General features: G+C 33.6%; 1 pseudogene; it reads left to right on the forward strand.

The window, feature by feature from the left end:
- Positions 1 to 18,076: 18,076 nt before the first annotated feature.
- On the forward strand, positions 18,077 to 59,795 carry LOC149544659 (desiccation-related protein PCC13-62 pseudogene; annotated as a pseudogene).
- The last annotated feature ends 12,294 nt before the right edge of the window (positions 59,796 to 72,089 follow it).

Consider the following 72,089-nt stretch of genomic DNA (forward strand, 5'->3'; position numbering starts at 1 on the left):
AAAAACTATAAAGCTTACTCATATAAACACATTCAAATTTGGATCTATGTGGTTTCATCATCCACACTTTATACCTTTGCTTCGTTAGTGGTGGGTAAGCTCCCCAGATTATGAAGGCACAAAAATGTTTCATTTCCATAAGAAAATACAATTCATTAAAGATATTATTAAGCATTAGAAAAAATATGTTTTTAAAAATGTATTCCACTGAAAATAAATTGTGAGAAATTAGTTCTAGGAGACTAATGAGTCAATCATTACTCTTGGCTTAAATTCTCCAACTTATGGGCATAAAAAAGGTTCTTCAACTATATTGACAAGAGTTGTGTAAGTGAGAAGAGGAATATTGGAGGTAGCGATCTAGACAGATTTGCCTCAAACATGGGGGATAAGAATAAAAAGTTCTCTCATATTTCAATTAAAAAAAGGAGAGTTGCTAATACACTCTTTGAGATTCTAGAAGTTTCTTCAAGTAATATTTTGAAATATTGTCAAAGTATAAAGTAGGAAGAAGAAAAGTTTTATAAAACTGGCTAGCTCCTTTGCATACTAATTTAGTGTTGGATCACAAAAATGAACTCCTACAAGCAATACCAAGGTTAGTGTCTATGGAAGACAAAGAACTTACTTTCTCCCTTCACTATATTAGAAGTAAAACGGTCATATTTTATTTTCATCTTGATAAATCTCCTAGACCATATGTATTTGATGTATTTTTTTCCCCAAGTGTTGGAATGTAATAAGCTTTCATCTTTTTGCAGCCCTAGAGGAATCTAGAAGAAGTGGATCTATACTCATAAATATCAACACAACTAATATTGATTTGATTGGTAAGGTCAAATCTCTAAGGACATTTATAGATTTAGACCCATTTCTTTATGCAACATGATATACAAAATATTTACTAAAGCTATATATTTAAGATTACTAAATATCCTTTCCAAAGTTATCTCTTTAGAGTAGGGGGGTTCATTCTGAGAAAAGAAACAATGGAGGGCACTATAGTTTCTCATTGTTGGAATTATTTTGAATAACTGAGAGTGGGGGGTGGGGGGCAGGGTGGTGAATTAGTTATCCAAGGTCTAGATGTACAAATAAATCTTTTCATAGCTTAGTGAACCCATAAATTTGTTTATCATCATGCAGGTATCTATAAGATTATGGAATCATTTAAAACTTATAGGTTATTGTCAAATCAATTTACAGAAATGTAAAATTGAAACATAATAGATTCAATAACATATTTGACACAATGATTTATGTGGAAACCTAATTTGGGAAAAACCATTAGTAACATGCTACTCTTTCTCACTCTTCTGAAGTGATGCCCTGTGAAAGCCCAACCCTGTTAAAGGTTACAATACACACTATTAAATGTGACCCTATTAAAGGATTTCAATCACCCTATTAGGAGTGAGCCTTGTTAGAGGAATTTAGAACATTCACTTGGAATGTCACCTGGTTAAAGGATTTACAAATGACTGCTAGGTCAACCTTAACCCAAAGGATTTTCCCTAGACTGATACAATTATTAGAGTAACAGTAAGGCTTAATCTGATAACAACTTACAACTCCATTTGGAGATTATAGATCTCTATTTTGGTCCTCATTCTACTTGTCTTTAACACACTTCAACTTTGATAGCTTGTTCACCCTTTAAGTATCCACACCATTAAGCCTTCTTTCTTAACTTGCCAATGCAAACTCTTCACTCAAGTCACTAAATGAAGCAATACCCTAGAATCCTTTTCTTCCTTAGGTTATCACACATGAAAACCCTTGCTTCTGAACAACCATCCCTATAAATAGAGAATTAAGATATTTTATCATTCATTCTTCATCATCAAATCTAGGATTAGGACAAATTAGGTAGGATTCAACGAATCTACCCCTCATTCCATTCTATTTCTAGAAACTTCTCCTTCAATCCTCTTTGAATTTGCCTCAAAATAATTTACCATGAATTTTGTGCCACCATCTCATTAATCTTATCTTCCACCTGGTTCACACAATCCAAGAAAAAAAACTTGTCAGCTTAGATCCATCAAATTCACAATCTTTCTAATGATTTTTACACTCGATATTAACTTGATTCTCATGCTCAACACAAACTATGTTTCTTGGCATCCTTTGTAAAATCATGTGACATGAACTAAAGTTTACTAGTGCTTGGCATCAACTAAAATTTACTTGGCATCAACTATTGTAGACTTTTACTCATCTCCAACTAATTTTCTGCTTGACTTGCACTAACTTTGCTCGGCACCCACTGTCCATTTCCTCAAGCTTGGCAAAAAAACTTTGTTTAACTTGTTCTTCTGAACTTGCTTAGTGTAACCAACCTTTGCAACCTTAAGTATATTATCAATGCACTATGTTGTCACTTTTTAAGCTGATTCTTGTATTCCTTTTCATATCATAACTCAACCTTTCCTCTAGGTGCTATTGTTACATCATTTGATCAAATCCTCTTCATCAATCAAATAAGTGATAGTACTTAAATCATATAAGTAGTTATCCTACCAGAAAATAGTAGGTTTGACATTAGTGACAAAATAACGATTGAAACACATTTATCATACTTGTATTAATCTATTTTCAACAATCTCCCTCTTTGGCATTGATGGCAAACCAAATGGATCAACCAAACTGACTCAGTTTAAATAGTAAGATCAACACAATACCAAAAAGAAAATAATTCCTTGTATTGAAATCTCTCCCTCTATCAGCAACTTTCATCTTCTGAATAAGTTATAAAATTATGTTATGTTCAGATTAATAGACAATCAAGTCATCCTTATGACTCCCTCTGAATTACTTCTTATATCTTCCTCTACATTATCTTCCTCTTACTAGGTAGATGTAATCAACAGATACACTTTCTTTCTTAGCAGTCAAAAATTTCTTCCTCACATTGTGTGTTAGGATTTCTCCCTTGTCCTATATATATCTCCCTTCAATTATATCTCCCTCTTTGACAATAATGCCAAAGACTTGTCATCTTAATATGCAGATATGAACTTCTTTAGTTTCTTCCTTTGTCACCTTGCTTGTGACTGATTTGTAGTTTCAAATCTTTCATTACTTTTGGAAGCCTCTAAAGTAAGATAAACTATATCAATGTGTAACATATGTCAATCAACTTATTTGATGCAAGGCACTTCTCTTATTTCTTAGATAGCCTTTGATAAGGGTTATCACCCCTAGTTTACCTCTTAGATACTCATGAGCATCCTTAGGTAATGCTTTTATGAAGATATCAGCAATTTGCTCTTTTGTGTTAACATATTACATCTTCACCTCTTTATCTTGAACTAATTCTCTCAAGTAATTATACTTGATTGTAATGTGCTTAGTCTTTGTATGCATCATATGATTATTTGATATATTTATAGCATTTGTATTATCACAAAAAAGTATCACTAGTTCAGTGATATCTTCCTTCATACCTTTGAGTAGCTATTTGATCCATAAAATGTTTGTACAATTTATAGCAACAACAACATATTTAGCTTCAACAATAGATTGTGAAGTTCAATTTTGTTTCTTGCTAGTCCATGTAACTAGCCTCTTGCTTAAGAAAAATGATCCTCCACTGGTACTCTTTCTGTCATCAATGTTTCTAGCCCAATCAGTATTAGTATAGGCTCTTAATTCAAATTTCTCATTTTTCTTGTAGTATAGACCATATTCCTCAGTTCCTTTTAGATATCTCATTATTCTCTTTTCCCTAGAATTAACAAAGAATCTTGCAACTATCTCTATAGATAATGCAATATCACGTATGCTATGTACTACATATTGCAATTTACCAATCATAGACCTATATAATGTTTGATTCACCTCAGCTGAATCATCATTCTTTGACAATTTATGTCCTGTCACCATAGGTGTACTTACTGGCTTGGAATCCTCCAATCTAAAAAATTTCAATATCTCCTTGACATACTTTGACTAAGTGATGTATATACCATATTTCATTTGATGTAGTTGCAAACCCACAAAGAACTTGATCTCTCCAAACATAGACATCTCAAATTCTTGCTTTATTTGATTTGCAAAAGCCTTACATAAAGCATCTTGACCTCCAAATATGATATCATCAACAAAAATTTTAGATAAAAAAATACCTTTTCCTTTCTCTATCTTCAAGTATAGATTGTTTTTATCATCAGTCCTCTCAAATCCAATCTTCACAAGATAATTATGAAGTCTCTCATACCATGCTCTTGGTGCTTGCTTCAAACAATATATAGCTTTGTGTAATCTACATACCATATTTTTATTGTTAACATCAACAAATCCTTCTGGCTATTCTACATAAACTTCTTCCTCTTATACACCCTTTAGAAATTTAGATTTAATATCCATTTGATAAACTTTGAAACCTTTGTATGTAGAATAAGCAAGAGGAGTTCTTACTCCTTTCAATCTAGCAATAGGGGCAAATGTTTCTCCATAATCAATTCCCTCTTCTTGTGCATATCCTTTGTAGACTAATCTTTCCTTGTTCCTTGTGACTTCACCATTTTCATCTAGCTTGTTTCCATATACCCACTTGGTGTCAATCACATTTTTGTCTTTTGGCCTAGGAACTAGAGTCCATGTTTTTTTCTTCTCAATTTGTTCAATCTCTTCTTCCATGGCTTTACTCCAATCCACATATTCTAAGGCATTTTTCACTATTTTGGGTTCTTTCATGCTCAACAAACATGGATCATTTCTCAATTTGTTCCTTGTCATTGATCTAACATCTTTATCTCCAATGATTTGTATAGCAGGATGATGTCTCTTGATATATATAGACAATCTTGGTTCAGCTCTGGTTTCTTCATTTGGTCTTTCAACTTCTAAGCCATTATGTACATCTCTATTAGGTAGTTTAGCATTTCTTTCATGAACACTAATTTTAGAATTAGATGTGCATCAACTTCATTCTACAACTTCACACTTGAATGTAGCTCTATTCCTAAATATAACTTGACATTCACAGTATGTGACTTGACAGTCACTCAAACTTGTTGTTGGTTAATAACTTGATTTGCAACATTTTTTTAAGGATACATTCCTTCATAAAAGTATACAAATGATTTGTATTCCTTTGGTTCCTTTATAGGTCCAGCCTCATATACTTCTATATATTCATTAATTTCACATTTGCACTTTTCACAACTTTGTTAGTGTTAGTATTTAAACACTTATAAGATTTACTTATTGTGGAATAACCTAAGAATATACCTTCTTCAATTTTTGCATTTAGTTTACCATTCCTAAAATCTTTGAGAATAAAGCATTTGCTTCCAAATACCTTAAAATATTTTACATTTGGTGAGTATCCATACCATAGTTCAAAAGGTGTTGAATGAGTACCTTTCTTGACTTATACATAGTTCAAGGTATAGACAACTATACTTACAGCTTCTCTCCAGCATTCCAAAGTAACATTTTTCTCCATCACAAGTGTCCTAGCACAATCCATTACATACATGTTCCTCCTTTTAGCAATCCCATTTTGTGTAGGGCTTCTAGGAATAGATATCTATCTTTTGATTCCTTTGTCATTACAAAAAATCTCAAACTCATTTGATATAAATTCTCCTCCTTTGTCAGATCTTAAACATTTCAGACTTTTACCTGTTTCCTTCTCAACTTTTTCTAAGTACCACTTAAACATTTGGAAACATCATATTTCTATTTCGGAAACATAACTGCCATCATTTTAGAATAATCATCAGTAAGCAACATAATGTACTTATCTCCTTTGTAGTTTTGCACTTCAACTAGTCCACACAAGTTAGTATTCATGAATAATCTCTAGTATACCTTTAGAGGTATGGTTTTACTCTTAAAACTTGACTTTGTCATTTTGCCTAACTGGCATTCTTTGCACATTATATTGTCAAGCTTCTTCAAATTAGGCAAACCTCTATCTTTTCTCATGTTACTGATACTAACCAAGTTATCAAAATTAACATGACAATACGTCTTGTGCCATAGCCACACATCATCAAATTTTACAACTAGACAAGCAACATCCTCTATATCAAGGTAGAATAGATTACTCCTAGTTTGATCACCCTTTCCAATCAATTTTCCATTAGTATCATATCTCTTAACAATCTTTTTTTGAAACTCAACCTTACATCCTGAATTATTCAGTTGTGAAAAACTCAACAGATTATAGTTAAGTCCTTTCACATAGTAAGAATTGTTACATAAAATATTTTTTGTGATTTTGATAGAACCTTTTCCTTTTATCAAACATGGTGCATCATTTCCAAATCTTACACTATTTCCATCATAACAATTCAAGGCAATGAACTTACTTTTCTCTCTAGTCATGTGATGTGGACACTCATTGTCAATGATCCATCTGTAATTCTTGTTGACACAAGACACAAGTGCAGTTGCCTCATCTTCATCAGATTCATCCTTTATTGCAACATACACATCTTTATAATCATGTTCATCAGATTCGTCTCTTGTTTCCTCTTTAGCAATGTAGCAAGACTTCTTGCCTTTATCTTTGTAATCTTTGCTGTCTTCATCTCTTCTACTTTTGTACTTGTCACCACCTATGTAGTTCTTCTTCTCTAGACATCTAGCAACAATATGACCAACCTCATTGCAATTGAAACAAATGATAGGTAGTTCACATTTAAACTTGCCTTTACCTTTGTGAAATCTCTTTACCAGTAGTGCTTCAAGTCATTCTACATCCTCCTCATCTATATCACTGTCACTGGATGCATATTTTGTCTTTTTCTTCTTCATATTAGGTTCTTTTAGTGAAATCTTAGCTTTGAATGTAGATTCAATATTTTTAGGTTTGCAATTATCAAAGTTAGATAGCTCAAAAGTAGTGAGCCTACCCACCAGACCTTCAAGAGTTAGAACATTCCATGGTATACATCTCAATTATTGTATTGTAGAAACTCTAATAACATATATAGGTAGCAATGTTCTTAAAAATTTTCTTAGTACAATATCATCATCTATTGTGCTAGTATATCCTCTTATTGTATTAACAACATCTTTTATCCTTAAGCAATATTGAGCAATATTTTCACCTTCTTGCATTCTCAAATAATCAAACTTACCTCTGAGACTCTTAGATTTGGCTCTTAAAACATTCTTTTCTCCTCCATAGATGGTGTGTAAAGCATCCCACATTTTCTTTGCACTATCAAGACTTTTGATATCATCAAACTTAGTATAGCTTAGGGTAGAGGCATTCTCCAACATTGCCTAGTTGTGTTCTTTCTTCTTTTTTAGATCCTCAGTAGTTAGGGCTCCAGTAGGATCAACATGCGCAGTAGTAATGGTATATTGTGCATGATCTCCAAGTTCTCCAAGGCGTAGCTTCATTAGACTTTGCCATGTAGGAAAGTTATCTCTATTAAGCTTGGGTACTTCTCTTTTTGACATCTTGATCTTTGTGCTTTTAGTACCTTCAAACTAGTCCTCTTAAGCAGATGGCTCTGATACCAATTGTTGGAATTCTTTAGAATAACTCTGGGGGAGGGGGGGAGGGGCAGTGGGGTGAATTAGTTATCTAAGGCCTAGATGTTAAAATAAAACTTTTCATAGCTTAGTGAACCCATAAAACATTTATCATCATGCATGCATCTATAAGATTATGAAATCACTTAAAACTTGTAGGTTACTATCAAATCAATTTGCAAAAATGTAAACTTGAAACAAAATAGATTCAATAACACATTTGACACAATGATTTACATGGAAACCCAATTTGGATAAAACCACTAGTAACATGCTACTCTTTCTCACTCTTCTAAAGTGATGCCCGATGAAAGCCCAACCCTATTAAAGGTTACAATGCATAGTGTTAAATGTGGCCCTGTTAAAGGATTTCAATTACCCTATTAGGAGTGAGCCTTGTTAGAGGACTTTAGACCATTCACTTGGAATGTAACCTAGTTAAAGGATTTACAAATGACTGTTAGGTCAACCTTAATCCAAAGGATTTACCCTAGATTGATATAATTATTAGAGAGTAACAGTAAGGCTTGATTTGATAGCAAATTACAACTCCATTTGTAGATTAAAGATCTCTATTTTAGTCATCATTCTACTTGGATTTCACACACTTCAGCTCTGATAGCTTGTTCACCCTTTTAACATTCAAACAATTAAGCCTTCTTGCTTAACTTGCCAATGTAGACTCTTCAATTAGTTCATTGAATGAAGCAATACCCTAGACTCCATGTCTTCCTTAGGTTCTCGCACATTACAAACCTTGCTTTTGAACAACCATCCCTATAAGTAGAGAACTAAGATATTTTTCCATTCATTCTCCATTGTCTAATTTAGGGTTAGGACGAATTAGGTAGGATTCAATGAATCCACCCCTCATTCTATTTCATTTCTAGAAACTTCTCCTTCAATCCTCTTTGAATTCACCTCAAAATAGTTTATCATGAATTCTGTGCCACCAACTTATCAATCTTATCTTCCATCTAGTTCACACAATCCAAGAAAACAAACTTGTATGCTCAGATCCATCGAATTCATGATTTTTCTAATAATGCTGACACTCAACATTAACTTTCTTTTGATGCTAGGCATATACTGCATTTCTTGACATCCTCTATAAAATCACTTGGCATGAACTAAAGTTTACCGGTGCTTGACATCAACTAAAATTTACTCGACATCAACTATTTTACTTGGCATACACTAAAATAGACTTTTACTCGGATCCAACTAATTTTTTGCTCGGCTTGCACTAACTTTGCTCAACACTTACTATCCATTTGATCAAGCTTGGCAAACATACTTTGTTTAACTTGTTCTTCTAAACTTGCAGTGTAACCAACCTTTACAACCTTAAGTAGATTATCAATGCACTATGTTATCACTATCTTGGTTGATTCTTGTACTCCTTTTCATATCATAACTCAACCTTTCCTCTAGGTGCTATTGTTACATCATTTGATCAAATCCTCTTCATCAATCAAATAAGCGATAATACTTAAATCATATAAGTAGTTTTCTTACCAACAAATAGCAGGTTTGACATCAGTGAAAAAACAATGATTGAAACACATTTATCATACTTGTATCAATCTATTTTCAACAGTCATGGACTCTTGCATTTGATACATTCATCTAAATCTCCAACTATGATGAGTAAACATTATATGAAGAAAGCCTATGATAAGGTACAATGGTATATTCTCTTTAAATTTCTTCAAAAAATTGGATTTGATAAGAAATAGTGCAAGGGGGTCAGAGTTTGCATTTAGATTTATTTTTGGTTATAGTAAATGGTGATCTAGTTTTTTTTTAATATTCAAAAGGGGTTAGACAAGGCAATCCATTATCCCCTACTTTGTTTATTATCATGGTAGAATCCTTTTGTAGTACCATTAAATGAAGGCATAATCAACATAAATGGGTGGGGATTCAAATTGATGGTAATAATTTTACATTAACTCATTCGTTCTTAGTAGATGATACATTGTTGTTTGGCCATACATCTATTCAAGAAGATAAATAAATAAAAAGAGTTTTGGATCTTTAAATGCAAGTGTGAGAAAAATGGATTAATTAGCAAAAATTGAAAATTTATTTATTTTTTACTAATGAAGTAATTTCTAGAAGACTGATTAATGTTTTGGGATTTCCTCAAGAAATATTTCCATCTGTGTATCTTGGTATTCCAATGTAATGAAATAACTTACACAATAGAAGAAATAATATAAAATTTAATATAAATACTTGATAATAATTGAGAGTAATAGGCCACTTCGAGGGGGAAAACCTTCAAATATCTCCAATGAGAACACACTTCACAATATAATCTTGAAATAAGACTCACAACCTCCCATATAAACCTAATTATGCTTAGGTTGAATAGACACAACCCTACATGACACCTAGGCTAACCTACCTACCCAAATAATAATATAATAATGATAACATGACTTAATTATTAAGATAACCACAAGTTGACTATTCATAACCCTATATACCCCAATATTAAGGGTGTAGCATGCCCCCTCTCTTGAAAGAAGCATTGTCCTCAATGCTAACCAAGTGTGGATTCTTTTGAATGAACTCCTCATCCTCCCATGTGGCCTTAGTAAGTTCTTCCATTGGATGAGATACTGAGTAAGGGTTCTATTCCTCATATTCTTCGTGGTGTTTGAAGAATGCATTCTAATTAAAAAATTATTCTTCCTTCTTCATCAAGCTCTAGTAGTATTGTTTGAGTAGGAATATTTTGCATAATTACCTTCTTCATATAAGAAACATGAAAAAATGGATGTCTCTTTGTTGTTGGTGGCAACTCAAGCTTGTAGACAACACTACCCATCTTTTTCATGATTTGGTATGGTCCATAATATCTTGGAGACAACTTATTATTCTTTTTTTGTTGCTCCATTTAGATTTTTTTATAAGATTGCAATCTCAAGAAGACCCAGTCTCCAACTTCAAAATTTCTTTGACTACAATGTTGGTCTACTTGTTCTTTCATTTGATTATGTGCCATAGCTAAATTCTCCTGGAGTCTTGAAAGTACCTATTGTTGATGAAGCAAGTGGTCACCTACTGCCTAAACTCTTGGTAACACCTTTAATGATACTGTGATAGAAGGAGGATGATATCCATAAAGTCTCCATTTTTTATGAGCTATGAAAAGAATTATTGTACCACCATTCTGCAAGAGGTAGCCAATCTACCCATTGAGATTATTTTTCTGAAGTGAAACAATGTAGATATCCTTCCAAAAATTTATTAACAACCTTAGTTTGCCCATCTGATTGAGAATGGTATGAAGAACTATAAGCCAATTGAGTACCCAAACATGAGAATAAATATTTCGAAAAGTGACTAGTAAAGATAGGATCATGATCACTAAAAATAACCTTAGGTATACCATGTAGATTTTGGATATTCTCTAAGAAAACTTTTTCCACTATACTTGCTATAAAAGGATGTGATAATGCAATGAAATGTGCATATTTAGTGAGGTGAGCAACTAATACTATGATGACATTATGACCTTTAGATTTGGGAAGCCCTATGATGAAGTCCATGGATACCTCTTCCCAATGTTGGCTAGGAATAGATAAAGGTTGCAAGAAAGTTGGTGTTTTAATTGTTTCCCCCTTATTTGTTTGACAAACCAAAAATTTAGCCAAAAAATTTTGAACATCACCTTTTATCCCTTCCCAAAAATAATCTTGCTTGACCCAATGATATGTCTTCAAAAATCCTGAATGACCACCAATTGGGGACTCATTTAGTTCTTTGAGAATCTTGTGTTTAAGAGTGTAATTCTTGTAGAGATACAAATGCTCTTTATACCAAAGAATATCCCCCTTTAAACAAAACTTATCTAAACTACTAGGGTCACTTTTTATTTGCTAGATGAGATTACTTGTTGCAACATCATTTTTCCACTCTTCTTTGGTTTCTACCACCCAATTTTATTGTAATATTGAAAGGGTACATGCTAGGGCTCCATCTTTTTCATCCTTCCTCGAAAGTGCATTGGACACAATATTTTCCTTCCCTTTCTTGTAGACAATTTCAGGTCATATCCCAACATCTTAGTGACCCATTTTCATTGATCTTCTGAAGATAGTCTTTGTTCTAAAAAATATTTTAAGCTATCATGATGTATCTTAACCTTGAAGTGTCAACCCATAAATAAGGCCTTCATTTTTTAACTGCATGAAGGATTTCTAGCATTTCCTTCTCATAAATAGGTTTGATTTGATTTTTAACTTTTAATTGATGACTCTCAAAAGAAATTCGTCGACCTTCATGCATGAGAAATACTCCTATCCCATTTCTAGAAGCATCACATTCCCCAATGAATTCCTTGGTGCAGTTTGGAGTGGCAAGCACTAGAGTTGTACACATAGCCTTCTTCAATTTCTCAAATGATTCATTAGTAGATTCATTCCAACGAAAATAATTTTTCTTCAATAGAATGGTAAGGGGTGCTAATATATGACCATAATTCCTCACAAATCTTCTATTGTACCATGTCAATCCCAAGAAATGTTTCAACTTCTTAATGGTTTTTGGAATAGGCCATTCCATGATAGCCTTAATTTTGTTTGGGTCCACCTTTATTGCTTCATGTGAAACTGCGTGCTCCAAATTATCCACCTCCTTAAGACCAAAAACACACTTAGATAGCTTATTATAGAGTTGATGATCTTCGAGTAATTGTAATGCTTGATCTACATGTTGTAAATTTTCTTCCTAAATCTTGCTATAAATTAATATATCATCAAAAAACACTAACACAAACTTTCTCAAGAACTTCTTAAAAATGGAATTCATCAAACTTTGGAATGTAGATGGTGCATTGGTAAGACCAAATGGCTTCACCAAAAATTCATAATGACCCTCATGAGTTCAAAATATTGTCTTGTGAATATCTTCCTCCTTAATCTGAATCTGGTGATACCCTGATCAAAGATCTAACTTGGTAAAATACATAGCTTTGTTTAATTCATCTAGAAGATCATCAATGACTAGAATAGGAAACTTATCTTTAATGCTATACTTTTTTAGCACTCTATAGTATAGACACATGCACCAAGTTTCATCCTTCTTATGCAACATCACAATAGGTGAGGAGTAAGCACTTTGGCTATGCCTGATAATTCCTGCCTCTAGCATTTCCTCAACAATTTTTTCCTCACTTTTTTGTATGTGAGGTTACCTATAAGGCCTAATGTTTGGTGGCTAGATCCTTGGAAATAGTTTTATGGCATGGTCATTATCCCACTCAGGAGGAAGTCCTTTAGGCATATCTCCAAGAATCATTGAGTGACGATCAATTATTGCTTGTAAATCTAGACGAGTAAGAGCATTAGATTGAGAGACTTCTAATGAACATAGCTAGGCCACAAATCCATTTGCTCTTTCTTAAGAAGCTTTTTCATTTGATGAGATCTTACCATCTATAGGGATTTTTCCTTCAATCTCCTTAGCTCCACTACCTTTCCTTTTGATTGAAATCTCATGAATTTCCTTTCGATTAAAATCTCATGAATAGTTCTTGGAAGTTCATCTCAATTATTCCCAATGTAGTAAGCCATTATACTCCCAAAACAATATCCATCGCACCCATGGATATTGCATACATTGAGGTATCAAGTTGATAATCTCCGATGGATAATTTGATGCTATGACACTTCCCCAAACAATTAACTATGCCCCCATCTACAATAAAAAACTAAAACTCAGGGGTTGGATATATAAAACAATTTACAAGAGTTGCCAACTTTTTTTTGATGAAATTATGAGTACTACCTGAATCAATCAACACTGTTACTTTCTACTTCTTTAAGAAACCCACTACCTTGAGAGTTTGTGGTGCACTAGAACTTGAAAGTGCATGACAAGAAATGATTGGTTGAGAATCATCTGATTCCTCACATGATTCTGTATCCTCCTCTAATATGGGTTCATCTTCTTCTTCCTCACTTGGACCTTCAATATAGAAAAATTCCATTTCATTACATTTATGTCCTCAACTATATTTGCTATCACAATTGAAACACAATCCTTTTGCTCTTTTTTCCTCAGTTTGTTGTGGAGGCAACCTAGTAGGTTGAGGAAGAGAAGGTATTGAATATCCCTTTGCTCTTGTCACATTAGCCCCTTTCTTTCTAGGAATCAAGAACTTCTCCTCTACCCTACATGACAATATAAAAGACTCATTTACTGAGCAAGGACAAAACATACGTACTCCATGTTGAATGAGATCCTTGAGGTCCCACCCAAGAATATATCATTCAAGTTCTCCTCTATAATTATATCCACTCTTAAGGATAAATTTTTGAATTTTTGAATATAATACATAACTGATCCTATTTGTTGAATCTTAGAAAGTTTCCTAAAGAATTTTTTTGTCACACTATTACTATATTGTGCTTGGATTTCTTCTATAAAAATTGACCATGATATGGTGAGACCCTTTTTCCTCCTATGAGTACAAAGCCAATGATACCAAATGGTTTGATCTAGTTCTAGATATAAGGAAGCCATTGTGACCTTTTATCCATATGGGGTTTCATGTACTTGAAAAAAATTCTCCAATTGATTTATCTATTTAGAGGATCTTTTCCATCAAATTTGTGCATATCCGCCTTTGGAAAAAAATTCCTAGATCTAGTAGGAGTATTAAAATTTGTCTAATTATTAGTTGACTTGAATGTTTCACCTTCATTGCTTGAGATCTCCTACCTTGTTTCATTGATATAGGTGTTTAACCTACTTTGTATATTTGATATATCTCTTCATAGGTCACACATATCCCTCTTAACCTCTTCCTTGAACTTACTTAATTCTTCATTGGACTACTATCCTCTGTTGTTTCCCAATCTTGATAAGAGGATTTCCCTAATGTAGTAGCATTCTTTTTGCCTCTTATTGAAGGCCCCATCATGATGGAAACCAATCTTTTTAAAATAAATCAGACAGATAAAATGTAAATTCTCTAATTTATTTATTTATTTTTTACTATAACTTACTAGGGCCAACATACCCTTACTCGAAAAAAATCCAATTTTTTTAATAGAAAATTTGCTCTGTTGAGAGCAAATTTTCCTAATTTTGAAATATCTTGACTATTTTTTCTCCAATTTCTCCAAGCTTTGAAATTTAAGCTCCTCTACTATGTATTCAAAAACCCAATACAAGTTATATTCAAAGTCATCAGGATGTGAGAGATATGAAGATCTCAATAAATTGTGCAAAAATAGCAATTCTGCAATAATTTCCTCAAATTTTCTCCAATTCCTCTGAATTTTGGACTATATCTTCTTTAATATTTTCTTCAAAAACCATTTAAAATTATTTTAAAAAATCACTAAAATTTGAAAGTTATTCTCTTCCCAAAATTGCCCCAATGTTGAGAAAAAATCTTGCCTTTATAGTGCCAAGATCATGCTCTGATAACACTTGTAATGAAATAACTTGCACAATAGAATAAATGATATAAAAAATTATATAAATACTTGATAATAACTGAGAGTAATAGGCCACTTCAAGGGGGCAACCTCCAAATATCTCCAATGAGAAGACACTTCACAATATGATCTTGAAATAAGACTCACAACTTCTTATATATACCTAATTATGCTTAGGTTGAATAGACACAACCCTACATAACACCTAGGTTGACCTATCTACGTAAATAATAATATAATATAGATAACATGACTTAATTAAGGATTAAGATAGCCACAATTGACTATTCATAACCCTATATACACCAATATTAAGGGCATAGCATCCAATGTTTATTGGAGAAATTAAAGATTCTTATTGGAAGCCAATAGTGCATAATATCTATGTTAGGATTTCATCTTGGAAATATATATGGTTATCTTTATCAAGAAAGATCGTGTTGGTAAAATTAGTCCTATATTTGATTCAAAATTATATTATGTGTCATTAAAGCTACTCCTAGTGCCATCAAACAAATTGAAAAAATTATAAAATATTTTATTTGGAAGGGTAACATGTTCATGGAAAAGAAAACACCATTGATATCATTAAGAGAAATGGTGGTTGATAAATGTAGTGGAGGGATAGGATTGCGAGACATTTGGAGCTCAGTTAATTTGGTAAACACTCAGGAAATGTGATAGTAAATGGTGCAATATAGTCCAAGGAAAAATATTTAGACAATCAAGATCATATGTAGGTTGTAAAAATATCTAACCCTCTAAAAGGATCAACTATGTGGAATTTTTCAATCTCATCCTAGAAGCTCATTACAAATTATGTTACTTGAGAAGTCAACAATGGTGAATTGGTAAAATTATAGGAAGATTCATGGTATGGTATGCCTCCTCTTCTACATAACAATGTATTGAGTAATTCTATTCAGGTTATTAATGAGAATTGGGGTGTTTTTCTAATTGATTATGTACTTGCAATAAAAAGATTCTCAAGTTAATCCATTTCATAAGATCCGTTCTCTTTACCAATTTCAAAAGATCAAAAGTTATATTTTTATAAAATTATATCAACTCATAAGTTTTTTCTAAAAAATAAAATGTATGATCTGATCTGGGCACCTTCAGCTAATGAAGAATATACAACTAAATTTGGACACAAGGTATTTATATCTATGGAGAAGATTCATGAAAGACAAAGAGCATTATCATTTTGATGGAATAATGTAGTCTTACCAAAGTTGGGTTGTTTTTCTTGGTTGGTTTTGAGAAAGAGAATTTTAACTAGTGATAGGGTCCATAAGATAAATATTTCGTAACCCTTTCAATGCATATTATGTTAGGATGCCACAAAATTTTTCAATCATCTTTTTGTTCAATGTCCCTTTGTCCAACATTGTTGGGAATTTATTATGTCAACTTGATGCCACTTTCCAATTCTTTATGGAACTTATTTAAGTCATGGCCTCTTTTACTTAAAAATTCTTATTTTTCATTCATTTTATATTCTTCTCCTTCTTTGGTGATTTGAGCAATATGGTGGGAGTGCAACAAGTACAAATTTAGTAGTAATAGATCACTGATTATTGTGGTTCTTAATTAAGAATCTTGAAGATTTGATTTCTTAATTAGTTAATGCATATGCGAAAGAGAAAATCAATAATCATGATTTCACATGGTGGGATATATTTCTTATCAAAGAATGGTGATACATTTTGGTTCCTCCATTCCTTCCACCATCAACATCTATCAAACAAGTAGATAGATCTAAATTAAATGGTAGCACCACACACCTCCCCCGCTTTAAACTTTGGCGATTCTTCTAAGGGTAATCCTAGGATATCGGGGTGTTGTAATTTTTTTATGAAATTTGAAGGGATAAGTTGTGGTATTCAAAATTCATCCATTTCCCTACTAAGTTTGAATAATATGGCTAAGGATTATGTAGTACTTAAGGGGATTGTATTAGTCAAGCAATTGAATATTCAAAAGTTACATGTCGAGGTTGATTCTTCAATCATCACTAATGCATGTATTAGTAAAAGAATAGTTAATTAGAGACTCAAGTATGTGTTAACCTCTATTGGGAATATTTTAGACATTTTTTAATCCTATCATATTTCCCATCTTTTTAGGGAAGGTAATTCTCTTGCACACCTTCTTACAAACTAGGGATCCAATGGTTTAACTTTAGACTCCACTTATTCAGATGTAGTTGTGGAGGACTTTCTATAGTTAGAGTGTGTGGTTAATCTAGATATAAGATGATTTTTTGAACAATAAATAACAACTCTCCATTTTTTGACGGGGGATAGTTTTTTTCCTATCTATCTCATGATAGTGTGGTGATTCTTGGGCTTGTAGTCATTGCATAATCTTATAGTACAATTTGTTCTAAATATGTGATATATTTTTATATGGATAAATAATGGCGGCCCTCTTCACCTATAGTTTCCTCTATAAACATATTGAGTGGTAGGAGGTATTTTTAATACAATAGTTGGGTTATCATTAAGGTGTAGTAGAAGATAGAAACTTTGAATTTATAGGGCCTCTAATTTTTGGGAATTACTCTTTTTAGGAATGATGGGTCAAAGAAGGATATGTACATTCTTATGGTGGATCTCGATGCTACTATTAAGATCACCATATTGTATAAGTTGCAATTTAGTGAAACTATTACTATTGGTTTTAATGGAGGGATAGGTCATAGTATGGGATGCTAGAGATCAAGACAAGGTCTGATCAATTTCAAGCCAATATGTACACAACACATATGACCTTATTTTTTTTATTCATAGTAATGTCAAAGACCAGAATGAAATGGAGATGAAAAAGGGGACAATGAAGATGATTAAAGTTAAAATAAAGGAGATGTTGAGGTAGGTCAATTTTTTTTTTATTGGATTGGAAGATGGAGCACAACATGGTGGAGGAAGATTAAGGTGAAGAGACTAAAGAAGATGATGAATTTAGTGAAGGAGATAAGGATTGCCACTAGGTTTATGACTTTCTTTCTTGCTTAAAAGATCGACACAAACAATAATTCAAAACATGAAAAAAAATATTCTTGTGCATGAAGTTACAATTTTTTATGTCTCATTTGACTATAGTTTATGGTGTTTTTTTGTGTAAGTGAAAAGCAAAAGAATAATAAAGGTTATCATCATGGGAGAGTGCAGTCTAGTGAAGTATATTTTCTTTAGTTTCCTCTGAATTTGGAGCTCTTTGAGGCTAGGTTTTTCCTATTTGGAGCATTTAGACATGGGAATGATCATGTTTCTCTTGATCTTGTTAGTGGGGGGACTCCTATAACTAGTGCTTTCAAGGCTCATCTTGACCCCCTTGTGCAAGATATCATTGAACAATTTTCTTACCAATAAGTTGGTCATATCAGGGCATTAAAAGAAACAATAAAGGGTTTTACAAGGCCGAATATGGATTTAAGAACCAAATAATTCTCTTAAGTGTTTGACACTACATTCGATACAAAATTAAATCCTCCATTTGATCCATATGCCAAAAGTATCAATTATCTGCTCATAAAATACCTTCTTCCCTATATCGGCCTCATATGCTTTGTAGGAGCCAAAGCCTATCTCCTCTTTAGAACTACAAAGAGACTCATTGCAAGTTTTCTTGGAGTGAATTTGGGACAAGATGTTATAACTTGAACTCTTCTATATAAGTACAAGAATGCAATTGTAGTTCCATATATATAATGGTGGGTGCAACAAGGAATGTGATGAAGAGGATTTAATGAAATGCTTTGGTGTGAATGGTGAGATTATAGAGATACATATGTCATGAATAATAAAGGTTTTTTATTCATCTAATATGTGAGTATCAAGAAAGCATGAAGTTCCCTAACTAAAATAAAGAAACCTAATGTAAGAGAGAAATGACGTAGTGGCTCTTCAAGTCAAGATAATAGAATTGGTTCTTCAAACTAGAGATAAGAAATACACTATGATGTGTTGTTTATAATGTTTTTTGGAAATAAGTAGGGTCAAAGAAGGATATGTGCACTATGGAATCAAAATTTCTATTGCACACATGACCTTTGTTTTTGTCATAGATAGTAATGTCAATAATTGGTTTATTCAAAATAGAGATGAGATTATACAGTTTAGAACCTTCTTAATATGATGAATGCTATAGATATATTTTCTAATTTGTAAAGTAGTAATCACAAGTCAATTTGAATATTTTTTTGACACTATGAGGGTAAGAACATGAGTTAGCTATAGATATTGAGGGTAAATATCCTTTGGCAATGATCATTTTTCATTTTGATGATGATCTTATTGGGATTTCCATTGATTCAATATTGTTTAATTATTGATTAGATCTCCTACATTATTGATATTTATGTTTTTATGATGAAAACATTCAACATAAAAAGTGGTTCTTTGTTGGTAATTTTGGTCATAGGTAAATGGGTATAGAAGTATTTTACTAAAGAGGGGTTGCATTAGACATGAAATTGTGACATATGATACTCAGGATGTGTTTAGTAATAGTGTATAAGGGTTAACATGTGTACCATTTTCCTCCATTTTAAGCATTAAAAAGGTTTTACTTCTTTTATGTATATTGTACTGAAAAGGATTTAGGGATTCCTTTTCAAACTCTTTCCCTAATGAGCCTTTGAAATAAATTTATATAGTGGCTTGTCTACTTTTTCCTTCAAAAAAGCATTAAACTAACATGCAACACATAAAATTTTATGCAATTATAACTCCAAATATATCTCTTGGAAACTTGATTAGGATGAAAACCATAGTGTGAAAATGATGCTCACAAATATTTGTACTCTTATGGAATATACTCTATCAAGAGCTTGCTTGGTTAAGGATCACAAAAGCTCTATTAAATGCTACCCAATTTAGGTATTTCCCTAGAGATTGTTAGGGTCTTTAACATTGTTAAGATAAACCTTGTTAGAAAATTTTAAATACTCTTTTTAGAATATCACCTGGTTAGAGGATTTACAATAGACCTGTTAGGTCCACCTTCCTAAGTGAATTTTCTATAACAATGGTTAGAGAACAACAAATTAGAAATTATTTACAATTTTTACTATTCCTACTTAATCAAATCTAATAAAATTCCTCAAAACACTAACATACCATTCTTGACCCTGTATTATGATCTTCCTCAATTCTGTATTTTCCTCTAAGATCACAACTTTCTCCAATCTCTGTTCCTTCACCACAATACTTGGCCACACTTTCATGATACTTAACTATTATACCAATAATCATCTACGTCTCATCCTTAAGTAAAAACTCTTTAATTAAAAACCCTAAACCTAAATCCAATGCTCCGAAGTTAACCTTAGAAAATAAGTCCATCTATTCGATCTTCTCATAATTCATTTTGACTTTGTAGAAACTTCTAAAAGAATCCATTCTCAAACATATTACCTTGATCCTTATGTTATTAACTCTTTCCTTAAACCATCCATCAACCTTTTGACTATTTAATCCAATTCAAAGTTTCCAATAATAATTCAATCTTTAGAATTGTGTCTTGAATCTTCATCAATTATTATTTATTCACTGATAAGCCTTTTCTCACTTACCTATTTACCTATACTTTTTTTTTTTGATAAGCTAATTTATCCTTTGTATCAATATGTTGAGCCTTCCTTTTTGCTTTCCTATTTGCCGATAAGACCTTAGTTTATTGATAAGATACTTCCTTTACCTATTCATTTATTTAATTTTACCTATTTAACCTTTTTTATTTTCATCACTTCCAATTGATCAAATTACTTTTACATTGTCTGTCTTAATTTTTATTCGATTAGATTTCCATCTTCATAACTTAAACCTTTACATAGATAGGTGCTATCATAGATTTGACATCTATAGTCATCTCTTAACATCTTTATATGGTAGAAACACTTAAGTCATTATTTAGCTCAATCTTTCTTCTTGTAAATATATGAAAAGGATTCAAAATAATATGTCAAATAGTTTGAGATCAATGACAATAGTATAATTGATTATCTTGTCATTAAATCACTTTCCAACGTGTATTGTATCATCATCATCATCTTACCTTATCAATCAACATAATTAATTATTTGTACCATCTTAAATTGGAAGAACTTAAATTTAATGATGGTTTAACACTTGTTTAATGCAAGATCTTCATCTCTTTGCATTTCTCTTCCTTTCTTCCCCTTCATCTCCTTTCTCCTAGGTAGAACTAGGGTAAGGCCTAATCCATATTATTTTTAAATTTCCTATTTTTATGGCATAAGACTCAAGGTAGGATATAACCACCTAGGTCATCCATTTCCTTCATCCAAACACTCATAATCTCTTTTCTACACTAAAATGACTATATCTTGAGTTCTACACCTGATTTTGGAATTCAAGAACTTTTTACCAGACCCCAAGGGAATCCTAAAGGTTCTAGGCTCTGGTTAGTAAGGATGTAGTGTGCCCCTAATCAATTAGGGATGAAATGCATCCCTTCTTGGGCTCTATTTTTTGTCCATTTTATGAGTCCCATATTTGAATCATTTTAGGGTGTTAACTTCTACATAGGTCGATGTGCAAGAGAAAGTTAATCCCGAGCTCTTTATAAACCAATTCAATTGCTCCATTTTGTATATCACATGTTCATAAGATCAAGCACTCACACTCTAATACTCAATTCTTTAAGTATCCTTTAAGAAATTCCTCCATTGAAGATCAAGGATTCAAGTATTTAAGAAATTGAAGGATTTTATCTTCAAGATCTTCCTGAATCTATTCAAGATCCTTTGTTTCATCTTCTACATCCATTCATGCACATTCTTGATCCAAGTCAATTGGTAAAGAGAGCTCATTACATTTTATTTGAGAGATCCTACTATTGTAAGGTGAATTAACACATTTAGTTTACATTTCTACAATTCAATTGTTTCAATTCAAGGTTAATTCTTAAAATTGGGGTTGACTAAGGAAAACCACCCTTCAACAAACAAAACCCCTTTTATTCAAGGTTTTAGATCTTGGATTAGTGAACATATTGTAGATTTGGATACCATTTTTAGCTTTCTTTAAAACTATGAAATTGGAATTAGAGTTAGACATAGTTTAGCAAGGCCATAGAGGTCACACTTTCTAAGCAAGGCTATGAAGGTCATCGTCGCAAGAGGAAGTCACCTTTGCCAGATTGTCAAACGATTTTTGGGTTATTTCAAGATTTTAGGCACATATCTGATGCTGTTTATAAGTTTGGAACAACACAACAAGCGTAAAATTAGATGTGAAAGGTGTGTCTTATATCCTCTTTTTCATTTGAGTATAGCTACTTATTTCATTTACATATCTTTCCCTAGATCTCATTATAACCAAGGGTTTCCAAGGACTTTTACATCCTTTTCATTATTCTACATACCTAGATCTAGTTTTCATTGGTGTTATTTTATCACTTGGTTAGCACTAATATACTAGATCTAGTCTTTTAGAATTTGGATTAAAAGGATCATTTTCCTTGACTCCCTCTTTTAGTTGTGTAAGTGTGGTTATGTGGTGAACTTATGGTTTATTTCCTTGATTCATATTTCTTCCTTAACATCTTTGGTGAACCCAACTTGTCAACACTTTATTTGTTGGTGTTAGATATATCTTTGCATGCTTTATATATTAATTATAGTACATTGTGTACTTTTTGATTTAGTTCACATCATAAGGTTGTATTTATTTTATTTCTTCTTGCCTTGTTTAGTGTATGAGCTTTATTACCTTAAGTCCTACTTATAGCATTCCTATTAGGAGAAGCCATCGACTCATGTCTCACTTTGATCTAGATTCCTCTTTTCCTCTATTTAGGAACCTCAGTGATCCTATGGTTTATCATGATCCTAATAATTTTATGGATCACGACCCTTTTCACTCATCTCATGATGAGGATGGGGCTTTAGGGGTTCCTCCTGAACAAGTTCATAAGCTTTCTACTAAGATTGATAAAATGCATGATAGGCTTCTTCAAGAGAATCAAAATACTAATACTATTGCTTCTTTTGATGCTCTTGAGCAAGTGATCCATGATGGTAAATATGGTGTTAATCTTTAGCATGGTTTTATTGACCTTTTCCATTCTCATGTTAAGCCTTTGGCTCAAGTCACATCTAAAATAGGAATAACTCTTCTTGTCACTACTCTTGAACATGTCTTGCATATTTCTATTCCTATCTCTAACATTCCTACTTATGTTGCTACTATTGTGACTATTTCTATCAACCATCTATTCCTTCTATTAGTAATATTCACATTCTTTCTTTCCTTGTAAGTGTTCTTCTTACTTCATTTCCTACTTCACAACCTTCTTACAATAGTGTTCCTTACACTTAGCCTAATCCTCCTACTGTCGTTCCTAGTGTCCCACCCATAGTTTTTTCTATTCCAACTAATTCGTGCACTCTTCCTAGTGTATTGAATGCGTAGTGCAACCTATTTCCTCTAATAATTCCACTATAATTAGCTTAGCTCAAAGTGTTTCTTCTTTGTAGCATTAACTTGATTCCCTTACTCAATCCAAGTTTAATGTACCCACATGTAATATGGGTAGCCCTTTTTATTTTGACATCATTCGTACCACTACTTTTCAACAAGCTGATATAATTGACCTTGGGACTTATAATAGTAAAGGTGACCTTGTGACTAATCTCAAAAATTTATAGGTTTTCTTGTACCTCATGTGAAAAATATCTGCAATGGTATTTATCTTTGCCATGTTATTCTATTGACTCCTTTCATAAAGTTGCTAATGACTTTATCCAACAATTTTAGAATCAAATTGGTCCTTCAGTGTCTTTGGTTGATTTGATACCTCATAAACAAGGTCCTAAGGAAAAATTTATTAATTTTATTGGTAGATTTAAGCATTTTCATTCTCAGATTTCTTATCCAATGCTTGACATTGATATTCAACATATGTTTCTTACCAGTTTATAAAAAGACATTAGAGTTAAGATTCTACTTACTGAGTTTACTTCCTTTTCAAAAATTTGTGTAAGACTTCATCACTATCAACTACAAGTGATTTAGTTTTTGAAAACCACTCCAATGGCTCATGTACCTATTGGTAAGATTGATGTTGTGCCTAATCATGAAAAATTCCAAAAACCTAACAACTATGTCAAGAAAAAAATCCACGAATATTGTAGATGAACAAGTAGTTGCTGCATCCCAAGGTTTCATTACTTCTTCCTCTATTTTTTAGATAAATTGTAAGTTTCATCCTCTTTCTAAGTCTTTATATTCTATTATGGTGTTGGGACTCAAAATTGAAGCCCCGATTTTGAGTACCATTGAGAAATTTAAGCCCTATAAATGCTTTTTAAGTGCATGTGTACTCGGCTGCTCTTTTGAGACCCATGAGGTATTTAATGTTTCTAAAACCATGCTTTTAGTGTGCCTACTTTTTCCATGAAGTTAAATTGTCATTCCGAGCCATTTTGTGAAGTTCTGTTTTGAGCAATTGTCAAATCTGCATTTTTGTTCAAGTGTCAAACAACGACAAGAGGCTATGTTTATCATTGAATATCTTGTACCTAGAAATGTTTCACGAGTTTCCACTTTGGGAGTGCTTAGTGTCTAGAATAGAGAGCCTGTATTTTAGATTTCGAGTCATTTTGAGTCCTTTAGACTAGGTTTTGAATCCCTCAAAGTTGGTCTTTTAATGTTGTCATGCTAATGCAATTAGTTTTGAATTTTGGGAGGCCCTATTTGAATTGTTATAATTTTGACACAATTGACCAAAATGCTAAAATTATTTTTATGTTACATTCTAGAGGTCAGAGAAATGATATGTTTCTAGTTTGAGCTTATGAGGAATTCGTTTGATCAGTTTTTAAATGTGATTCCAAATGCAATTTCTAACTTTTTACTGGTATCAAAGGATGCAGATTTGTTAGTACCCCTATTCATGATATCATAACTCGAAACCCGTGATAGATGAGATCAAATGGATTGTAACACTATGTTGTACTCTAAAGAATACCTCAAGTGTGCCAATTTTCAAGTCTTGATGAATCCGTTTGTACACTTTTCTATGTCAATTCCATTTGCAAAAAATAACTTTTTTGTTAGTGCTTTCAATTTGCAAATCTGAGTAGCCCACTTTGACCGCTTGCCAAATGCATCCTATTATTCATCATGAACTCAAATCCTAGATTTATACTCTCCTCATGGTAGTGAACTAATGCCATAGTTTTCATCTCCCCAAGTGCTAGTTTTCCTTGTTTGTAGAGGCAAATCCGAATGCAGTTTATGGTTTTCTAACATGTTGTTTTGCAGGTAGTTCTAGGAGGGCAAATTTGACAATCAATATCTTTTGATTGGGAATTTATCATGAGACAAGATTTGATAGGGTAAAAGTGTGCAAAAAAGATATTTAGTGTTGTTGATTTTAGAGTCCAGTTATCTATTTAGGTCAATTTTTTAAGCTAGCCGATATACCATATTAGCAGAAAATATCAGTTTGTGGATAATAAGTGAAATGAGTTTTAAGGATCAGTTAGTGCTAAAATTTAATTCTAGTGAGTATTAGATGGTGAATGGATTAATTTTACAGTTTAGGTGTTTGAATTAGAAATTTTTTTTAGCCAGACCCACTTTGGAGCCCTGCTAAATTCATCTGATGAACAAGTCACTGGGGATCAAAAGTTTTCAACATAGGTATAAGAAACACATTTGTAGAAATATCCATCTAATCATGGTTTAGGCTCTTGTGTTCATTCAACAAATTCATATACATTCCCTCAACATTGGGGTAAGTGTTTACTAGTCCAAAGCAATGGAGGACTAAATTAAATATGAGCTATGATTTATGATACTTGTTATCCCAAAGCTAGATAAGTGATCTCACTGGCATGACTCAAGAATTTCCTTGGAAAATTTTATCAGGAATATTTTTTACAAATTCTTAAAAAAGGATGTGCTATCTCTTTGTAAGGATAGTTGCAGCCATTTGGGCATTAAAGCTCTACCCATTTCTCCCTCTACTTGTATTGATTCTGTTTTCATGTGGTCCCAAAAGACACATATGATGCATGATCCGGATGCTAAGGTTGTTGCAAAAAATTTGTTGTCTCTTTAAGAAATCTTTAACATTAGAAGAGAATGCTTTTGAAGAAGCATCTAAGTAGAGGGAGTTACTTGTTAGCAAGCCTACCAATTTTTTAAATTTAGTTTCTAAGTAACATGAGCAAATCAAAGCTCCTTTGATCACATCAACAGGTTCAGATAATTAAGAACAGTCATACACTATGAAAAGCTAGCAATATCTATTTGAGATGCATGATCTAATATTGTTTTCATTAGATTCTAAGCTTTTCTATTACCGCCATAGTGATCCATCATATGAGAAGTAAAATTGACAATAAAAACTTGTTTACCATTGACTTGTACATGGATTGGATGTTGAAAGAGGTAAATGAAGCTTTGAGAGTAAAATTCAAAATGCACAAAGTGTAGGATTTAAAGCATCCATCACCTACAACAATGAAGATGAAAATTCTTTGGTTGCAAACTATCATGCCAATCATATCTCTCAACACTAGGGAGTATGAGCATGAAAGAAGCTATGAGAGACTCACTGTGGATATTTTAAACTAAAAATGTGTTCAGTTCTAGTAACTTGCCTTCTAGTTTAAATTCAAAATTGGATGGCACTAGATGACCATTTGACAAGCAAGGATTGGGATCATGTAACTCATCAAAAAATGAATGTGGACCAGCCTCAAAATTTGTCAACATCCATCAAGTTTTTACAAATCAACAAAGGAAGCCCACATTGTCAGTGGGAGATGAAAATTGCAGTAAAAAAGAAGAATATATAGTCACAAAAGGGGCAGCTTATAAAAAAGAAAGGGTAGCATGTGAAGGAAGTCACTAGCGGCATGAACAAAACATAGACCATGCAAAGGAAAACATAGAGGGAAGGGCAAGGAGAAGCCTCGAGTTGCACCCATAATTGAGTACCATACAAACCAAAGGGAGATGACATGATTAGAAGATGCAACAACAAGTCAAAAACATAGTCAAAGGTAAGCAAGAGGCCCATGTTCAACCTTTTTGTTATGCCCTCTTTTATAGCTTCCATCTAGCTTTAATCCAGTCTACAATCCCATTGAGGCCATACTTCTCTCAAAATGTGAACTATGCTTGTTCCCAAGCAACTACGAATGTTTGGAAATGCACTCTTGAAATCATAAGCATCCTATTGTTTCCTTTATTGCATATAAGAAGGTTCTAAGACATGAGGTTGCAATGCCAACAAATATGCCAAGAAAAGGAAGTCCACACAAAGGGCAGAGGATGCCCATGCGATGAAGAGGGAAACTCACAATAGATGTTAGCAAATGAGAGGCACTGCTAGCAAGTAAAGCTACAGTCAATGGCAGGAAGAATGCCATCCACACATAGCAGGGTTAGCTTTGGGCATGGAGGTTCAGACATGAAGAAGTATAGGTGCCAAAGAAGACAGCGCTATAGTTAAATTAAAAAGGAAAAATTTAACACATCTATTGATAATTCTTTGAATGAGGTTGTGGGAATTGGGAAGATCAGTGATAGCATGAAGACGTCGAAAGATTGTGACATTAGGAAAATGAGAAACAGTCTCAATCATATATCCCACATGCATTGTGTGGGTGCACTTTTAAATCTATAAATTGTAAACCACACAACAAGAGGAGTGCCATAAAGACACTGCCTTTTAAAGGCAAGGATCATGTGTAGGGGCCCACCTAGATGCCTAGCAAATGCAAAAAAGAAGGAAAATTTAAAACGAAGGTGCTCATATGGTGATGTGGTGGTGAGGCATAGGATTGTGCCATGTGGCACATCTTGTGGTCAACTCATTGTTGCAATAGAAAGTTGCTTAGAGGTTAAGAAGTATGGGGAAGTAGGGAGGTGCCACATGGCAGTGGGCCTCCCTAGTGATGATGAGATAGGATGATGTGAAAGGTGACAAAGTAGTGGGGCAGCTAATCAGAGGCCACCATGTAGTAAAAAAAGTCAATCCACAGTTGACCTGAGGTCCAAGGATGAGAGAAAATGAAATTTATTTTTTCTCACAAAATGGCACGTTCAAAGACTTTTAAATCAGAAGGGGTCATTTTATAAAGTTTAAACTTTAGAATTGTTTAAATTTTTGAAATTCAAAGTGTAGACCAGACACCTATGACAGGGGGTTATTTTTCAAACTAATATTCAGGGGGTTTCCTGAGAGGCAAATATAGTGACATTATATATTGCCAGAATCGGGAGAAGATGAACTTTATGTTATGAGGTTAGTTTTTGCATAGGTGCTCACTAGTTCGAGTTATAGGCAGAAATGTAAAATTTGGGGCCTTCTTAGTGGAATTGGTAAAATTTGAAAATGGAATTAGAAGCTTGGTAAAACATGGTAAAAATATAGTTGGAGTCAAATTTGGTCACTTTCAGATTAGTTAAGCATTAATTCCTTCAGTATTTCATGAGGATTTTTAAATATTTTGGTTGTAGAATGGTTTTCACCATTGAGTAGAGATATTTACAAGTTAGTTATAGTATAATGATGAAAACTAAAATAAAATCAAATGGGTAGAAAGATGAAAGAGGTTTTGAACAGTAGAAGATGGAATTTCAAGTCGACACATGTCATTCTGAGATCAGATCTGGGAATTCATCTTTTTCTATATCTTTCTTTCTCTCATCCATTGTAGGGGTTCCAATCTTGAGTTTTCTTAGATCTGTGATACCATTGTTGGTAGGAAATTTTTAGTCTTTATGTAAGACCACTTTGTTGGATCCATGATTGTGATTCCACCTTCATTTTTCAGCATTTTCTCTTGTATGAACAATAGTAGGAAAGATAATACAACTAGTTTTGGTATGTTAGGTGTTTTTATGTTCTGATTTCATGCATCTAAATGTATAGTTTCAAGGAAATGAATACAAATGAGTGAGAAATTTTTTAGTTTCATTCTAATTCTCATCTCCTATCTTAGTAATCTATAGTCTTTTGGGGTCTAGGAACAAAGAGCTGAGACCCATTTGCATCCCTTTAAAGTTGTATGTTTTGCTATTGGAACAAAGGGCCAAGTAAATGCTTGATGTGTTTGATAGGGTTGTTGGTTATTTTGAGAAGGACATCTCATGAGAATGAGGTCTTAATGAACACCAATGTCTAATTGACAAAGTGATAGGATAGATCTGATGTTTGGGCGTATGAAATATGTCCTAGATATCACATATGCATGCATTAGATTCATGGAATTTCCCAAAAGATAAGGCATTGATCAGTTATAGGATCACTTATTTATACTACTGTATATTTTGGGTTATGTTCATATTCAACGTCATTAATCAATTGTATTTCCCTTTCATGTTGAAGAACCTAAATGTGATGCCCTCACTCAGCTTGTGAATATCATAGAATTGCAATTTTCTACTGTAGATCTGTGTTATTGCATAAGTATTAGGAGATAGAAGGGTTAAATCTGCTTAATAGATTTAGGAATATGTTTTTGCACAAGTACCATATTAATTGAATCTGGGGTCCACCCACGTAGGTTTTGCAGAGCTTGAAGTAGAAGAAGGGTCTAGCCTTATAGTTGGCTTGGTGTCTAAAAAGATGTTTTAAGGATGGGAGTTAGCTGCCCCTAGATGTGTCTTGTTCTCATTGGGGTAATTTGAAACCCGTAACATTTCAAAACACCAACATATAGGTGTATATGAGAAAATGTTAGTATGCTAATAGAAACCAAATTTAAATAAAGCTTCTACAAACTAAACAAAATTCATAAACTTCAAGATAGACTAAGATGAGCTCTTAATTGAGAATATGAGCCATTAATGGGCTCTCTCAATAAGAAGCTCTCTTGTTGAGTAGCTTTGTCTAAAAAGATAGGATGTATGCTCAATATGCTTCCAAAGGCTTCAATGGATGATTGTGGATTTTTGGTGTGGATAGATGGCTTTAGTATGGATTTGGCTCTCAAAATAGCATTATAACTTTACTTCATGGATTGTGTTAAAATGACTTGGGAGAGGATTTCTTAAATAGGCAAAGGGCTTGAGGGATCAAGGGCTAGGATGCAAGGATGTGAAAAAGCTTATGGAGGGCTCAGATTGCATGAGAGGAGAGCACATGGATTGTGCTTCCTTATAGCCAATCAAGGAGTGACACATGTCACATGGTGAGAGGATGGAGGAAAGGGCAAGGATGAGTCAACAAAGGAGGCTCAAGAGATAAAATCCTCATAAAGACCCTCATAATGACTTTGTAAGAGCAATAAAAGGGCTTGTAAGAGTCATTTATGACCTAGTGGACTTCATAAAGTTTTATGGTTGAGATATTTTGAGGGTGATGAGAGCAAATTCGACTTGGACTTGATTAGGAAGGTTCTAAGCTTGCTTAGGCTTGTGCAAATGATTAGAGGATGGATTAGGATGGTTTAGGATTAGCTTAAGGATAGGCAAGTGGATGGCATTTAATGAGGGTGGGTGAAGGAAGAGATATTTGTTAACTTTGGCTTGGGTTAGTAAGTTTTAACCCATGTTTAGGGAATGTGACAAGGTTAGGAGGGGATTAGGATTAGGTTTAAAGACATCTTCTAGAAGAGTCTAGATTTTGGAGGAGGATAAAGACTTTCTAGAATAGTCTAGAATTTCCTAGGATGAGGATGAAGACTTTCTAGAAGAGTCTAGAATTTCTTAGGATGAGGATAAATTAGATTTTTAGGAAATAAATAAAGTTTTATTTATTTCAAGGGTTTGGGTTGAGGAGATATTTATTAAAACTTTTTTAATAAATATGAGGATTAATATTTAATTTTAATTAAATATTTTGAGTTGGGGTTAGGGGTAGGAAATGATGAGATTAGCCTTTAATCGAAATTAAAGAAGGATTAGAAGATTTTGGAAGAGGTTATTGGTCATAAGGAAATTGGCCAACTTTTGGGATAAAAATAAATTTTTTATTTATTTTAGGATTTTTGGTCAATTTATTAATTAAATAATTAATAAATAAGAAAATAATGTTTAAATAAGATTTAAACATTTTTGGGAGGGATTCCTTAATTAAATATTTTTAATTAAGATAAAGGGATTTAATGGCATAAAAATTAATTAATTAATTAAATAATTAATTAATTAATAAATGATGATGTCATCAGGACTTTTTCAGAAAATAAAAATACTTTATTTTCTAAAGGTTTTTAGGTGTCTACAATAGGAAGGTTGGTTAGTGATAATATTATTACACCCCCTCCTATTAAACCTCTTCAAATATATACCAATCCTTTATCTCAACACACTACTAATACAATTGTTTAACCTTCTTATTCTTATCCTACTTTGAATGTTGGTTATGATACCTTATGCGAAGAGAATGATCATAGTATTAAAATTGTTGAACATGTACCTCAACCTCAACCTTCACTTAAGCACAAAGTTACATCTACATCTCATGATTAACCTAAACCTAAACCTAATCATAAGTGTACTAGATCTCTTTTGATGTAAGACTAGATAGTTTTCTTCTCTAGGCCTTACAATTAATCATTCTATTGCCAAATATTTTAGTAGGGTCACAAGGTCATAAAAAACGTGTTACCACTATGATTAACACAAACCTCTATCTTTAGCGGTGATGACACAATCCATAGTTAGCTAGGTGTCAAATTTCTAAGACACCCTGCAGGTAGTCTCATGCTCGACCAAAACCCTCCCAAAATTCAATTACCCTTAGGTACATGTCACCATTCTGATGCATTCTATGGAAAGTCTTGCACTCAACCAAAAAGTCATCCAGAATCAAATCACCACTATAGATTCGACGCATTAGATCAACTAAATTGCCCTTAGCCATGTGTTAACATTCTAAGACATTCTACAAGAAGTCTTGTGCTCAACCAAAAAGTCACCCCAAACCAAATTGTCATTGTAGATACCACCCATCAGATTGATGGCCAACTAAATTCACTTGGAATGGTAATTACCAATCCATTTATTTGACTTTGACCTACTCTAAAAACCAAAAATAGATTGTAGACTAGGGTTGTAATAAACCCTAAGGTGCTCCTACACCATACTTCCCCTAACAAAAAGAAGTTAATACATCCTTGGATTAGGTAAGGTAGAGTCAATACCCAACCTCTTGAAGTAGCCTCAACATCATCCTTGGCAAACCATTTGACAAGATGTTCCAAATAGTCCTTCTTTCAAGTATGTTTGTACACCCTTGAATCTACTATCCTATTTGGTTGAAGAGGTGGAGTAGGGATTTGGTTTAGGTCTGCTACATCTTGTGTGTTCTCTTGAAGAATCTAATCCACATCTTGGATAGGTCCTTTATAGGAAATCAAATTTGTAACAGATGGGGGACAATCCAATGTCTTTAGAAAGTGTCACCTTGTAAGCATTATTGTCATAGTTGGAAAGTATTTTGTAAGGAACCACACTTTACATCTAGAGCTTGTGTGCTATCCCTTTTGGAAATATCTATTTGTTCATGTGCACCATCACAAGAACCCTATCTAAAAATGTAACTCTCTCTTTAAGGAATCCATCTTTTGCTTCAATTTGTCAACATTTTTAGCTAGTGTCTTCCTTACACTTTCATGGAATTCCCTCATGGATTGGGAAAAGTCCTCAATATATCCACTACCTTGTATTCTATCCTTCAAATCTCTCAACTCAAAAAACTCTCTAGGATGCAAACCATAAACTATTTCAAAAGGACTCTTATCCGTTGATCTATTCAATGTGTCATTGTAGACATATTCAACCTACCTAATGAGATGATCCCAAGTCTAACCATACTCCTTTGTGAGAAACCTAAGTAGGTTTCCAAGAATCCTATTGGTCACCTCTATTTGGTCATCTGTCTATGGGTGATAGACAGATCCAAAAGATAAGTTAGTCACAAGCCTTCTCCATAGTGTCTTCAAAAAGTGGCTCATGAATTTGGTGTCCCTGTCTGAAACGATGCTCATAGGTAGTCCATGGATTCTAACCACCTCTCTAAAAAACAAATGATCAATTTGACAAGCATCATATATAGTCTTGCAAGGTACAAAATGGGCTATCTTACTAAACTTATCCACAATCACATAAATGCTACCATACCCTTGCCTTGTCCTTGGTAGACCAACTACAAAATCCATACTTATACACTCCCATGGTTTTCTAGGGATTGGAAGTGGTTGGTAAAGACCAAGATTTGAGGATGTTCCCTTGGCTTTTTGGTATAGTATGCAACCTTCAACATATTTTTTAATATCTCTAGTCATCCTAGGCCAAAAATAGAACCTAGTGAATAACTCTTGAGTCTTATTGACTCCAAAATGACCACTAAGTATCCCATTATGCTTCTCTTGGATCAAAGTTTTCCTTATTGACCCTCTAGGAACACAAAGTTGAATTCATTTAAAAAATAAACCATTCTATAATGTATAATTAGAATACTTACCATGAAAGTTGTTCTTGAACTTCTTGTATACATTGTAGACTTGAGTAAAATCTCTGTCTTCAATATATAGGCCCTTGAAACTTTTAATGCCTATGATTTTTAGTTGAAAATCTTGGACTATGAGGAGTCTACTCCTCAAGGAATTAACTACCTTACTTTGCACCTCTTTCTTATGTTCGATGGTAAATGTGTAGGCTTGTAGGTATTCTACCCACTTCATATACTTGTTGTTGAGTTTGTCTTGAGAATTAAGGAAACTGAAAGCTTGGTTATCTAAGTATACTATTGACATTCCAGTCACGTTTTTTATTAGTGACATACACTTATTTAGATTACAAGTTCATACTAAGCATATTGTATAGTTAACAACATTAACCAAGCATTTCAGTTGCTACCGAGTCCTTTGGATAGATTCCAGTCTATGTCGAGCAATTACAACTATTGTGAAGATCAATAGTGTAAACTAAGCATCTCAGTCTATGTCAAGTTTACTAGTGAATAAGTAACTTAGCCTATTATAATATTTCTAACATATACAATAAATTCTTTTGGAAGAAAATAGTGCCTTGACTTTCTTAGAGCTTGGACTAGAGCATACAACTCTAAGTCATAGGAGGAGTATTTACTCTTTGTATCATTGAGCTTTTCACTATGAAAAGCCATTGGCCTTCCTTCTTGGTTTAGAACAACCCCAATAGATACATTACTGACATCACATTCCACTTGGAAAAGTTTATCGAAGCTAGTGAGCACTAATGTAGGCAGTTCTACTATCTTCTTTTTGAGTGTCTCAAAGCCATGATCAAATTGTGGGGTCTAAAGGAACTTTGTCTTCATTCCTCCCTTGATTATATCCAAAAAAGAGAACATATGCCACTGAAATGTCTGGTAAACTTCCTATAATTCTGGGCCAAACCATGGAATCTTCTTACGTTTGATATAGTCTTGGGAGTAGGCAAACTTATAATGGCATCCACCTTGTCTTGGTCCATTTTGAGGTTACGTTGAGACAATACAAAGCCAAGATAATAGCTCTTGTTTCATGAAGTCACACATCTCCAAGTTTATCACTAGCTTTTCTCAATGCAATTTCTTAAATTTTTTTTGTAAATGTTTGATATGGTCCTCTTTAGTTTTTCTAAAAATTAATATGTCATCTAAATAGACAACAACAAACTTACCAATACAATATGCCAATACCTCATTCATAAGCATCACCAAAGTCAATGAAGCATTAGACAAACCAAATGGCATTAGAAGCCATTCTTACAAAACTTCTGTAGTCTTCAAGTTTTTTTTTTATTCATCCCCTTCATTTATTGTGATTTGATGGTAGCCACTTTTTAAGTCTATCTTGGTGAAATACTTTGCTCCCCCTAAATAGTCCATTAGGTCTTCAATTCTAGGTATTGAGAACCTATACCTAATGGTGATTCTATTGATGGCTCTACAATGAGTACAAAGTATCCAAGTTTCTCCTTTCTTGGGTGCTAAAATAGTAAGGACTGCAAATGGGCTAATGCTTTTCCTAATTAGGCCTTGGTCTAGGAGCTCTTGGATTTGTTTGGCAATTTCCTCATTTTTCTAAGGAGTCATCTTATAGATAGCTTTGTTAGGTAGGGCCACTCTTAGAATAAATTCTATTTTATGGCTAAAAAGTCTCTTAGGGGGTAGGGTGGTAGGTTATCCATCACTAACAATTTCATGGTATTGTTTTAGCAACTCTTATACTTAATTTGGTATATCTATTTTCTTAGCAAAAACTTCATCTTTTGGTTTCAAAACCAATGCAAACCCAACTCCATCTCCTTCCTCTAGGGTCTTTAAGAAATTTTTCTCACCAACCATGAGCACACTTGGACTTGAGGTCTTCATCTCTCCTTCTTCTATCAAGGAGTGGATCTTAAAAGTTACCCCATCCTTCTTGAATGAGTAGGCATTTTTGGTTCCATCATGTATAGCTTGGTTATCAAATTGCAATATCCTTCCAAGTAGAAGGTAACATGGATCCATGGGAAGAATATCACATAGCACCCTATCCTTGTATCTCCCTATGGTGAACTCTACTCATGCTTTCTCTCCAAAAAGAATGTGTTTTCCTTTATTAAGCCATGTGACCTTATATGGGTTGGTATGAGGGATTCTTTTTAGGTTCAGCTTACTAACTACCTCTCCATTGATTATGTTGTCAGTTGAGCTCAAGTCAATGATGACTTTACACACCTTACCCATGATTTTACATTTGATCCTAAATAGTGCTCTTCTCTAACTTGGTTCTTCCTGTATGGGTTCCTTAATCAAGGTCCTCCTGATCATTAGGTTTTCCCCTTCTTTGGATTCTAGGGGTATCTCAGAGTTTTTTTTTTGCTATTAGATTCTTCTTGCACATAATTGACTCTTTTTGTACTTCCTTGAAAAGTTGAGCCTTTTTCAATGCACTTATATGCAGGATGTCCTAACTAATTGCAATGATAGCATTTCATGGTGGCAAAGTAGGATCCTCTCCCTTGGTTGCTGCACCTTGCTCTCCAACTAGTGTTAGAGCTTCTACCTATGTTGAAACTTCCTCTTCCTAAACTTCCTTCTTTTTGTTTAGTAACCTTGTTGTCTTCTTGTGACCTATAATTTGATCCTCTTCCACCATAGCCTCTTTGACCTCTTCCATCTTTGCCCTTACCTCTAGCTCTGAAGTTTGAGGCTGCCTTCTTCTTATACTTCTCTTCCACTTTCAAAGGAAGTTGGAAGCATTTATGGACTATTGTAGGATTCCTTAGGTTGATCTCTTCTTGTATGTTCCATTTCAAACCTCCTAGATACCTAGCCACTTTGATAGGTTCATCTTCTTGTACACTTGACCTTAAACACAACTTCTAAAACTCTTCAATGTCCATTGACACATCCATATCCTTTTATTTAGAACCTTGCCTCTTCTTGTGTAATTTAGCCTCACAGTCCTCTAGTAAATATTGCTCTTTCACCTTTGTTACCATGTCTTTCCAATTTACAATGGGTTTCTTGCCCACTTTCTCCCTCTCTTCTTGGAGGTACTTCCACCACATCAGGACTGATCTCCTTAGCCTAGACTTGGCTACCTTGCTTCACTCACACCTTCACACTCAAAGTGACTCTCCATCCCTTCAATCCATTCCATCACCAATTTAGAGTCCATCTTACCATTGAGAAAAGGAACTCCTTCTAGGACCTTTCCATCCCTTCTAGGACCATTTCTACCCTATCCGCTAACTACTCACTACCTAATTACACAAATGGTTTTGGCTTCTTCCTTCCCCAAATGCCTTTGCAAGCTAACTTGCAAAATTCATTTCTTAGTCTTTCTTGATCATTTTTCCATCTAAACTTGTTATGAGATCTTCTCCTTTAGTATATAGAAAAATCACTCACCTCTTCTCCTTTTGCAACTCTTGGTTTGAAGTATCCTTCATAGTCAAACCCCACAACCTTCCTACCAATATTGTGATTGTCTAACCAAGTATCAATGAATTTCCTAAGGAATCACATTTAAATTGATTAACCAACTCTCTAGGCCCCCCAAAAATATTTACATTATGTACACTAGCTCCAATCACATTTCCCTTAAAGCCATGAAGAACTCACAATAGGAACTCATGGGGGATCCATTCTTGCACAAATGATCAAAATTGGACCAACACAAAGTATTTAAAAATGAATTTCAAAACCTACTTAAATGAGTACCTAAAATCTTACAATCAAAATAGAAAAGTATTGTAATAATATGAAAAGAAAGGATCCAACACTAGAATGGGTATTTCAATCCATTATTCCATACATGCAATCAAGAAAATCTAAAATTGTTAAAAACTAAAGTGCAATTTGTGTATCCACTTGCCCAAAATTACTTATTATAATTTCCAACCATGCATTAGAAATGCCACTAGGTTTATATACAATTTCCTAGCTCATCCATTTCCTCAACATTTCCCTGAGATTAGACAAAACATAATTTTTCTACTACTTTTTAGTTCTGCTACTGTTATTTCTTTGTTACCAACTCCAACGTATTATTAGAAGTTTTTCCTTGATGATGTAAGCATCGCTTATGGCCTTATGATCAATCCTTCTATTGCCAATTATTTTAATAGGGTCAAAAAGTCTCCAAAAACCTATTACCTCTATGGTTAACATAAATCTCTATCATTAGCGATGATGACATGGTCCACAGTTAGCCAGGTGTCAATTTTTTAGGACACCTTGTAGGTAGTCTCATGCTCAACCAAAAACCTCCTGAAGTTCAATCGCCCTTAGCCACATGTCATCATTCTGGGGCATTCTATGGAAAGTCTCACAACTGATGAAAAAGTCATCCAAAATCAAATTGTCACCATAGATTCAACCCATCGGATCAACAAAATTGCCCTTAGCCACGTCAAAATTTTGGGACATCCTGTGAAAAGTGTTGTGGTCAACCAAAAAGTCAACTAGAATCATATCACCACCATAGATTCCACCCATTAGATCAATGACCAAAAAAATTCACTTGGACTAATGATTACCAATCCATTTATTCAATTTCGATCTACTTCAAAAACCAAAAACAAAATTGTAGACTAGGGTTGGAGTAAACCCTAAGGTGCTTCTGCAACACCTTTCTATTTCATTTAATAATTTTGATATTTTCAAGGCTCATGATGGTACTCTTTGTATTTCTACTTAGATTACTAAGTATCCTTCTTATGTGTGTCTTGTTGATCCCACTTTTATAGTTAATGTTATCACTAAGGAATGTTTGTATGCTAAGAAAATAAATCATGATTTCTATGATTCAATTGATACTTGGATTCAAACTTGTAATGGTTTAATGTATCCTCCTCAAGGTTTTGTTTCTTTTCATTTTGATCTCTCCAATAAAGTGGTGAATAGTACCTTTGTTTTCATTCTTACTTTCGATGAGTTCCAAGTGAAGCTTGGTTTACCTTGGTTGACTTCCATACAAGCCATTACTTCTCTTATTCATTAGTGCATTAAATTTTCTCATGATGCATTAAATTTTCTTATAGTTAAATAAGAAAAAGAGGAACAAACACCAACAATATAAAAAAGGATTAAGGAAATGAAAACTAGCCTTGGACCAAGGAAGAATCCAAAGGTATTAGCCACATATGTTGGGAAGAAGAGTAAAGCACAAGAAGAGGAAGATATACGAGTTAAGAAGATGAGAGGAAAAATCTCTCTTCTACAAGGTAAAATACAATATATGTTAGCATGAATGCTGATGGTATTCATTTGGGGGATAATCCTAAGCATTAGAGTGCATGTGGAAATATTGACTTATTGTATTGATGATCATGTTCGTCATTGATGACAACATAGTAATAATTCTATGAAGACTAGCATAGTAGCAGATAAAGGTCATGGTCATATGGATAGAGGTTTGATGTTTTCATGATGTGAAGTTATGGACATGTTCCACATTGTGTCCTGATGATGTGGTTAAGTTCACGTAACCTAAGTCAAAGTTATAAGTAATTTATAGAGAGTAGTGTAGAAATAGAGAACCTAAGAAGAAGTTTCTAATGATTACATTATATCTTCTAACAGAGATATAATCTAGAGATTGCGAAGTTAGAAATTGATAGAAGTTAGTCTAATGGTGGTTTCAGCAAGTGCGCAAGCCCTAAAGTTGCACATGTGAGAAGTTGTATAGAGTATAAGCCGACAATGCTATTGTAAATGTGAATTAATTAATTATCTTATTATAATTAATTGGGAAAGCCTCAAGGCTGACTCAAGGAATTATTTTGAATATATGGTATAAAGGAAAGATTTTTTCCTTGTTTGACATAAGTATCAAGTGCAAAGTGTTCAAGGAAGTGTGAACAAAAGAAGAGAGTTTTGTGAATGCGATTAAGTAATCCAAGGGATTATTGGATGTGGAGTTTTGATTTGGTAACAAGAATAGAAAGAGTAGAAGTTTAGTTGATAGGATAGAGGAAGAGGAAGGAGTAGTACAATTCAGTTCTATTACTTTGCAAGGAATATTATAGAAATCTTTTGAATAGTGGGTTCATTGGTCTTGCCCCTGAAGCTATTTGGACAATGCGTGTTGAAAATAGATTTATACAAGTATGATAATATGTTTCAATCATTGTTTTTTAATTGATGTCAAAAATGCCATTTGCTGGTAAGATAATCACTTATATGATTTAATTGCTATCATTTGTTTGATTGATGAAGATGATTTGGTCAAATGAGGTAATAATAGCACCTAGAGGAAAGGTTGAGTTATGATATGAAAAATGAGTACAAGTATTAGTTAAGATAGTGATATTATAGTGGATTGATAATCTACTTAAGCTTTTAAAGGATGGTTATACTGATTAAGTTCAAAAGAATAAGTTAAATGAAGTATGTATGCCAAGCTTAACCATTTGGATAGTAGGTTCCAATAAAAGTTAATGTAAGTTGAGTAGAAAATTAGTTGGAGCTGAGAAAAGTCAATTTTAGAGTAAGCCAAGTGAAATCGTGTAAGTTGAGTAAAGTTTAGTTGATGCCAAGTACCACTAAACTTTAGTTCATGCCAAGTGTTTTGACAATGGATGCCGAGCAACGTAGTATGTGTCGAGCATAAAAAGCAAGTTAATGTTGAGTGTTAGCATTATGAGAAAGATTGTGAATTAGATCAATCTGAGCTGACAAGTTTGATTTCTTGGATTATGTGAACCATGTGGAAGATAAACTTGATGAGTTGGTGACATAGACTTCAAGATAAATCATTTTGAGGTTAATTCAAAGAGGATTGAAGGAAAACTTTCTAGAAGGAAATGAAATAAAATTAAATGAGGGGTAGATTCATTGAATCCTACCTAATCCAACCTAACCCTAAAATGAACAATGACGGATGAACGATAAAATATGTTAATTTTCTATTTATAGAGATGGCTGGTTAGAAGTAGAGGTTGTCATGTGCGTGAACCTAAGGAAGACAAGGAATCTAGGGTATTGCTTTATTCAGTGACCTAAGAGAAGAGATTGCTTTGGCAAGAAAAGAAAGAAGGCTTAAGGGTATGGATGCTTGAAGGATGAACAAGCTATCAAAGCTCAAAGTGTGTGAAAGCAAAGAAGGATGGAGGACTGAAATAAAGATTTTTAATTTGCAAATGGAGTTGTAAGTTGGTAGTAGATCAAGCCTTACTATTACATTCTAATCATTGTATCAGTCTAGGGTAAATCCTTTGGATTAAGGTTGATCTAACAATCATTTATAAATCCTTTAACCAGGTGACATTCCAGGTGAATAATCTAAAGTCCTCTAACAAGGCTCACTCCTAACAGGGTGATTGAAATCCTTTAACCAGGTCACATTTAATAGTGTGTATTGTAATCTTTAATAAGGTTGGCCTTTCACAAGGCATCACTTTAGAAGAGTGAGAATGCATTGCATGTTAGTGGTGGCTTTTCCTAAATTGGGTTTCCACATTAAATCATTGTGTCAAATGTGTTATTAAATCTATTATGTTTCATGTTTACATTTCTACAAAGTTGGTTTGATAGTAACCTACTGTATATGAGCAATGTTAGTATGCTAATAGAAACCAAATTTAAATAAAGCTTCTACAAACTAAACAAAATTCATAAACTTCAAGATAGACTAAGATGAGCTCTCAATTGAGAATATGAACCATTAATGGGCTCTCTCAATGAGAAGCTCTCTTGTTGAGTAGCTTTGTCTAAATAGATAGGATGTATGCTCAAGCTTTATGCTTCAAAAATGACTTCAAATGGAGTTGGAATTTGGGCGTGAGTGTATGGTTTTGATGTAGAATGGCTTCTCAAAATGGCATTATGACTTTACTTCATGGATTGTGTTATTTTGCAAAGGGGAAGGATCCAATTTATAGGCAAGAGGCTTGGGGGATTGAGGGCTAAGATGCAAGGATGGGAAAAAGCTCATGGAGGGCTCAGATTGCATGAGAGGAGAGCACATGGATTGTGCTTCCTTACTACCAATCAGGGAGTGACACATGTCACAGGGTGAGAGGATGGAGGAAAGGGGAAGGATGAGTCAACAAAGGAGGCTCAAGGGATAAAATCTTCATAAAGACCCTCATAATGGCTTGTAAGAGCAATAAAAGGGCTTGGAAGAGTCATTTATGGCCTAGTGGACTTCATAAAGTTTTATGGTTGGGATATTTTGAAGGAGATGAGAGGAATTTCGACTTGGGCTTGATTAGGAAGGTTTTAAGCTTGCTTAGGCTTGTGCAAATGATTAGAGGATGGATTAGGATGGTTTATGATTAGCTTAGGGATAGGCAAGTGGATGGCATTTGATGAGGGTGGGTGAATGAGAAGATATTTGTTAACTTTGGCTTGGGTTAGTAAGTCTTAACCCATGTTTAGAGAATGTGACAAGGTTAGGAGGAGATTAGGATTAGGTTTAAAGACATCTTCTAGAAGAGTCTAGACTTTGGATGAGGATAAAGACTTTCTAGAATAGTCTAGAACTTCCTAGGATGAGGATGAAGACTTTCTAGAATAGTCTAGAACTTCTTAGGATGAGGATGAATTAAATTTTTAGGAAATAAATAAAGTTTTATTTATTTCAAGGGTTTGGGTTGAGGAGATATTTATTAGAACTTTTTTAATAAACACGAGGATTAATATTTAATCTTAATTAAATATTTTGAGTTGGGATTAGGGGTAGGAAATGATGGGATTAGCCTTTAATCAAAATTAAAGAAGGATTAGAAGATTTTGGAAGAGGTTAGTGGTCTTAAGGAAATTGGCCAAGTTTTGGGCAAAAAATAATTTTTTTATTTATTTTGGATTTTTTGGTCAATTTATTAATTAAATAATTTATAAATAAGAAAATAATGTTTAAATAAGATTTAAACATTTTTGGGAGGGATTCCTTAATTAAATATTTTAAATTAATATAAAGGGATTTAATGGCATAAAAATAAATAAATAAATAAAATAATTAATTAATAAATAAATGATGATGTCATCATGAATTTTTTAGAAAATAAAAATACTTTATTTTCTAAAGGTTTTTAGGTGTCTACACCTACAAGTTTAAGTGATTGCATAATCTAATGGATGCATGCATGATGAAAATGTTTTATGAATACTGGTTCACTAAGCTATGAAAAGTTTTAATTATACATCTGGACCTTGGATAATTGATTCATGCCCCCTCTCAGTTATTCTAAATAATTCCAATAATGGGCCCATCCACCTTATACAACTCCTAGTAGGGTTGGCACAACTCCTAACAAGGTTAGCACAACTCCTAATAGGTTTGGTACAACTCCTAATAGGATTGGAATCTCCTAACAAGGATTCAAAGTTTCCTAATAGGGACTGATATGTACTAAATGTATTTCATAGAATCTTAATAGGATCTATTCTCTAACAAGGAATATTCATATTATTACATAATCTTGTGGGTACCATCCCCACTAAAGTTTTCCCTCTAATCAAGGGTTTCCCTAGTTAATAGATCTGGTGTTATTGTGCATGAAGATCTTGTTGTGGTTTATAATTATATTGCTGATATGGTTAAGATTTTATAAGGTTGATAATTGTGATAATAGTTGGATAACTAATTCACCCCCCCAAGTCATATTAGTGGACTATATATTCTAACAACATAAACCGCAACAAGAATAGGATAGTAAAAAGAAGAAGAAATATGGAAGGCTAAAATAAGCATAATGAATCAAATGATCATAAAAGATGGTAACTTGACTTAACAAATATTATGAATTGAATGATCCTTTGCCAAAAAGATAATTGGAAAATGTAATGATTAGATACATGATATAATTTAAGCAAATATTCATACACATTCATGGAAACATACTAAACAAACTTTATGAAAATTTGAAGGAAAAAAGGAAGAGGGCAATTAAAGAAGATAAAGAGAAAAGAGAATATTCAATACAAAATATTTGCATTGTAGAAAATGAAAACAAATCCCAAGATATAATGAGAAGATTGGCCCCATTATTGAAAAAGAAGACTAGGACAATACAAATAATAGAAGGCCTATATGAAGAAGTAATAAGATAAATTGAAGGAGCAACATTGAAAGTAATGAATAAGCTTACTACAATAGTAGAATAACCCCAAAACAATAATATTATAGAAACTGAGGATAATACACCAAATTAGAAACATGATACTAGGATCATAGGGGGGGGCCATAATTATAATTGATACCAACGAGGACCCCTTTGCAAGCACATCAGAAAATCCATTTGTAAAACAACAAGATTTCAATGTTTGATCTGATTAGGATCTAGGGCTATTACAGAGGAATGCTTAACATTATTTCATAAAGTAAAATTTAAAAGCGTTAATTAGCAAATTAAAAGAACTTAAATGCTGAAATGAACAAAGCATAAAAAGGTAATGATTGAAAGAAAGAGAGTAGAGAGACATAAGGCAAAACACGATTGATAATGGAGTTCATCTGCGGGTTAGACTACATCTCCAAGTCCTGCTCCAATAGAGGGACCAATCCGATTTGCTCCAAAATCAATTACAAGTGTTCAAGATCTTCCCTTCAAGCACAATTATAGCATTACTCTCCAATGTGTAGGAATAATCATCAAGTCTCCAAAATCATAATCTCCTTCTCATCACCTGGATGCCTTTCCAAAGCCTACTACACCCATTTTATACATCAAATTTAGCCAAAAATGGGCTAAAACAATTAACTAACAAAATCCCCCATTTTTGTTACATATTTCGAATTTACCCCTTTTACCATTATTTGGATATGATTTGACACCAAAATTAAGGGTTTGTTTTCAACAAATACCCCTAATTAAATAATCTTGGGCGGATTTGTTATGAATAGATAACAGCTCTTCCCTTAATATTACATATGCCATAAATAGCCCATTGGTTGGCCTTAATTTTAGGAGGCCAATGGTTAGGAGTTCAACTCCCATTATCTCATTCCTTTAATTTGAATTAAATAGCTATTTTAATTCAAATTTGAATGTTTTCCCTCTCTTTATGATTTTGTGATGTCATGTTGATGTCATCAAAATCCATACTTTTACTGGAATTTGAAACCATCATAACTTTTATATCCGATCTCCGTTCTTGATGAAATGAATGCCATTGGAAAGCTTTTGATGAGCTCTTTAATTTGGAATCCATTGTCAAATACTTTTGAGATGATTAGTTTTTCACCCTTTTACGACCTTTGGTCCCAGTTTGACCAAATTTTGACCAGTCATAATTTTTGCAATTGAACTCCAATTTTGATCGTTCAAGTTATGTTGGAGTCAAAATTGTGAACACTTGTAATGATGTTGATTCTTGGAGCATTGGGGACATTTTACTTTTTAGTAATTTTCATCCCCTGGATCAAGCCTCCCCACTGAAGAGCTTTTGGACCTCCAAAAGTTTGGATTACTCAGAAAGAAGGTGAGGGTATAGTTCCCTCACTTTACCAATCTCCATCCATCTTGCCTTGCTTGGATACATCCCCTTCAATCCCACTCGAAGGTATTCAACTGGTCCTCTTCGTGAAGTTCTGACATTCCTATCAAGGATGACATCTTGTGGCAACTCTAACATGTACTCTGGTGAAAGGTCATCAACTGATGGAACCTAAACACTAACATCTTCATCCAAGATCATTGGAGGCTCATACAACTTCAGATTCTCAACATTGAAAATTGAGTAAATTTTCATGTATGGAGGAAGATTAAGGCGGAAAGCATTGGTACCAATCTTCTCTAAGATTTCAAAAGGACCATAACTGATAGGGTTGAGCTTCCTTCCTTCACCTTGCATTCTTTCCTTGCTGATATGTAACCAAACTCTGTCACCAACTTGGAATTGGTGACCAATGTGATGCTTATCGTGGCAAGCCTTGTATTTTTCTTGGCTCTGCTCTAATTGTGCTTCTACTGCCTGATGGATTGCTTGGACCTTCTAGATGAACTTTAAAGCCTTTTCTGCATCATGGCGTCCATCTACAACATCGTCCTTCCCAAAAGCAAAATCCATTGGTGTCTTAGGAAAGTAACCGAAGCAAGTCTCAAAAGGAGACCTCTTTGTAGAAGAGTGTACCGCATGGTTGTAAGCATGTTGCACATAATGAAGACTTTCATCCCATAACTTAGGATGTTTGCTGCAGTAGCCTCTAAGTAGATGCACAATTGTCCTGTTCACTACCTCTGTCTGTCCGTCAGTCTGCGGATGTAAGGTTGTACTCTTCTTTAGCTTGGTGTCCATGAGTCCCCACAAAGATATCCAAAATTCCCCTAAGAATTGAGAATCTCGATCTGATACAATAGAAGTGGGTAACCCAAAATGAACCCATACATTTTGAAAGTACAAATGAGCAGTCAGTTCAGCAGTAACTTGCTTTTTACAAGGCATTAAAATACACATTTTGCTGAATCGATCAACTACTACATACAAATAATCATGACCCTTCCTAGACATAGGTAAACCTCCCACAAAGTCCATAGACACACTTTCCCATGGACGGGATGGTACAGGTAGTGGTGTGTACAAACCCAATTTCCTATTACTTGGTTTGCTGGTTGCACACATTACACATCCTTTTATATACTTAGTGGTAGTTTCCTGCATACGAGGCCAATAACAATATTTATGCAATTGAGCTAATGTCTTACTTACCCCGAAATGTCCTGCAATCAATGAGGTGTGTGCTTCACGGATTACATGTGCTTGTTCATTTCTAGGAATACATAATTTTCCCAAGTGGTACAACAAATTATCCTGCACATAGTAATCTTTCTCTTCTACATGTTTTCCCTGGATTAAAGCTGCATAGATATCCTTAAAGTTCTCATCATTAGCATATTGTTCTTGAAAACTTTCATGAACCATAGAACTATTTTGAAGGATTATCAAAGCATTCTGAATAGGAGGTCTAGACAACATATCTAGTACTTTGTTATGGGAACCCTTCTTATACTTAATTACCAAATGAAACTGTTGTAGAAAACCCATCCACCTAAAGTGCCTACTTTGTTGCAACTTAGATTGTGAGTGCAAATATTGTAGTGGTTGGTGATCAGTGTGGATTACAGTTTCCTTTCCCATTATGTAATGTTTCCACTTTTTAACACTCTGAACTAAAGCATAAAGTTCTTTATCATACGTAGGATAGTTACTTACTGCTCCTGAAAAAGTTTCAGAGCGGTAGCAGACTGGTTTACCTCCTTGCATGAGTACAGCTCCCATGGCAAACCCACTCGCATCTGTCTCGATCTCAAATGGTTGATGTAAATCTGGTAAAGCTAGAATTGGTGCAGTGCTCAACTTTTCTTTTAAAGTGTCGAAAGCCTTCTGTTGCGGACCTCTCCACTGAAAAGTTGCCTTAGTACTGGTTAATGCATGTAATGGTGATGCAATGTAAGAGTAGTTTGCAATGAACTTCCTCCAGTATTGAACTGCACCTAAGAAACTCCTAACTTCAGTAACTGTACTTGGCTTAGGCCATTTTACAATACATTCAACCTTTGTAGGGTCTACTTTCAGTTGACCATTCCCTACAACATAGCCTAAGTACACTAAAGATGTCTTTGCAAATTCGCATTTTGACATCTTTACATAGAGTTTTTCTTTTCTCAATATTTCAAATACTTTCTTTACATGAATTACATGATCATCCCAAGACTTACTAAATACAAGAATATCATCTAAATAGACTATGACAAAATCATCTATAAAGGGATGGAAGACAACATTCATGACTCTCATAAATGTAGCTGGTGCATTACAAAGCCCAAATGGCATGACCAACCACTCAAAAAGTCCCTGTTTTGTCTTAAAAGTAGTTTTCCAAAGATCACTTTCTGCAATTCTTATTTGATGATATCCACTACGTAAGTCTAGCTTAGTGAAATAGATTGCATGTTTCAACTGATCAAGTAAATCATCAATTCTAGGAAGAGGGTACCTGTTCTTTACCATTATCTTCTTCAAAGCCCTGTAGTCAATACACATTCTCCAAGTCCCATCTTTCTTTGGAACCAACACAATAGGAGAACCACAAGGAGAAGTACTAGGATGGATAACTCCTTTCTTGACCAACTCTTGAACTTGCTTCTTGATTTCTTCATTCTGCAACACTGATAAGCGGTACATGCCAATATTAGGAAGTGGTGCATCTTGCTGCAATTGGATCTCATGTTGTATCTCTCTCTTAGGAGGCAATCCTTTCGGTTCCTGAAACAAGTCATCATAAGTGGAAACAACTTTGACTATTTCAGCCTTATGTTTTGGATCACATCCCTTAAATGCCTCAGATGTTTCATCTTCTTTGGCTTTTACAAGCATCAACACAAAATTCTTACTAGAGTTGACTAACCTTTTCATCTGACCAGCATTAACTAGTGCCAGATTAGTCTTAACCTTATGTGCCCGTACAATGTATTCAATCTTGTCTTTAAACAAATGATATTTATTTTTCCCCCTATAAAAGATAGCTTGACGATCAAACAAATAGGGACTCCCAAGTACGAGACCACATATATCTAAAGGGACTACATCAGCTTCTACCTCATCTACAAAGTTTGCAGTGATAGCAAATCTTAACTTGCATTGTTTAGTTACCTGTAACTGTGCATCATTGCAAACCCATCCAAGAGGGTATGGTTTTGGATGAGGTGTTGTAGTCAAGTTAAGCTTTTTAACAACTTCCTCAGATATCAAATTAACTTGGGAACCCGTATCGAATAATGTATCAACCTTATTATGCTTGATAACAACTCAAATGTGAAATAATTCATTCCTTTGCTTATCATTCTTAGGAGAAGATTCTTTACTTATACTTGCACTTATGCTAGAAGAACTTGGAGCTGATGACAGAGATATACCTTTTCCTTTACCTTGAATCCTGATAGCAACAATCTTTGTCTCATCTTCGGAGTCAGATCCAAGATCTTGTTGAGTTATAGCAGCAGTCTTTTGTTTGCCTTTGTTTCCACCATATCGCTTTGGCCTCTTTTTAGGATGTAACTTCTAGCACTTAGAATCATCATGCCCTTCTTTCTTGCAATGTGAGCATGTGGGTTTCTCACCCTCTTTCTTTACTGTTGCTATCTTTTTACCCTTTCCTTTTCCTTTGGACTTTTCCTCAGACATAGATGGCTTTTTATCAAACCTATCAATGAAAGTGCCCTTACCCCTTGATTCTAAATGTGTTTCTTGGACACATACTTCATCCAAATTACAAGGATTTAGGACAAGAATAGAATGCCTTAGGTAAGAATGAAGACCACCTATATACTTGAGTAAAGTGTCTTGAGTATATAATGGGACATTTAATGAAATAGCCTTTTTACAAAATTCATGGGTGTAATCCTGGATAGACTGACCTTTCCCTTGCCTAAAATGTTGCCAGTTCATCATTAACTGTTGCATATGGCCTAGGGGGTAGAATTGCTTCTTTAAAGCAGTAACAAATTCTGACCAAGACAAATTAAACTTACCATGCTGTGAAGTTTCATCTCGAGACCTACTCTCCCACCAAGTTAAGGCTACACCACCTAACTAAAGAGTGGCTAACTAAATTCTATCAACATCATCTACAAGGTTTTGAACTCTATAGTAGACTTCTACTTGTTGAATCCAATCATCTAGTATCTCGGCGTTTAACTCCCCACAATATTTTGGCAAGTCAAATTTTACATCCAACTTGATTCGAGGCTTATGTCCACCCTTAAAAATATTAGAAGACTCAGAATGGGTAGAAGAAAGAGAAGAGGGGGAAGAAGGAGAAGAGGGAGAAGAAGGAGAAGAAGGAGGCGTCTTTGGTGGATCATGATCAGCTCCTTTCTTTTTCCCTTTGTCCTTTCAAGCTGCACATCTTTGCACCTTCTCTTCTCTTTCTTGTACCAAGACCTCTACCATTGTCTGCAAATTTTGAAGATTCTTCTGAATACTCTTATCTTGAGAAGCTTGTCCACCTTCGTCTGCCATTTGTGATGATGGTTTAGTCCTTCGTTTTCCAATCTCAGGATTGTATTCCTCAAGCTTTCCTTCACTTTTTTCAATCCTGGATCTTGTTAACATTCAAATCTGCAATACTAGTCCAACAAAATCTCTGATACCAAATTTGATCTGATTAGGATCTAGGGCTATTACAGAGGAATGCTAAACATTATTTCATAAAGTAAAATTTCAAAGCGTTAATTAGCAAATTAACACAACTTAAATGCTGAAATGAACAAAGCATAAAAAGGTAATGATTGAAAGAAAGAGAGTAGATATACATAAGGCAAAACACGATTGATAACGGAGTTCATCCACGGGTCGGACTACATCTCCGGGTCCTACTCCAATAGAGGGACCAATCCGATTTGCTCCAAAATCAATTACAAGTGTTCAAGATCTTCCCTTCAAGCACAATTACAGCATTACTCTCCAATGTGCAGGAATAATCATCAAGTCTCCAAAATCATAATCTCCTTCTCATCACCTGGATGCCTTTCCAAAGCCTACTACACCCATTTTATACATCAAATTTAGCCAAAAATGGGCTAAAACAATTAACTAACAAAATCCCCCATTTTGGTTACATATTTCGAATTTACCCCTTTTACCATTATTTGGATATGATTTGACACCAAAATTAAGGGTTTGTTTTCAACAAATACCCCTAATTAAATAAGCTTGGGCGGATTTGTTATGAATACATAACAACTCTTCCCTAAATATTACATATGCCATAAATAGCCCATTGGTTGGCATTAATTTTAGGAGGCCAATGGTTAGGAGTTCAACTCCCATTATCTCATTCCTTTAATTCGAATTAAATAGCTATTTTAATTCAAATTTGAATTTTTTCCCTCTCTTTATGATTTCGTGATGTCATGTTGATGTCATCGAAATCCATACTTTTACTAGAATTTGAAACCATCATAACTTTTATATCCGATCTTCGTTCTTGATGAAACAAACGCCATTGGAAAGCTTTTGACGAGCTCTTTCATTTAGAATCCATTGTCAAATACTTTTGAGATGATTAGTTTTTCACCCTTTTACGACCTTTGGTCCCAATTTGACCAAATTTTGACCAGTCATAATTTTTGCACTTGAACTCCAATTTTGATCGTTCAAGTTATGTTGGAGTCAAAATTGTGAGCACTTGTAATGATGTTGATTCTTGGAGCATTGGGGACATTTTACTTTTCAGTAATTTTCATCCCCTGGATGAATGTTGGCAATTTGGTTATTAATGACATTATAGACCATTCCAATTCATATGATGATGCAAATAATAAAAAAGGAGATTCAGTAAGACCTAACAATTGTGCACATTTACGAAACATCACTATATATTTAGCATCCAATTTTGTAAATGCATATGTTGACTATCATGAATATTGGCATAATGTTGTGTAGGAGGCCACAAAAGTTACAATTTCTTTGACTTTGGTAGAGAAGGAAGTAGAAATGAAAGAAGAGGAGAAACATAGACAAAATCAAATGGATATCAACCATCTTAGACTATAGTTGACCAGAGAATTAACACTTTAATTCAGAAGGAGGATAAAACAAATAGGGAAAGAAAAATTACTATTCTATAGACCATGGTAGCCTATATTTTCACTATGCATTTTTTTAAAAAAATTAAGTAAATAGTGTTCTATAATTAGGGTTTCACGTATGTTATTGTCATGTTTCAAAAAATAAAACTCTAAGTTTCTAAGTTCACACCTTGTGATATTTCCTAATTATTTTCTTAAGCACTAAGGTGATGAAAATATTCCAATCATGTATCCTATGCTTTGCGAAGATAAATTCTATCATATATTCAACCTTTATATTACCCTAGACCCTTTTGATAAGCATGAAATCATAAGCTTAATTCAAAATATTTCTAACATATTTATGATATTATGGTCTAGGGTTGAGCATGGAGTCATAGGTTGAAGTCCAAATTCTCTCAATGTTAGGTCCTAAAGGTTGAGCGTAAAGGTGTAAACTATATCATGAAGGGAAAGTAATGTGTTCCAACAATACTCTAAAGCAGAAAGCATAATATTGCAAGCCATAATTTTCAACTTATAAAGATGTATACAATCTTACAATGTAGGGTTTGTGTACAAGTGTAAAGAAATTGGGCATGTGACCTTTTAAATTCTTAGGAGATAGAATCAAGGGGAGATTATAGGATCATAAGATGAAGTATGAAAGTTTCAACAATTATGTTTGAAGAAAGATCATACAGTCATAAAATGAAAATGAAAAGACCTATGATGCTACGGTAAGTGCTAGGCATATGATTGGGAGGTTAAGTTAAAAGGTAAAATTGATTTTTCCAAAGTTATGACAAATTTTTGATTAACTATCAGCATATGCTTGTAGTTAATATAAAGATGAATAGTTTGGGCATCCAATCTTAGAATAAACTCTAAAGCGTAAGGCTATAAGGTATGTAAGGAATCCTCCCAGTGCTATAGGTAGTGCTGATCATAAGATTGTAAGATGTATAAAAGGAGTTTCTGATGTTACACAAGAGTATTACAAACATCCAATGTAAGTTTGTGACTTAAAAGAAAACATGGAAGATGAGATATTTGGTGCTTTGATAAATTGTTGAGCGTAAGATCAGAGGGTTGAGTTGTTCACACATATGGGGTTATGAAAGGTTAAAATTTCAATAGAGTGAAAGATCAAAAACCCTAATTTGACATAGATCATATGTGTTTTGTCTAAGCTAGAAAAGGACAAAGGGTCTAGCCAGTCAAAATTTGAAAATATGAAGTAAAAGGTGTTTAACTAGATATTAAAGTTGAGATTTTTTGAAGTGACCTTTAAGTTGTAGATTTGAAAGGCTCATGAATGCTGAAAATGAATGAAATAAATGAGATTGATGAAGTATGTATACACATAAAAAAATTCTCCAAGAAATAACAACGTACCCATTGCTAGGAAAATAAGGTTTACTGAGCTCTTGAATTTGTATAGATACTACATTGATACGTGTTCTATAGGAAAAGCTGTAGAATTTTAGACTTCATTGTAGAGAAGATGTTTGAAATACAGGTAGGAGAAGTTCAATCTAAGAATATAGAAGTTCTTGAAACTTCAATGTCAAAGGTAGGCTAGACAAGACAAATAAAACCTAACAAATATGCCTAGGAATTGATAGAATTGTTTGTTGAGTCATCAAATTCTAACTCAACAAATGACAATGGTTTCAAAGATCCATATGCATTTTGCAGAGATGCAATTTTTCTTGATACCAATGGATATGAATTATTCATGTTTTTTAATAGCAATAATTTTGAGAAGGCACCAACTTCAAATCCATGAAGGAGGAATCTTGTGATGCTTATATTTCTAGAGGTATATGTGGACATGGACTTGATGAAATCCCTAATAAAGTCATACAATCTTGTAATTATATCTTTCCACAGGCATGAAAAAAGTATTCTATGCACACTTGACTGTTCTTCATTTATTGAAGCTTTTGGGCTTGAGGGCCAAATGAGTGTGGCAATTAACATTGATGAGCTTTAGAAGAAATTCAAAAAAGAATAAAAGTTTCTACACTAGAAAGGTGATTATCCACCATATTCCTTTAAACCTCAAATCAAAGGGAGATAATCCAAAGAACGTGGATAAGATGCTGCCTATGGAAAAATCCAAAAACTACTTCCAGAAAGTAGTCTATGGTATGCATAAGGCATTGGAATGTGATGGTTCTAAGATGGTTTATGGGTTGACCTAAATTATGTCCTTGGATGTGCAAGACCCCTTTCATAACATGGAATATGATTATGTAGGGTATATTATCTAGAATATGCAAGAACAGATTGAAGCAACATAGAGAGGAGAATTGTAGAGCTTCAAGTTCCACCATTATTCACTATTAATGCATATGATATTGTACAATAATGTTGGATACCTTAGCCTATATTTTATTAACTAGACATCAAATGAGAATGGAAATCTACCAGTGCAACAATGGACACGCATATGGGACATATGTTACTATTATTCTAATTCCTTATCTTTCTTTAATAATTTTAGTTCTATAATAATGAGAATGTTAAACCACTAGTTGATTAGAGCCCTTGACATTTTGAAAAGGTTTATGAGGCCAACCCTCTTGCCAGATGATATAAAAATTGACCACAATTGGGGTGATGTGTTCTTATTCCAAGATTTTTCAGTCATGAGAGTTTATGCCTATCCCTACCAAAGCATATTCCTCCTAGGCTAGCCATAATTGAATTTTTGTGGTAATTAATTTTGATGGATAGGGAGTATCTGGGCCCTAAACTACATAAATGAACCTTCTTGTGTAGATGCTTTAGGATAGGGGATTTTTCAATTGGAATGGAGTCTCTTGACCAAATTCATGTGTATCTGAGACACTATAATTTATCCACTGCCCCTTATTTGATTTATGACCTCGAGGGTTTTTTTAGGCATTCTATAATGGATATTAGAAACTATAAATTTCCAAATAACAAAGAGTTTCCAACTAAAGATTTAATTAAAAATATTGTAGCTGAAGAAAATGGACCCAAACTTCAAGGGTTTCTGCCTAGAAACACCATATCCAAATAGACTCTAGAAGCTACTTGAAAATTATTTCCACATCATGTCACAAATACCACAAGAGTCCAAGGTTAAAGAGGAGAGAGTAATACCTAATTCCCTAGAACTAGGTGTTGTTTTGGAAGTGACAGGATGATGAACCTAAGACATCTATATGGGTGGAAAAGGGAAACAAAAGATAAAAGGTTATCCACATGCCTAGTAAAGTGAAGAAGATGACTCTATAGTTGATATATGACAAGAGCCAATATTTTGTTGATATAAGGTAGAACTACATACAAGATAGAGTGGTAGCAAGAGAGAAATCTCCGACTAACTTACAATTGATAGCTGCTAGGTTGGATGATAGGATCATCCAAGCTGAAAATTTTCTTGAAGATGATGAGTTCATCAAATGATCTAAGAATTTATAAGTTTCGTATATAGGGTTGAACAAAATGAATTCAAATTGACTCTCAACCCAAAGGAATTAGAGGAAAAATAAAAGGAGCTTGTTGAAAAGCTATTAGTCTATGACCCTAAAAGTGAGAAGATGACCCCTGTTGAGGCCAGAGACCTTGTACAAAGAAGTGGTTTGCTTCTAGTACCTAGTTGGGATCTTCAAAAGGCTTTTGTACTAGATTAGAATAGGAGGTAGGACAAATCAATATCATATGAAGCATTTGGTGCTAAAGAGTTGCAGAGGGGAACACAATTCAACATAGATTCAAAAACTTTGGTTGTATGCAACATAGTACAAGAAATAAACAACTAAAAATTAATGGATGTGGAAAACACAATGTAGGGGACCACCATAGTGTGGAAATCAAACAATAACATGGGTACAGGTCTTTCAAGTGCTCTTATACATTTTTCAATTAATGAATGAGGCCAAGGTTGAATAGATTGAGATGAGATTGGCTCAAAGTTTTCGAGATTACATTGATGCAAGAAAGCTCTATGAGGAAGAGCTCACAAAAAGATATGTATATGAGAAAATAATAAAAGAGCTTGAGGAAAGAACTTAGTAACTAGAAAGAGAATTTTCACATTAATGGAGCAACTCAAAGCTATGGAGGAGAACAAAGCTGAAGTGAGAATTGAAGAGCCAAAAAAGCCCACTAAAGAAGCAACAACTCAAATACCAGAAGGAATGCATGAAGGTCTTGAGCCTCAAGTTGTCACAATGGAAGTTGAAAATCCTTAGAAAAATAATCAATTAAAGGTAACTTTGTTGAGAGGTATAGTGAATCATAGGATAAGTGTCTTAAGGAGAATCTCTCAGCAGTAATATTAACTTTTTATTTCATTACAAAATGATAAGAACATTTGTGATGCAACATTAGCATGGCTATCACCAATTTTCAACCAATGAGGACCATATGTATAATTCTTTGAGAGATTGATTGTTTTAATGGCTAAGAAGTCAGATTTTCCAGACAAAATATTCATAGTGAGAGAGGATCTAGAAGTTGTGAAAGATTTGATTCGGTTTTTCACTAGAAAATTCCAAATTTCAAAGTAAAAATAATGACTCAAGGCATTGATTCTTTTGTTCTATTAGTTTTATATAATGATAGCAAGTTAAAGGATTGGTTGGAGTGGTCAAATTCATTTGATTAAATATCAACATTACAAAGGTGACAACTATTTTTGATTGAGATGTTTATGAGGTACCTTTTAATGATTTAATTGATTCTCTTTTTAAGGTGGAAATTTATATGAATTAGTTTTGTTGGTGTTTTTTTGACTACTGGGTTGCTCTGAACCTATTATTAGGATCCCAAGAAGAAAAAAAACTTAAGGACTAGCTTGGTCCTATATTTAGCAAGATTAATCTTAGCTTTGAACCAACTTCAACAAAGTATACTAGACTCTCTATACTTTAGGCTTTATAGGGCCAAGGTTGGTGCACCTCAAGGATATGAATGTGACTAGTTATTATGATTTTCTATTTAGAAAATTTCTCACTAATAGTTCTTCTTTAAAACCTATCCCTCACAGTAAATAATGGTCATAATTTCTTCTTAGATTTGCAACCAAATTTCTGATTACAATAGCTAGTTATAATCAAAAGGAAAACTATTACAAATAAATGATGACCAATAACTTTAGTTCTTCATTACATAAATGGAAAGTTGATTTTTGATTGATATATGTATTTTGAAACCATATGAACCATCAAATTGCAACTAAAATTAATTGATAAGTGCCTTATCCATTGTTATATAGAGTCAAAACCAGAAACTTTAGGCGTATTTAACTGACTTGCAATTCAATTTGTCAACAGTGAACTCTGAATCTCATTCTTATCATATCCCCTTCATATACCCAAAACCCTATCACTTACTGAAAGTAATTACTTAATTCTTTGAACCAAAAGCAATTGATAAGAGACATACAATTTATTTAAATTGCATTAAACTAAAAAAATATTGTTCACTTCAATTCTAAGATCATAAATACACAAGAAAAGGAGACAAAACTTATATACACATATATGTAGAACTTCCTTTGAAAATGAACACAATATTCGTACAAATTTTGAATATAATTTAGCAACCTTATCCCTAAGATCATTAGAAATAGGATGTGGGAACCTAGGAATTCCTACAAAAGACATTGGCTTGTATTTTTCCATACAAATTGGTTTTCTCTAGAACTCCATAGCATTTGAAGTACTTGCCCCAGTGGCATGGTTTTGGATAGGGATCTGAGGTTGTTGTACTTGTTGAAAGATAGGTATTTAATACCTATAGTAGATGATGAGGCAGGGGTTATTTGTGATATGTTTTGACTAGTTAACATAGGTCCACAAGTAGGAATAGATGGGACAACTTGTGAAGCTTCGTTAGGTTAGAAAACTAAGATAGAGTTATGTTGACAATTAGCTAATTGTGATATGTATTTTTTGCCATTAATAGCAATAGATGATGTACATGTTGATAGGAAACCTTAGAAATAATGATACTTAGTGTTTGGTAATCAGAAAATTGTCTTAGTATAGAATTTGTTTACAACACTGTATTGTTTTGTTTACAACATGTTGCAGACATCATATTATTATAAGAGAAGTTACAAGATAGTATACATGTTGGTGATGATTTTTATAACCTTTGAAGTATTTATGAATTGTACATAACATATATAATCATGTTTTGAGGATGCAGGACAACAAAATTGAAGGAAAGTATTTTTTTGTTTACAAAACTTTTACTTGTCCAATTACGGCTGACATCCTATATGTTTCCTCTAACTTGAAAAAGTAAATTGGGTCCTACCTAACCCAATAGTAATTTATGTAGAGGCATGGTATTTATGCAAAAGACTTCTTGCCATAAGAAGTGTGCTATCTTGATATTATATTGAAGTGAAGTGCTTGTACGTGATTGTGAAATTATGCGAAGTGAGCAAACTTTTGTGAAAGTGGTATATGAAAAGTTTTGTATGAGCTATCTAGTGATCCAAGATCAAGCTAAAGATCAACGATCAAACAAGGAAGGCAAATAACACTAAATTACTTGTTTGAGTAGTGAGATCTTCTTGTAGTTGAAATTGCATGGTTGGGAAGTGGGCTCTTCTTGCATACATTATACTACAACTCCTAATAGTGTTGGAATATCCTAACATGGATTCAAAGTCTCCTAATAGGGATTTCTTATACTAAATTTTCTCATTGACTCCTAATAGGGTCCATCCTCTAGAAAGAAACTTATATATCAGTATACTATCTAATGGGTATCATCCCCATCAGGGTTTCCCCTTGGCCAAGGTTTCCCTAGTTAACAAAATATGGTGTTATGAGTTATCTTTGTTGGAGTCGATGAAATCCAACTTTGAAGATGCCCAAGATCACTTGCATGCAATAAAATGTCAAAGGGAAGCCAAGGAGAGAAGAGCGTGGAGCAAAGGAAAAACCCTAAACAAACATGAGAGAGAAAATATGTAAACACAAAGAAATATGTATTTACAATAGAATGAGATATGAGTTATGAAAATAAAATGAGAGAGAGACTACTTATAAAGGCCTCATAAAATCTCCTAGAACAATCTAGAAGATGCTAGGAGATAAGTATGACAACTAAGCATACATCCACATGAGGTGGAAAGTCTTTGAACAAGGTGAGAGGATAAGTATGACTTAGGAGAGAACAAACTCTCGTATTGTCAACAACTTATAACAAACTCCTAGACTACAACTAATAAATGAAATGCATTTACCTAAGTAAGCTTAAGTAATAGAATAAATAATAAATAATAAATTATTTACTCTAATACCCCCCCTTAAGTGCAACTTAGGGAAATGCCTTGAGCTCACAAAACTAAGAAATGCAGAAATGTAGAATGGGTCTTGGCAACAAGGCCATGTTAGGTACCCATGTACAATGCAAAGAAATGCAACCCTAAAATAAAAGAAAGAGAGAAAACCACGTGGGAAAACCCCCCCCCCCCCCCAAAAATAGCTAACCACCTAGTGATGAACTGAAGAAGCCTCCAACTAGGGAAATGTCTCCTAAAATAGGAACAAGGAGTGATAATGAAGAGCATCACTGAAGCATGAAGAAGCTGCAAAATCTACCATCAAGAAAGAAAATTACTGATCTAAAGAACCTCCATGGAAGAAAAAGGCATGAACCAAGCGTGTCTATATGGTAGATGATCCATCTCACCAAAATGCATAGGTAGCCAGCCACTGCAATCACCTTGTATGTAGGATCAACCACTGAATACATAGCTCACACTAATGAACCATCAAACCAAAGAAGCATTAGAAAAATAGAATAACCCCCCCTTAATGCAAATGGGGTGAGATGATAGGCAACTAAAAAGGTTAGCCAAAGACTCCTACAGATGAACCAAGATGAAGAGAAAGATGAAGAGGTACAAACACCCATAAAGGCATGGTCAAACTGACTCTGCATGGGCTAATGTCATGGAAAATACACTCACTTGACAAAGGAAGAGGGCACCAAAATGGTAAAACCTATCCCCCCATGGTGCTTTATAAAAATAGTGCAGGTACAACTATCTCAAAACAATGTTCATGACCCCCAGAATGCAAGAGTGGCACTTTATCTCAGTGTGATATATAAAAGTGCTTCAAAGTGTTAGCTATAATGATAAAAAAAAAAAACAAGTTACAACAACAGATAGTACAATCCAAAACAAAATAAGCCATGCTAGGAAAACGATCCTCGAACCTAAAATATCCAAGATATCCACCATGGACTAAAAATGCCAAAAACATAATAGAAAGAGCATGGGCTAAAATCTAAGGAAAAATAATACATTTTTGAAAAGATGACAAAATCAACTTTCCAAAAATATAACATTTTCAAAAAATTGACATGGGATGCAAAAGAAATGCATGCTGGAGTCAAAAATAAAACTTTAGGCTTCAATTGAAAATAAAAGAAACAAAACTACATGAAAACCTAAAAATACCTACACCAATGTCTTCATCTTAGAACTATCTTTTTAGTGCTTCTTTCAAATCGGAAAAATACCTCTGTATGCTCAAGTTTTGGCCAAAAAACCAAGAGTAGGTCCAAAATGACCCTGGCAATGTACAAGAGGTGGATGATGCATTGCTGACATCAAAAAATCACCGGCTTGAATTTGATAGGCCAGTAGCTGTCGCAGAAAAAAAGAAGCCATGTGGCAAAATCTAACGTGGCAGGGGTGATGTGGCAGGTCCAAGTGGCAAGGTGCCAAATGGTACCCAGGCCACGTGTCACCCCTGCACTGGCTGACACTGCAGACTGGGCTCAAAAGAGGGCCAATTGTGCTACTGGAAAAGTGAGCAGCACTGGGGTGGAGATCAAACATTAGAGCGATAGGATAGTGGTTGCTCAACTGGTGGAGGTAGTGATAGAGGGTGGCCTAGTTTGGAGGCGCCACCGAAAATGGTGGTGCATGAGCCACAGAGGAAGCCGAGCGTAGAAAAGGTAGTGTGGCCAGTGTCGATGGGTGCTGGTGGAGTGCGGGCAGCCTTGTGGTGGCTACTGGGTGGTGCCACAATGGTGTGACCTAAAAATGATTTTAAATTTTAATTTTTTTTTCCAAAAATCATCCGTACAGTCCATATGGAAGCCTGTAACTAAATGTTTTTTTGCCTCTCGGAGCTCTATCTCCAAAATTGAAATTGTTTATATGAATCCTGACTGTAAACAGCCTTCGTGATCCAATAGCAGTGTTTGTTTGGGCCCAATGTGCTCCAAAAATTTGTTGTTCCCTTGATTTGAAGAAAAATGCATAAACAAACCAGGGTTTGTGACTCCAAATCATGGCTTCAAAAATTCTGTAATGAAGCAGCAACAGGAAGGCTCTGATACCATGTTGGAGTTGATGAAATCCAACTCTGAAGATGCCCAAGATCACCTGCATACAATAACCTATCAAAGGGAAGCCAAGGAGAGAAGAGCATGGAGCAAGGGAAAAACCCTAAATAGACATGAGAGAGAAAATATGTAAACACAAAAAAAAATGTATTTACAATAGAATGAGATACGAGTTATGAAAATATAATGAGAGAGATTGCTTATAAAGGCCTCATGGAATCTCCTAGAACAAGCTAGAAGATGCTAGGAGATAAGTGTGACAACTAAGCATACATCCACATGAGGTGGAAAGTCCTCGAAAAAGGTGAGAGGATAAGTATGACTTAGGAGAGAAAAAACTCTCATATTGTCAACAACTTATAACAAACTCCTAGACTACAACTAATAAATAAAATGCATTTACCTAAGTAAGCTTAAGTAATAGAATAAATAATAAATAATAAATTATTTACTCTAACAATATTTGTGCATTGCTATTGTTACTATTCAAAATTACTTTATTGCTTTGTTATGCATGATTTAAAGTAAGTAATAATATCCAGTTGGCGACTAAAGTTTGTAGATTACTAATTCACTCCCCCTCTTAGTAATCCATATTTCTAACATTTGGTATCAGAGCACATTTAATTTTAAGAGGCTTAACAACTTAAGTAATATCCCTATGGATATGGAACAGTTGATGAAGAACCTTGAAGAAGCTCTTGAAAAAAATGATCTCCTTACTAAAGAAAGAAATAAGCTAAAGGATAGATATGAAGATTCCAAAGTGTACATTGGTTAGTTGAAGGAAAAGATTGAATATCTGAAATCCAAACCTAAATCTACTGAATCTAGAACTATTGATTATGACTATTCAAAGTTGAAGACAAAATACAAAATCTTGAAGCATGGGTTGAAGATTATAAATCTAAAGTTGACTTTGAGAAATGATCTTAGCAAAATTGAATCTATTTTGAAGACTAAAAGTGAAGATCTAAGAGCAAGTCTAGAAAAGAAAACATCTGAGCTTGAATCATTAAAAGAAGATCTTGAAGAACTTCTTAAGTACAATACTATTGTGAAAGGTGAATTGACGCAGTGTAAACAACAACTTGAGAAACTTTATTCTAGCAGAGAAAAGCTTGATGATTCAATGTCTATACAGATACCTTCTTATGACAAGACTGGTCTTGGCTATCTAATCAACATGTTGATGAAGAATCCTAAGATTATATTAGATCCAAAAGAAAAAGACAAATCTAATGACAAGATTGAATCCAGTCAATATTTTTTTGAGTAACCTAAAGAAGTTGAGCAAAACAAGGAAGTTAAAATCTTGGATGAACCTAAGTATGTGGAAACTCCTAAGGAAACCAAGTATGAATTTAGAGGTAAGTGTTTTTTATGTACTGAAATAAGTCATATAAAAAGAGAGTTTGCAAATAAGTCATTCAGTCATGTTAAGGACTTTTATTGTCATAATTGTCATGGTATGGGTCATAATGCAATTGATTGTAAGAAACCTAAGTATGATAATGATAGGAGAAATAGTAGAATGTCTAGATATACTAACCCTATAGATAGAAGAAGATCTAATGAAAGGACATCAAGAGAAGGAAGTTCTTATGAAGATAGAAGATAGATAATGTGTTATAAGTATAACAACTTAGGACACATTGCTCAAAATTGTCATACACCTGATGATCAACAGAATCCTAGAAGTAGAGCACCTATATGTCAGTTATGCAACAACTTTGGACACACAACAATGTACTGTAGAATGGACAAAAACTTTAGAGATAGAAGAAAAAATCGAAGAAACTTCAAGAATAGAAGAAATGATAAAAGGAACCATAAAAGGAACTCTGGAACTAGCAAAGATAATGAAGAACCAAGAAACATTGTGAGTGAACTTTGAGAAGAACTTAATGACACATTCATGAAAGGAATAGATATCTCAAAGGAAAAGTTAGACAATGATGAAATAGGAAGATTAAAGTCAGACATTGAGTTTGATTCAATTAAATTGAATTAAGCTTGTTCACAGAATCAGTATTTGAGAACTTCATTCACAGACTGAAGTAGCAAAGTTGGGAAAATGTGTATTTAGTTATGTTTAGATGGTACCTAAGTTCACTTGTTATTTGGAGCTCATCTAAAGAAGTTATGATGGAATTTAGAGTTACAAGTATTATAGTAAGAATTAATTCTATAACAAAAAATGAAAAGTAAGTTTTTTGAAGAGAATTTTGTGATGCGAAGTCTTCAGGATATTTGTGATGATTAAAGGAGGCTATAGTAAATCTCAAGTGACATCCAAAAATTGGATAGATGATCTTGAAGAGTTAATTGATTGCAGAATGCAAGTAACAACATTTTCATATTTGTGGAAGTACACAATTAATGCAAGTTTAAGTTGAGGGATAAATGGAGTACAAAATTGATTTTACTTCATTGCAAACACACTCAAAGTGAAGAGCATTCAAAAGTGACTTGTCAGAGTGATTTTGAAGCAAACCCTATTTTAAGAAAGAGGTATTTTATCATTTTTCTACAAAATTTGTTCGATAAAATATATTTTTTGATAAAGATCATGAATATGTTAGTAGTACATAGTGTTGAGAATGAAGATAGACCTATGTTTAAAATAGTTTTTGTAAAACCTAATGAAGCAAACCTTAATTCTATACTATCTATCACTCTGAACAACATAGTTTATCTGGAAGACGTAGAAATTTATTTGAATTGCAAGTCTAAATCAATTGGTAGTAAATATATGAACAAGGATATGAAACTAGTCTTTAACCATGGCATGAATATGAAGCTAGTATTTGAATATTTAAAAGAATTATACTTGTTTAATATCATTTCTATTGTGAACTAGATACAGATGAATGGAATCAAATCATATTGAGTAGGATACATGATGGAAAACTGTGGATGCAAGATAATGTAGTAGACATTTTAGCCAACCTTATACATGAGGTAATTGGTCTTAGCAAAGAAGGCAGTGTACCCATAGGTGAGAAATTGGTAAAGAAGATATTAGAAAGTTATACTAAGGCAATATACAATGGGAAGGCTATGGTAATTAGCTCCATCAAGAAGGATGATGTGAGATTTCTTAGTAGCATTATTTGCTTATTTAGTTTGTGCAAGTTCCAAGATGGATGAACTCTCAGCTGGATTTATATACGCAACTTACAAGATATGTGTAGAGAAAGAGCAAGTAAATTTGAGGGAAATACTAAGGATCCAACTCTTGGAAAACCTTGAAAAGATTAAGAGAACAAATAATGGTGTGTTTAGGTTCCAATAATTGATAAATCACATATTCTTCCATGTACTAAAGAGATTTCCCTTCTTATTAGTAACATATATAATGAATAGTGATAGATGCACTATGGAGAAGATCACAGAGCTATGCAGAAGGCACCCTATAGACAAGATATTGGACAACAAAAACCTAATTATGAGGACTTTTCAAAATGAGGTGAAACAAATATTTAGGATTTCACCTGAAATTGTGGATAGAATCAAGGATGATATATGTATTCTAGTTGATATAGATCATACTTTTATTCAAGAAGTGGAACCTTGGGAGACATTTTTAGATCCCTTGAGCTATGTGTTGAGTGATGATGTTGTAGTTACCAACATTGATTTGTTGCTGAATTTAGAGAAAGACAAAGTAGAATATAGATTTGGCACCTATGATGAGATTACACAGCATGCTCATCAAGCAAACTTAGAGAAGGCATCACACAAGAAGGTTGAGTCAATCATGAAAAAGGCACTATCTAAGGCTAGAATGTTAGAGAGTGAATCTTAGGCCATGAGATAGACATTAAAGCAAGGTGTATTAAACATAAAACCCTTGTCAGTTTTGGTTGTTGAGACATCTTTAGAGCAGAGCATAACATATGTGACAGTATCTGATGTTCAACCTAGTGAGTAGAAAGGAAAATTAGAAAGATTAGTTGAAGTGGTATCTTCAAAGGAAAAGATAGTCAAACAGATGGCCATAGGACCTAGTAAGAGGTAGAAAACATTGTTGAAAATTGAATCAAGTGATGAAGAAGATGAGGAATAGGAAATCAAACAAGTTGAAAGGGTAACTTCACCTAAGCAAGTAGCTAGTAAATATTGGCAACCTTGGAATCCAAAGATTGAGAAGATTAACAAAATGATTTCCAATGAGGGAAACTTTTTTTAGATGAACAAGTTCTATGACTTATACAATAATTTTGAGAAGGATTAGATTGATATATCTATTGTGAGATATATTATAGAAAATGATATTAGTATGATAGATATCAATGGAGTAGTGAACTAGAAAGTCTATATGAGACTTATAGATAAGAAGACTCCTACAAGGGAAGAAGAACTTGAACTTCAGAAATCTATGCTAAGGACTATCTACAAGATTGATGATGAAGATGAAATTAAGAGATTGTTGAATAACCTTACACCATATTTGAGGAATAAGTTGAGGCCATTCTTATTTATGGTTGGTGAGAAGGATAAGTTGAGAAAGGAGATTGCAACATCTATCAATAAGATGATGTCAGAGTTATAGGAAACATCTCCTCCAGATCCTAGAACCTCAAAATTATTAGTAAGTTGTGAAACCATGAAGATTGATCAAACCAATGTTACTCTTAACATTGATGACACCAATCCATTTGGAAGTTCCAAACCATATGTAACTGATATAGAAGATATTGAGGAAAAGTTGAAACAAATTAAGGAAGAGAAGAGGTTACTAGAAGAAGAAAAGAAAAAGATAGAGGAAGCCAAACAAAAATTGCTTAAGGAAGAAAGGAAAAGAAAGGAATATGAAGAAAAGAGAAAGATTGTAGAAGAAGAGAATAGAAAGAAAACTAAGGAAGAAGAGAGGAAAATATCAAAAGAGAAGAGAGAAAAAGAAGAAAAGGAAAAGAAAGAAGAGGAAGAGAAAAGAGCACAAGAAGAAACAAAGAAATAGAGGGAGGATGAGACTAAACCATCTAGTTCATCTACTCTACTCTCTCTTTCTATTTTAGCTACTGATGATGATGATCAGATTGATCTGATTTCAATCCTTATCTAAACTTTTATACAAGAATAAAATAGGGAAAATTTTATAGAGATCATTAATGGAAGTAACTGACAGACTGCACAGCAGTTTAACAGTACAACATACTGAGTCAAACCTCGAATAGAGAGCACAAGTAGTGCTAAAGTCTTTCGATGAAGAGTTTACTAATTTGTTGAACATTGTAGAGGTGAAGGCTCAAATTTCTCATGATGCTAACTTGTTTAGCACTATCTGCCATAATATCAATAATGACTTAGTCAATCTTGATACATGCATAAAACAACTTCAGAAATGTTAGCAGGAAGGGAAAGCCTTGTATGCTAAGTGTACCTTATCATAAAAACTAACTATAGATTTGGGCAGTCAGTTAGAGACTAAGATGAGTGAGCTAGAGGCTCCATGTAGCTAGATCTAACATCCATTTAGCAAATTTGATCATTTTGAGGGTCAAGTTTCCAATATTTGCAACAAGATAAGGAAACTAGAACTTTGAAAAGAGAAGATTTTGAAGAGAACATATGATTTCAGAGAATCTATTGCTGTAAAGTTATCTTTTTTTGAGAATAAACTAGAGGAATGTGTCAAGGCCAAGGACACATATAGAAAATTTTTGTATTCAGATATCAATGTAGTTGAGATTGCATCATATGCTTTATGTGCAATTCTCACATTAGCTAAGTCTACCAAAGAAACATGGAACAAAGGTAGGGAAAATTTGAAGACCATTTTTGATGATTGTATGAGGATAATATCAACATAAGAAAGGACAACTATTTTGCCAATTTTTGGATAGAATCTTGACATTGATGTCAAAGGGGGAGAGATGTGAAAACTGTATACATGACAAAAGGAGAGATTGTTGGGAGAAATACATGTGAATATTGTAACAATAGAAAGTATATTGTAAGGGGGGGCATATATGTGAAGTTGAACAAGTTATAATAGATGCAAAGTTTACTTTGATAGTTAAGTTTTGTCACTTAGCCAATTTTCCCTATTTTATTGCCTAAATGCCAAAGGGGGAGATTGTTGATAATGGCTAATTGTGATATGCAATTTTTTTCATTAATACTCATGATGTACATGTTGAAAGGAAACCTCAAAAATAAAGATACTTAGTTTTTGGTAATCATAAAATTGTCTAAGTATAGAATCTGTTTACAACAATGTATTGTTTTGTTTATAACATGTTGTAGATGTCATATTATGAAAATAAAAGTTACATGGAGATAATAAAAATGTTGATGATGACATGTATAACCTTAGAAGTTTGTATGGACTATACAAAATAGATATAATCATGTTTTGATGATGCAGGATAATGGAATTAAAGGAAAGAATTGTTTTGTTTACAAAACAATTACTTGTCCAATTAGGGCCGACATCCTAGATGGTTACTTTAACTTGGAAAAGTGAATTGTGGTCCTAGTTGACCTAGTAGTAATTTATTTAAAGACATGTTGTTTATGCAAAATGCTTCTTGCATTAAGAAGTGTGCTATCTTGATATTATGTGGAAGTGAAGAGCTTGTATGTGATTGTGAAGTTATGCGAAGTGAGAATTTTTTTGTGAAAGTGGTATATGTAAAGTTTTGTATGAGTATTTTGGTGACCCAAGGTCAAGATAAAGATTAGAGATTAGATGAGGAAGGAAAATAATAGTAAATTACTTTTTTGAGTAATGAGCTTTTCTTGTAGTTGAAATTGCATGGTTAGGCAGTGGGCTCTTCTTGCATACATTATACTACACCTTCTAATAGGGTTGGAATCCTTTAATAGGGATTCAAAGTCTCCTTATAGGGACTGCTTATACTAAATTTTCTCATTGACCCCTAATAGGGTCCATCCTCTAATAAGGAACTTATATATCAGTATACTATCTAGTGGGTATCATCCCCATTGCGGTTTTACCTTGGCCAAGGTTTCCCTAGTTAACAAAATATGGTGTTATGAGTTATCTTTGTGCATTTCTATTGTTACTGTTCAACATTACTTTATTGATTTGTTATGCATTGTTTTAAATAAGTAATAATATCCAATTGGCAACTAAAGTTTGTAGATTATTGATTCACCCCCCTTACTAATCCCTATTTCTAACAAGTTAGACTTGATAAACTAAATTTTTCTTCTAGTTTTAGTATCTTGTGCTTCATTCTCAACCTTCTCTAGCTCTTTATCCAAATCCTCCCTCTCCTTTCTAGCCCTTTCTAAATCCAAGTCAAGCTTAGACATAAAAAGGTTTGTAGAGTTACTAGGAAGAAGTTGGGACTCACTTATTTGTACCCCTACCACCTTTTATTTCCCTTTATCAAGTTTGTTTACAGTTACATCTACAATCTTAGGTTCAACAGGCCTATAACTTTGGAATTCTTTAGAATAATAGAGAAGCGGGGGGGGGTGAATTAGTTATCCAAGGTCTAGATGTACAAATAAAACTTTTCATAGCTTAGTTAACCCATATCCATAAATCATTTTTCTCATGCATACATCCATTAGATCATACAATCACAATCACTTAAACTTGTAGGTTACTGTCAAATCAAGTTTGCAAAAATATAAGGATGAAACATAACACATTCAATAACACATTTGACACAATGATTTAATGTGGAAACCAAATTTTGGGAAAATCACTAGTAACATGCTACTCATTTTCACTCTTTTGAAGTGATGCCCTATGAAAGGCCAAACCTATTAAAGGTTACAATGCACACTGCTAAATGTGACTTGGTTAAAGGATTTCAATCACCCTATTAGGAGTGAGCCTTATTAGAGGACTTTAGATCATTCACTTAGAATGTCACCTGGTTAAAGGATTTACAAATGACTGTTAGGTCAATCTTAATCAAAAGGATTTATCGTAGATTGGTACAATGATTAGAAAGTAATAGTAAGGCTTGATCTGATAACAATTTACAACAAACTTGTAGATTACATATCTCTATTTTAGTCCTCCATTCTACTTGTCTTTCACACACTTCAAATTTGACTACTTGTTCACCCTTCAAGCATCCATACCCTTAAGCCTTCTTTCTTTTCTTGCCAATGCAGTCTCTTCTCTTAGGTCACTGAATGAAGCAATACCCTAGACTCCTCGTGTTCCTTAGTTTCTCTCACATGACAACCTTTGCTTCTAACCAACCATCTTTATAAATAGAAAATTAAGATCTTTTTTTGTTCATCCTCCTTTGTCCATTTTAGGGTTAGGTTGGATTAGGTAAGATTCAATGAATCTACCCATCATTTCATTTCATTCCCTTCTTGTAACTTCTCCTTTAATCCTCTTTGAATTCACCTCAAAATGGTTCATCTCAAATTCTATACCACCAATTCATCAAGCTTATCTTCCACACAATTAATACAATACAAGAAATCAAACTTGTCAACTCAAACTCATTAAATTCATGATCTTTCTCATAATGATGACACTCATCATTAACTTTCTTCTAATGCTCAACACATACTACATTGCTCGACATCCACTATCAAAACACTCAGCATGAATTAAATTTTAATGGTGCTCGACATCAACTAAACTTTGTTCAACATAAACTGCATCACTTAGCTTACACTAAAATTGATTTTTCTGTTCAGCTTACACTAACTTTGGTCAGCACCTACTATATATATTGTTAAGCATGGTAGACACACTTTATTTAACTTGTTCTTCTAAACTTAATTAGTGTATCCATCCTTGGCAACTTTAAGTAGATTATCAATACACTATAATATCACCATCTTAATTAATCCTTGTACTCCTTTTCCATATCATAACTCAACCTATCCTCTAGGTGTTATTTTTACTTCATTTGATCAAATCCTCTTCATCAATCAAACAAATGATAGTACTCAAACCATCTAAGAAATTTTCTTACTAGCAAGTAGAAAGTTTGACATTAACGACGAAACAATGAATGAAATACATATTCATACTTGTATCAATGTGTTTTCAACAATCTCCCTTTTTGGCAATGATGGCAAATCAAACTGACGAAACTTAATCAGTATAACCAGAAAAATACCAAAAATAAAATAGTTCTTTGTATTGAAATTTGTCCCTCTATCAACAAATTTTCATCTTCTGAATAGGTTACAAAATTCTTTTCTAATCAATAGACAATCAATCAAATCATACTTATGACTCCCTCTGGATCACTTCTCATATCTCCTTTAACATTAACTCCCCCTTACTAGGTATTCCATGTTTGTTCTATGGTTTCTTTCATCTCCTTCTTTGACAACAATATCTCCCTTAGCAGTCAGGATTTCTCCCTCAACATGATTTCTTCCGTCAACAATATTTCTCCCTCTTTGACAACAATGCCAAATACTTCTCATCTTAATATGCAGATATGAACATTTTTAGTTTTTCCCTCTATCACCTACCTTGTGACTGATTTGTAGCTTTGGCTCTTTAATTACTTTAGGCAGCTTCCTAAAGTAAGATCCACTACATCAATGTGTAACATATGTCAATGAACTTGTTTGATGTAGGGAACTTCTCATGCTTCTTAGATAGCCTTTGATAGGGGTATCACCCCTAGTTTACCTCTTAGATACTTATGAGCATCCTTAGGTAATGCTTTTGTGAAGATATCAACTATTTTCTATTTTGTGTTTACATATTCCATCTTCACCTCTTTATCTTGAACTAACTCTTGCAAGTAATGATACTTCATTGCAATGTGCTTAGTCTTTGTATGCATCACATGATTCTTTCATATATTTATAACACTTGTATTATCACAATAGAGTATCATAGATTCAGTGATTTTCTCCTTCATACCTTTGAGTAGTTGTTTCATCCATACAATGTTTATATAGTTTATTGTAGCAATAACATATTTAGCTTTAGTAGTAGATTGAGAGATGTAGTTTTGGTTCTTTCTAGTTCATGTAACTAGCCTTTTACCAAAGAAAAATGCTCCTCTACTACTACTCTTTTTTTCATCAATATTTTCAGCCCAATCAACATTAGTGTAGGCTCTAAATTCAAATTTCTCATTTTTCTTGTAGTATAGACCATAGTCTTTTGTTCATTTAAGATATCTCATTATTCTCTTAACAACCATCAAATGGTTCTCCCTAGGATTAGCAGAGAATCTTGCAACTATCCCAATAGATAATGCAATATAAGGTTTGTTGTGTACTACATATTGTAATTTTCTAATCATAGACCTATACAATGTTTGCTTCACCTTAGCTTAATCATCATTCTTTGACAATTTATGGCCTATCACCATAGGTGTGCTTATTGGCTTTGAATTCCAATCAAAAAGTTTTCAATATCTCTTTTACATATTTTGACTAAGTGATGTAAATACCTAATTTCATTTGATGTAATTACAAACCCACAAAGAACTTGATCTCTCCAAACATAGGCATTTCAAATTCTTTCTTCATTTCATTTGCAAAAGATTTATATAAAGTATCTTGACCTCCAAATATGATATCATAACACAAATTTCATATAGTAAAATTCCTTTTCCTTTTTCTATCTTCAAGTACACATTGTTGTTATCATCAGTCCTCTCAAATCCAATTTTCAAAAGATAATTATGAAGCCTTTCATACCATGCTCTTGGTGCTTTCTTCAAACCATATAAAACTTTGTGTAGTCTGCATACCATGTTTTTTTTGTTAGCATCAAAAAATCCTTCTACCTATTCTATATAAACCTCTTCCTACAATATACTATTCATAAATGTAGACTTAACATCCATTTGGTAAACTTTGAAACCTTTTTATGGTGAGTATGCAAGCAAAGTTCTCACTCCTTCCAAACTTGCAACAATAGTGAATGTTTCTCCATAGTCCGTCCCTTCTTCTTGTGCATATCCTTTACAAACTAATCTTGCCTTGTTCCTTATGACTTCACCATTTTCATCTAACTTGTTTCAAATACCCACTTGGAGCCTATCACATTTTTATCTCTTGTTTTAGGAACTAGAGTCCATATAATATTTTTGTCAATTTGTTCAATCTCTTCTTTCATGACTTTACTCCAGTTGACATCTTCTAAGGCATCTTTCAATATTTAAGGTTATTTCATGCTCAACAACATGTATAATTTCTCAACTTGTTCCTTTTCATTGGTCTAGCATTTTAATCTCCACTAATCTATTTAGCAGGGTGATGTCTCTTAACACACTATAACAATCTTGGTTCTGCTCTATTTTTCTCATTTGGTTTCTCAACTTATGAATCACTATGTAAATCTTTGTTAGGTAGTTCAACATCTCTTTCACATACACTAATCTCAAAATCTAAATGTGCCTCAACTTCATTTTGTTACTCGGCACCTAAATATAGCTTAGTTCTTGAATACAACTTGACATTCATAGTATGCGACTCAGCAGTCACTAAAACTTGCTGTTGGTTTGCAACTTGATTTACAACATCTTCATCAACAAGAATACCTTCAAAAAAGTATACAAATAATTTTTATTCCTTCATAGGTTTAGCCTACTGTACTTTTTTATATTTATCAAATTTCACATTTGCACTTTCCACAACTTTGTTAGTGTTAGTATTTAAACACTTATAAGCTTTACTTCTTGTGGAATAACCAAGGAATATAACTTCTTCACTTTTTTCATTTGATTTTCCATTCCTAAAATATTTGAGAATATAAAACTTGCTTCCAAATACCTTAAAATATTTTACATTGGGTGAGTATCCATACCATAGCTCAAAAGGTTTTGAATGAGTACCTTTCTTGACTTGT

Source organism: Cupressus sempervirens, chromosome 8 (genome assembly GCF_028749045.1).
Source record: "Cupressus sempervirens isolate cs-2001-9-10 chromosome 8, ASM2874904v1, whole genome shotgun sequence".
Classification (NCBI taxonomy): Eukaryota; Viridiplantae; Streptophyta; class Pinopsida; order Cupressales; family Cupressaceae; genus Cupressus; species Cupressus sempervirens.